Source organism: Aegilops tauschii, chromosome 6 (genome assembly GCF_002575655.3).
Source record: "Aegilops tauschii subsp. strangulata cultivar AL8/78 chromosome 6, Aet v6.0, whole genome shotgun sequence".
Classification (NCBI taxonomy): Eukaryota; Viridiplantae; Streptophyta; class Magnoliopsida; order Poales; family Poaceae; genus Aegilops; species Aegilops tauschii.
This window is the reverse complement of record NC_053040.3, coordinates 28,167,920-28,240,008: the sequence shown is the minus strand read 5'-3', so window position 1 is coordinate 28,240,008 and position 72,089 is coordinate 28,167,920. Positions and strand designations below refer to the sequence as shown.

The following is a 72,089-nucleotide window of genomic DNA, read 5'->3' as shown; positions in this document are numbered from 1 at the left end:
CCCCTCCTAGTCCAATTCGGTCCAGCCCATGGGGGGCGCGGGGCCACCCCTTGAGGCCCTTCTCTCCTTTCCCGTATGGCCTATTTAGGCCCACTACTTCCCCCGGCGAATTCCCGTAACTCTCCGGTACTCCAAAAAATACCCGAATCACTCGGAACCTTTCCGATGCCCGAATATAGCCTTCCAATATATCGATCTTTACGTCTCGACCATTTCGAGACTCCTCGTCATGTTCGTAATCTCATTCGGGACTCCGAACAACCTTCGGTACATCAAATCACATAACTCATAATACAAATCGTCATCGAACGTTAAGCGTGCGGACCCTACGGGTTCGAGAACTATGTAGACATGACCGAGACACATCTCCAGTCAATAACCAATAGCGGAACCTCGATGCTCATATTGGCTCCTACATATTCTACGAAGATCTGTATCGGTCAAACCGCATAACAACATACGTTGTTCCTTTTGTCATCGGTATGTTACTTGCCCGAGATTCGATCATCGGTATCATCATACCTAGTTCAATCTCGTTACTGGCAAGTCTCTTTACTCGTTCTGTAATACTTCATCTCGCAACTCAATAGTAACATTGCTTGCAAGGCTTATAGTGATGAGCATTGCCAAGAGGGCCCAGAGATACCTCTCCGAAACACGGAGTGACAAATCATAATCTCGATCAATGCCAACCCAACAAACACCTTCGGAGACACCTGTAGAGCATCTTTATAATCACCCAGTTATGTTGTGATGTTTGATAGCACACAAGGTGTTCCTCCGGTATTCGAGAGTTGCATAATCTCATAGTCTGAGGAACATGTATAAGTCATGAAGAAAGAAGTAGCAATGAAACTGTAACGATCATAATGCTAAGCTAACGAATGGGTCTTGTCCATCACATCATTCTCCTAATGATGTGATCCCGTTCATCAAATGACAACACATGTCTATGGTTAGGAAATATAACCATCTTTGACAAACAAGCTAGTCAAGTAGAGGCATACTAGGGACACTCTGTTTTTGTCTATGTATTCACACGTGTACTAAGTTTCCAGTTAATACAATTCTAGCATGAATAATAAACATTTATCATGATATAAGGAAATAAATAATAACTTTATTATTGCCTCTAGGGCATATTTCCTTCAGTCTCCCACTTGCACTAGAGTCAATAATCTAGTTCACATCTCCATGTGATTTAACACCAATAGTTCACATCGTCATGTGATTTAACACTCTATAGTTCACATCACCATGTGACCAATACCCAAAGGGTTTACTAGAGTCAATAATCTAGTTCACATCGCCATGTGATTAACACCCAAAGAGTACTAAGGTGTGATCATGTTTTGCTTGTGAGAGAAGTTTAGTCAACGGGTCTGCCACATTCGGACCCGTATGTATTTTGCAAATTTCTTTGTCTACAATGCTCTGCACGGAGCTACTCTAGCTAATTGCTCCCAATTTCAATATGTATCTAGATCGAGACTCAGAGTCATCCAAATTGGTGTCAAAGCTTGCATCGACGTAACTCTTTACGACGAACTCTTTATCACCTCCATAACCGAGAAATATTTCCTTATTCCACTAAGGATAATTTTGACCACTGTCCAGTGATCCACTCCTGGATCACTATTGTACCCTCTTACCAAACTCATGGTGAGGTGCACAATAGGTCTGGTACACAGCATAGCATACTTTATAGAACCTATGACTAAGGCATAGGGAGTGACTTTTCATTCTCGTTCTATTTTCTGCCGTGGTTGGGTTTTGAGTCTTTACTCAACTTCATACCTTGCAACACAGGCAAGAACTCCTTCTTTGATTGTTCCATTTTGAACTACTTCAAAAACTTGTCAAGGTATGTACTCATTGAAAAAGCTTATCAAGCATCTTGATCTATCTCTATAGATCTTGATGCTCAATATGTAAGCAGCTTCACCGAGGTCTTTCTTTGAAAAACTCCTTTCAACCACTCCTTTATGTTTTCCAAAAAATTCTACATCATTTCCGATCAACAATATGTCATTCACATATAGTTATCAGAAAGGCTGTAGTGCTCCCACTCACTTTCTTGTAAATACAGGCTTCACCGCAAGTCTGTATAAAACCATATGCTTTGATCACACTATCAAAGCGTATATTCCAACTCTGAGAGGCTTGCACCAGTCCATAAATGGATCACTGGAGCTTGCACACTTTGTTAGAACTTTTAGGATTGACAAAACCTTCTGGTTGCATCATATACAACTCTTCTTTAATAAATCCATTAAGGAAGACAATTTTGACATCTATTTGCCAGATTTCATAAAATGTGGCAATTGCTAACATGATTCGGACAGACTTTAAGCATCGCTACGAGTGAGAAATCTCATCGTAGTCAACACCTTGAACTTTGTCAAAAACCTTTTTCGACAAGTCTAGCTTTGTAGATAGTAACACTACTATCAGCGTCCGTCTTCCTCTTGAAAATCCATTTATTCTCAATGACTTGCCGATCACTGGGCAAGTCAACCAAAGTCCATGCTTTGTTCTCATATATGGACCTCAGATTTCATGGCCTCAAGCCATTTCGCCGAATCTGGGCTCATCATCGCTTCCTCATAGTTCGTAGGTTCGTCATGGTCAAGTAACATGACCTCCAGAACAGGATTACCGTACCACTCTGGTGCGGAACATACTCTGGTTGACCTACGAGGTTTGGTAGTAACTTGATCCAAAGTTTCATGATCATCATCATTAACTTGCTCACTAATTGGTGTAGACATCACTGGAACTGATTTCTGTGATGAACTTCTTTCCAATTTGGGAGAAGGTACAATTACGCCATCAAGTTCTACTTTCCTCCCACTCACTTCTTTCGAGAGAAACTCCTTCTCTAGAAAGGATCCATTCTTAGCAACGAATATCTTGCCTTCGGATCTGTGACAGAAGGTGTACCCAACAATTTCTTTTTGGGTATCCTATGAAGATGCACTTCTCCGATTTGGGTTCGAGCTTATCAGTTTGAAACTTTTTCATAAGCATTGCAACCCCAAACTTTAAGAAACGTCAGCTTTGATTTCTTGCCAAACCACAGTTCATATGGTGTCATCTCAACGGATTTAGATGGTGCCCTATTTAATGTGAAACCAGCTGTCTCTAATGCATAACCCAAAAACGATAGTGGTAAATCGGTAATACGTCCATTTTGCATCATGCTTTTATATCGATATTTATTGCATTATGGGCTGTTATTACATGTTATGTCACAATACTTATGCCTATTATGTTTTGTTTTACAAGGTTTACATAAGGAGGGAGAATGCCGGCAGCTGGAATTCTGGGCTGGAAAAGGAGCAAATATTAGAGACCTATTCTGCACAACTCCAAAAGTCCTGAAACTCCACGAAAGTTATTTTTGGAAATAATAAAAAATATTGAGCGGAAGAAGTACGTCAGAGGGGGCCCCACCTGGCCACGAGGGTGGGGGGCGCGCCCTACCCCCAGGGCGCGCCCTCGCCTCGTGGGCCCCCTGTTGGCTCTCCGGTGGCCATCTTCTGCTATATGAAGTCTTTCGTCAAGGGAAAAATCATAAGCAACCTTTCGGGACGAGACTCCGCCGCCACGAGGCCGAACCTTGGCGGAACCAATCTAGGGCTCCGGCAGAGCTGTTCTGCCGGGGACACTTCCCTCCGGGAGGGGGAAATCATTGCCATCGTCATCACCAACGCTCCTCTCATCGGGAGAGGGCAATCTCCATCAACATCTTCACCAGCACCATCTCCTCTGAAAACCCTAGTTCATCTCTTGTATCCAATGCTTGTCTCCAAGTCCGGGATTGGTACTAGTAGGTTGCTAGTAGTGTTGATTACTCCTTGTAGTTGATGCTAGTTGGTTTACTTGGTGGAAGATCATATGTTCAGATCCTATATGCATATTAATACCCCTCTGATTATGAACATGAATATGCTTTGTGAGTAGTTACGTTTGTTCCTGACGACATGGGATAAGTCTTGCTATTAGTAGTCATGTGAATTTGGTATTCGTCCGATATTTTGATGAGATGTATGTTGTCTAGCCTCCAGTGGTGTTATGTGAACGTCAACTACATAACACTTCACCATTATTTGGGCCTAGAGGAAGGCATTGGGAAGTAATAAGTAGATGATGGGTTGCTAGAGTGACAGAAGCTTAAACCCTAGTTTATGCGTTGCTTCGTAAGGGGCTGATTTGGATCCATATGTTTCATGCTATGGTTAGGTTTACCTTAATACTTTTGTTGTAGTTGCGGATGCTTGCAATAGAGGTTAATCATAAGTGGGATGCTTGTTCAATTAAGAACAGCACCCAAGCACCGGTCCACCCACATATCAAATTATCAAAGGACCGAACGCGAATCATATGAACGTGATGAAAACTAGCTTGACGATAATTCCCATGTGTCCTCGGGAGTGCTTTTCTCTATATAAGAGTTTGTCCAGGCTTGTCCTTTTCTACAAAAAGGATTGGGCCACCTTGCTGCACTTTATTTACTTTTGTTACTTGTTGCTCTTTACAAATTATCCTATCACAAAACTATCTGTTACCACTTATTTCAGTACCTGCAGAGAATACCTTGCTGAAAACCGCTTATCATTTCCTTCAGCTCCTCGTTGGGTTCGACATTCTTACTTATCGAAAGGACTACGATAGATCCCCTATACTTGTGGGTCATCAAGACTCTTTTTTGGCGCCGTTTCCGGGGAGTGAAGCGCCTTTGGTAGGTGGAATTTGGTAAGGAAAAATTTATATAGTGTTCTGAAATTTACTGTCACTTGTTACTATGGAAAGTAATCCTCTGAGGGGCTTGTTTGGGGTATCTTCAGCCCGACCAGTAGAGCAAAGAGTTGCTCCTCAACCTACTGAACCTACTGAAAATGAAAATTTTCCCTTTGAAGTTCCTTCGGGTATGTTAGAAAAACTGCTAGCTAATCCTTTTGCAGGAGATGGAACAAAGCATCCTAATGAGCACCTAATCTATGTGGATGAAGTTTGTGGATTATTTAAGCTTGCAGGTATACCCGATGATGTTGTTAAGAAGAAGGTCTTCCCTTTATCTTTGGAGGGAGATGCATCGACATGGTATAGGCTATGTGATGATACGGGGTCATGGAACTACAAACGATTAAAATTGGAATTTCATCAGAAATTTTATCCTATGCATCTTGTTCATCGTGATCGCAATTATATATATAATTTTTGGCCTCGCGAAGGAGAAAGCATCGCTCAAGCTTGGGGGAAGCTTAAATCAATGTTATATTCATGCCCCAATCATGAGCTCCCAATAGAAATAATTATTCAAAGTTTTTATGCTCGGCTTTCTGAAAACAATCGCACCATGCTCGATACTTCTTGTGCTGGCTCTTTTATGATGAAGACTATTGGATTCAAATGGAGTTTATTGGATAGAATTAAACGCAACTCTGAAGATTGGGATCTCGACGAAGGTAAGGAGTCAGGTATGACACCTAAGTTTGATTGTGTTAAATCTTTTATGGATACCGATGTTTTCCGTAAATTTAGCACTAAATATGGACTTGACTCTGAGATAGTAGCTTCATTCTGTGAATCTTTTGCTACTTATGTTTATCTCCCCAAGGAGAAGTGGTTTAAATATCATCCTCCCATAGAAGTAAAAGTAGCTGCACCTATTAAAGTTGAAGAAAAGACTATCACTTATAATGATCCTATTGTTCCTACTTCTTATGTTGAGAAGCCACCTTTCCCTGTTAGGATAAAGGATCATGCTAAAGCTTCAACTATGGTTCGTAAAAGCAATATTAGAACTTATACACCTTCTGAGCAAGTTAAAGTTGAACCTAATATTGCTATTGTTAAAGATCTCTTGGCTGATAATATTGATGGGCATGTTATTTATTTCTGCGGTGAAACTGCTAGAATTGCCAAACCTTGTGCTAAAGATAAACATAGACCTGTGGTAGGCATGCCTGTTATTTCTGTTAAAATAGGAGATCATTGTTATCATGGCTTATGTGATATTGGTGCTAGTGCTAGTGCAATACCTATTGCCTTATACAATGAAATTAAGCACGATATTGCACCTACTGAGTTAGAAGATATTGACGTCACAATTAAGCTTGCCAATAGAGATACTATATCACCAATGGGAATTGTTAGAGATGCTGAAGTCTTGTGTGGGAAAACTAAATATCCTGCCGATTTTCTTGTTCTTGGTTCCCCACAAGATAGCTTTTGTCCCATTATATTTGGTAGACCCTTCTTGAACACTGTTAATGCTAGGATAGAGTGCGAAAAGGATGTTGTTACTATTGGTTTGGGTGATATGTCTCATGAATTTAATTTCTCTAAATTTAGTAGACAACACCAAGAAGAGGAATTGCCTAGTAAGGATGAAATAATTGGTCTTGCTTCTATTGCCATGCCTCCTAGTGATCCTTTAGAACAATATTTGCAAGCCCATGAAAATGATATGTTTATGAATGAAAGAAGGGAAATAGATGAAGTATTCTTTAAACAGGAACCCATCCCAAAACACAATTTGCCTGTTGAAATCCTAGGGGATCCTCCTCCACCCAAGGGTGATCCTGTGTTTAAGCTTAAACTGTTGCCTGATACTCTTAAATATGCTTATCTTGATGAGAAAAAGATATATCCTGTTATTATTAGTGCTAACCTTTCAGAGCATGAAGAAGAGAGACTATTGAAAACTCTGAAGAAGCACCGAGCTGCTATTGGATATACTCTTGATGATCTTAAGGGCATTAGTCCCACTCTATGTCAACATAAAATAAATTTGGAAGAAGATGCCAAACCGGTTCGTGATCATCAACGAAGGCTAAATCCTAAGATGAAAGAAGTGGTAAGAAAATAAATACTAAAGCTCCTTGAGGCAGGTGTAATTTATCCCGTTGCTGATAGTCAGTGGGTAAGTCCTGTCCATTGTGTCCCTAAGAAGGGAGGTATTACCATCGTTCCTAATGATAAAGATGAATTGATTCCGCAAAGAATTATTACAGGTTATAGGATGGTAATTGATTTCCGCAAATTAAATAAGGCTACTAAAAAGGATCATTACCCCTACCTTTTATCGATCAAATGCTAGAAAGATTATCCAAACATACACATTTTTGCTGTCTAGATGGTTATTCCGGTTTCTCTCAAATACCCGTGTCAGCCAATGATCAATCAAAGACTACTTTTACTTGCCCTTTTGGTACTTTTGCTTATAGACGTATGCCTTTTGGTTTATGGAATGCACCTGCTACCTTTCAAAGATGCATGATGGCTATATTCTCTGACTTTTGTGAAAAGATTTGCGAGGTTTTCATGGACGATTTTTCCGTCTATGGATCCTCTTTTGATGATTGCTTGAGCAACCTTGATCGAGTTTTGCAGAGATGTGAAGAAACTAATCTTGTCTTGAATCGGGAAAAGTGCCACTTTATGGTTAATGAAGGTATTGTCTTGGGGCATAAAGTTTCTGAATGAGGTATTGAGGTTGATAAAGCCAAGGTTGATGCTATTGAAAAGATGCCATGTCCCAAGGACATCAAAGGTATAAGAAGTTTCCTTGGTCACGCTGGATTTTATAGGAGGTTCATTAAGGACTTCTCAAAAATTTCTCGGCCTCTGACTAATTTATTACAAAAAGATATACCATTTGTCTTTGATGATGATTGTGTAGAAGCATTTGAAATACTTAAGAAAGCATTGATCTCTGCACCTATTGTTCAGCCACCTAATTGGAATTTACCCTTTGAAATTATGTGTGATGCTAGTGATTATGCTGTAGGTGCTGTTCTAGGGAAAAGAGTTGATAAGAAATTAAATGTTATTCAATATGCTAGTAAGACTCTAGACAATGCTCAAAGAAATTATGCTACTACTGAAAAAGAATTCTTAGCTGTTGTATTTGCTTGTGATAAGTTTAGACCTTATATTGTTGATTCTAAAGTAACTATTCACACGGATCATGCTGCTATTAAATATCTTATGGAAAAGAAAGATGCTAAACCTAGACTTATTAGATGGGTTCTCTTGCTACAAGAATTTGATTTGCATATTGTTGATAGAAAGGGAGCTGAGAACCCCGTTGCAGACAACTTGTCTAGGTTAGAAAATGTTCTTGATGACCCACTACCTATTGATGATAGCTTTCCTGATGAGCAATTAAATGTCATAAATGCCTCTCGTACTACTCCATGGTATGCTGATTATGCTAATTATATTGTTGCTAAATTTATACCACCTAGTTTCACATATCAGCAAAAGAAAAAGTTTTTCTATGATTTGAGACATTACTTTTGGGATGACCCACATCTTTATAAAGAAGGAGTGGATGGTGTTATTAGACGTTGTGTACCTGAGCATGAACATGAACAAATCCTACGCAAGTGTCACTCCGAGGCTTATGGAGGGCACCACGCTGGAGATAGAACTGCACATAAGGTATTGCAATCTGGTTTTTATTGGCCTACTCTCTTCAAGGATGCCAAAGAATTGGAAACATTAGTAGACGTCAAGAAATGCCTATGAATTATTCACTTGTTATTGAACCATTTGATGTTTGGGGCTTTGATTATATGGGACCTTTTCCTGCCTCTAATGGATACACACATATTTTAGTTGCTGTTGATTACGTTACTAAGTGGGTAGAAGCTATTCCAACTAGTAGTGCTGATCATAACACTTCTATCAAGATGCGTAAAGAAGTTATTTGTCCAAGGTTTGGAGTCCCTAGATATTTAATGACTGATGGTGGTTCACATTTTATTCATGGTGCTTTCCGTAAAATGCTTGCTAAGTATGATGTTAATCATAGAATTGCATCTCCTTACCACCCACAGTCTAGTGGTCAAGTAGAATTGAGTAATAGAGAGCTCAAATTAATTTTGCAAAAGACTGTTAATAGATCTAGAAAGAATTGGTCCAAGAAACTTGATGATGCATTATGGGCCTACAGAACTGCATACAAAAATCCTATGGGTATGTCTCCGTATAAAATGGTTTATGGAAAGCATGTCACTTACCTCTCGAACTAGAACATAAGGCATATTGGGCTATTAAAGAGCTCAACTATGATTTCAAACTTGCCGGTGAGAAGAGGTTATTTTATATTAGCTCACTTGATGAATGGAGACCCCAAGCTTATGAAAATGCCAAGTTGTTTAAAGAAAAAGTTAAAAGATGGCATGACAAAAGGAAACAAAAGCGTGAGTTTAATGTAGGTGATTATGTATTGCTATACAACTCTCGTTTAAGATTTTTTGCAGGAAAACTTCTCTCTAAATGGGAAGGCCCCTACGTTATCGAGGAGGTCTATCTTTCCGGTGCCATAAAAATTAACAACTTCGAAGGCACAAATCCGAAGGTGGTAAACGGTCAAAGAATCAAACATTATATCTCAGGTAATCCTATAAATGTTGAAACCAACATTATTGAAACCGTAACCCCGGAGGAATACATAAGGGACACTTTCTGGAACGTTTCAGATTCCGAAAAGGAATAGGTATGTGGTACGGTAAGTAAACCGACTCCAAAACAATTTTTATGGCAATATTTCTCCGTTTTGGAATATTTAGAAAAATAGAAAAATAAGAAGCAGTCCGGGAAGGACACGAGGGCTCCACGAGGGTGGAGGGCGCGCCCTACCCTACTGGGCGCGCCCCCTACCTCGTGGGCACCTCTTGTGCTCTTCGGACTCCGTTTTCTTGTACGATTCGTATTTTGGTCGGTAAAAATTCATTATATAATCTCCCGAAGGTTTTGACTCCTGTATCACGCAAATATCCTCTGTTCTTGTTTCGAGCTATTTTTCTGACAGATTTAGATTATCATGATGTCTCCAAGTGTCCCCAAGGACAAGTTCTTCGAGAAGGTCATCAACCCTTACCTCACGGAGGTGCTGCGACACCCTTAAACCATTGAGATGCGTGATGGGTTGCTGCACATCCGCGATGTTGAGGGACCGAAGGGGACCGGAAGCATGGAGACAAGGCTCGAAGCAATGGAGCAACAAGTTTTCAAGTGCCAGGGGATGGTGGAACGTGGACTCAACTCCAACCACATGATGATCGCGGAGTTCACCAACAACCACAAGCTGGATGCTGACAACATCGGGGAGACCATCTTCAAGCTTCACGAGAAGATCGAGCACCTTCAAGCCCAAATCTATGACCTGCAAAACCAAAACTGTGAGTATGAATATAGATTCAAAAGGATGAGTTTGGCTGCAGATTTGAGGATCCCGGAGACTCAATCATCCTTCTATGATGGTGAGCCTATGCCTTGGAAGATGGACGATAAGCCCGCATCATCAACAGCACCGCCACCTTCTTCATCAACAAGGAAAGAGACATAATCACATGGGTATGGGCACTCCCCTTGGCAACTGCCAAGCTTGGGGGAGGTGCCCCGGTATCGTATCACCATCACACTCCTATCTTTACCGTTTTTCTTAATTAGTTCGATCCTATTAGTAGTATTTTGATCTAGTAGAATAAAGTTTATGGCATGATCTAGTTTTGAGTTTTGCTTTATGATATCTCTATGTAATCGAGTCCGTGAGCTATATAATAAAGATTAATGTTGAGTCAAGGGCTTGATTATCTTGCTATGATCTTGAGTGTATAAAAGAAAAGAAAAAAAGAAACAAAGAGATCATATTGATCTTATCGAGAGTAATGACTTCACATAGAAAGAGTATGATGATTAAAAATTGTTGAGAGTTGACAAACATAGCTTTGGTCATCGTTGCAATTAATAGGAAGTAATAAAGAAAGAGAGGTTTCACATATAGATATACTATCTTGGACATCTTTTATGATTGGGAGCACTCATTAAAATATGACATGCTAAAGAGTTGATGTTGAACAAGGAAGACAACGTAATGGGTTATGTTTTCTTATATCTGAGATAAAGTATATTGTCATGGATCATCCAACATGTTGAGCTTGCCTTTCCCCCTCATGCTAGCCAAATTCTTTGCACCAAGTAGAGATACTACTTGTGCTTCCAAAAACCCTTAAACCAGTTTTGCCATGAGAGTCCACCATATCTACCTATGGATTGAGTAAGATCCTTCAAGTAAGTTGTCATCGGTGCAAGCAATAAAAATTGCTCTCTAAATATGTATGATTGATTGGTGTGGAGGAAATAAGCTTTATACGATCTTGTGATGTGGAAGAAATAAAAGCGACGGACTGCATAATAAAGGTTCATATCACAAGGGGCAATATAAAGTGACTTTCTTTCCCATTAAGATTTTGTGCATCCAACCCTGAAAGCGCATGCAACCTTTGCTTCCCTCTGCGAAGGGCCTATCTTTTATTATTATCTTCTACCTTATGCAAGAGTCATGGTGATCTTCACCTTTCCTTTTTTACATTTTATCCTTTGGCGAGCACAGGGTGTTGGAAAGATCCTGATACATATATCTAATTGGATATGGGTTAGCATGAATTATTATTGTTGACATTACCCTTGAGGTAAAAGGTTGGGAGGCGAAACTATAAGCCCCTATCTTTCTCTGTGTGCGATTAAAACTCCGTAACCACAAGTATTGCGTGAGTGTTAGCAATTATGAAAGACTAAATGATAGTTGAGTATGTGGACTTGCTAGAAAGCTCTGACATAGACTCTTTCTGATGTTATGATAAATTGCAACTGCTTCAATGACTGAGATTATAGTTTGTTGGTTCTCAATTAAGTTTCTGATTCATACTTGGCATTGTGAATAGATTATTACTTGAGCATAAGAAATCATATGACAATATCCATATATGTTGCTGTTATGAGAATAATCATGATGCCCTCATGTCCATATTTTATTTTATCGACACCTCTACCTCTAAACATGTGGACATATTTATCGTTATCGGCTTCCGCTTGAGGACAAGCGAGGTCTAAGCTTGGGGGATTTGATACGTCCATTTTGCATCATGCTGTTATCTCGATATTTATTGCATTATGGGCTGTTATTACAGGTTATGTCACAATACTTATGCCTATTCTCTCTTGTTTTACAAGGTTTACATAAGGAGGGAGAATGCCGGCAGCTGGAATTCTGGGCTGGAAAAGGAGCAAATATTAGAGACCTATTCTGCACAACTCCAAAAGTCCTGAAACTCCACGAAAGTTATTTTTGGAAATAATAAAAAATATTGAGCGGAAGAAGTACGTCAGCGGGGGGCCCCACCTGGCCACGAGGGTGGGGGCGCGCCCTACCCCCCAGGGCACGCCCCCTGCCTCGTGGGCCCCCTGTTGGCTCTCCGGTGGCCATCTTCTACTATATGAAGTATTTTTTCAAGGGAAAAATCATAAGCAACCTTTCGGGACGAGATTCCGCCGCCACGAGGTGGAACCTTGGCGAAACCAATCTAGGGCTCCGGCAGAGCTGTTCTGCCGGGGACACTTCCCTCCGGGAGGGGGAAATCATCGCCATCGTCATCACCAACGCTCCTCTCATCGCCATCAACATCTTCACCAGCACCATCTCCTCTCAAAACCCTAGTTCATCTCTTGTATCCAATTCTTGTCTCCAAGTCCGGGATTGGTACTATAGTAGGTTTCTAGTAATGTTGATTACTCCTTGTAGTTGATGCTAGTTGGTTTACTTGGTGGAAGATCATATGTTCAGATCCTATATGCATATTAATACCCCTCTGATTATGAACATGAGTATGCTTTGTGAGTAGTTACATTTGTTCCTGACGACATGGGATAAGTCTTGCTATTAGTAGTCATGTGAATTTGGTATTCGTTCGATATTTTGATGAGATGTATGTTGTCTAGCCTCTAGTGGTGTTATGTGAACGTCGACTACATAACACTTCACCATTATTTGGGCCTAGAGGAAGGCATTGGGAAGTAATAAGTACATGATTGGTTGCTAGAGTGACAGAAGCTTAAACCCTAGTTTATGCGTTGCTTCGTAAGGGGCTGATTTGGATCCTTATGTTTCATGCTATGGTTAGGTTTACCTTAATACTTTCTTTGTAGTTGCGGATGCTTGCAATAGAGGTTAATCATAAGTGGGATGCCTATTCAAGTAAGAACAGCACCCAAGCACCGGTCCACCCACATATCAAATTATCAAAGTACCGAACGCGAATCATATGAACGTGATGAAAACTAGCTGGACGATAATTCCCATGTGTCCTCGGGAGCGCTTTTCTCTATATAAGAGTTTGTCCAGGCTTGTCCTTTGCTACAAAAAGGATTGGGCCACCTTGCTGCACTTTATTTAGATTTTTTACTTGTTGCTCGTTACAAATTATCCTATCACAAAACTATCTGTTACCACTTATTTCAGTACCTGCAGAGAATACCTTGCTGAAAACCGCTTATCATTTCCTTCTGCTCCTTGTTGGGTTCGACACTCTTACTTATCGAAAGGACTACGATAGATCCCCTATACTTGTGGGTCATCAATCGGTAAGAGACATCATAGATCGCACCATTATCTAAAAAGTACGTTTACGATGTTCGGACACACCATTACGCTGTGGTGTTCCAGGTGGCGTGAGTTGTGAAACTATTCCACATTGTTTTAAATGAAGGCCAAACTCGTAGCTCAAATATTTGCCTCTGCGATCAGATCGTAGAAACTTTATTTTCTTGTTACGATGATTCTCCACTTCACTTTGAAAATCTTTTAACTTTTCAACTATTTCAGCCTTGTGTTTCATTAAGTAGATATACCCATATCTGCTCAAATCATCTATGAAGGTCAGAAAATAACGATACCCGCCGCGAGCCTTAACACTCATCGGACCGCATACATCGGCATGTATTATTTTCAATAAGTCAGTAGCTCGCTCCATTGTTCTGGAGAACGGAGTTTTAGTCATCTTGCCCATGAGGCATGGTTCGCAAGCATCAAATGATTCATAATAAAGTGATTCCAAAAGCCCATTAGCATGGAGTTTCTTCATGCGCTTTACACCAATATCACCTAAACGGCAGTGCCACAAATAATTTGCACTATCATTATTAACTTTGCATCTTTTGGCTTCAATATTATGAATATGTGTATCACTACGATCGAGATCCAACAAACTATTTTCATTGGGTGTATGACCATCGAAGGTTTTATTCATGTAAACAGAACAACAATTATTCTTTGACTTTAAATGAATAACCGTATTGCAATAAACATGATCAAATCATATTCATGCTCAACGCAAACACCAAATAACATTTATTTAGGTTCAACACTAATCCCGAAAGTATAGGGAGTGTGCGATGATGATCATATCAATCTTGGAACCACTTCCAACACACATCGTCACTTTACCCTTAACTAGTCTCTGTTCATTTTGCAACTCCCGTTTCGAGTTACTAATCCTAGCAACTGAACCAGTATCAAATACTGAGGAGTTGCTATAAACACTAGTAAAGTACACATCAATAACATGTATATCAAATATACCTTTGTTCACTTTTCCATCCTTCTTATCCGCCAAATACTTGGGGTAGTTCCGCTTCCAATGACCAGTCCCTTTGCAGTAGAAGCACTTAGTCTCAGGCTTAGGTCTTGACTTGGGCTTCTTCACTTGAGAAGCAACTTGCTTGCCGTTCTTATTGAAATTCCCCTTCTTCCCTTTGCCCTTTTTCTTGAAACTAGTGATCTTGTCAACCATCAACACTTGATGCTTTTCTTGATTTCTACCTTCGCCGATTTTAGCATCGCGAATAGAGCTTGAGAATTGTTTTCGTCATCCCTTGCATATTATAGTTCATGAAGTTCTAGTAACTGGGTGATAGTGACTAGAGAACTTTTGTGAATTACTATCTTATCTGGAAGATTAACTCCCACTTGATTCAAGTAATTATAGTACCCAGACAATCTGAGCACATGCTCACTGGTTGAGCTATTCTCCTCCATCTTGTAGGCAAAGTACTGTCAGAGGTCTCATACCTCTTGACACGGGCATGAGTATGAAATACCAATTTCAACTCTTGGAACTTCTTATATGCTCCTTGGCGTTCAAAACATTTTTGAAGTCCCGGTTCTAAGCCGTAAAGCATGGTGCACTTAACTATCAAGTAGTCATCATACCGAGCTTGTCAAAATGTTCATAACGTCCGCATCTGCTCCTGCAATAGTTCTATCACCTAGCGGTGCATCAAGGACATAATTTTTCTGTGCAGCAATGAGGATAATCCTCAGATCACGGGTCCAATCCGCATCATTGCTACTAACATCTTTCAACTTTATTTCTCTTTAGGAACATATCAAAAATTAAACGAGGAGCTACATTGCGAGCTATTGATCTACAACATAATTTGCAAATGCTATCAAGACTAAGTTCGTGATAAATTAAAGTTCAATTAATCATATTACTTAAGAACTCCCACTTAGATAGACATCCCTCTAGTCATCTAAATGATCACGTGATCCATATCAACTAAACCATATCCGATCATCATGTGAGATGGAGAAGTTTTCAATGGTGAACATCACTATGTTGATCATATCTACTATATGATTCACGCTCGACCTTTCGGTCTCCAGTGTTCCGAGGCCATATCTGCATATGCTAGGCTCGTCAAGTTTAACCCGAGTATTCCGTGTGTGCAAAACTGGCTTGCACCCATTGTATGTGAACGTAGAGCTTATCACACCCGATCATCACGTGGTGTCTCAGCACGAAGAACCGTCGCGATGGTGCACTCATGGAGAACACTTATACCTTGAAATTTTAGTAAGGGATCATCTCATAATGCTACCGCCGTACTAAGCAAAATAACATGCATAAAAGATAAACATCACATGCAATCAAAATATGTGACATGATATGGCCATCATCATCTTGTGCCTTTGATCTCCATCTCCAAAGTACCGTCATGATCTCTATCGTTACCGGCATGACACCATGATCTCCATCATCTTGATCTTTATCAACGTGTCTTCACATGGTCGTCTCGCCAACTTTTGCTTTTGCAACTATTGCTATCGCATAGCGATAAAGTAAAGCAATTACATGGCGCTTGCATCTTATGCAATAAAGAGACAACCATAAGGCTACTGCCAGTTGCTGATAACTTTAACAAAACATGATCATCTCATACAACAATTTATATCTCATCACGTCTTGACCATATCACATCACAACATGCCCTGCAAAAACAAGTTAGACGTCCTCTACTTTGTTGTTGCAAGTTTTACGTGGCTGCTACGGGCTTAGCAAGAACCGATCTTACCTACGCATCAAAAACCACAATGATTTTTCGTCAAGTGTGCTGTTTTAACCTTCAACGAGGACCGGGCGTAGCCACACTCGATTCAACTAAAGCTGGAGAAACAGACACCCACTAGCCACCTGTGTGCGAAGCACGTTGGTAGAACCAGTCTCGCGTAAGCGTACACGTAATGTCGGTCTAGGCCGCTTCATCCAACAATACCGCCGAATCAAAGTATGACATGCTGGTAAGCAGTATGACTATTATCGCCCACAACTCTTTGTGTTCTACTCGTGCATATAACATCCACGCATAGACCTAGCTCGGATGCCACTGTTGGGGAACGCAGTAATTTCAAAAAAATTCCTACGAACACACAAGATCTATCTACGTGATGCATATCAACGAGCGGGAGAGTGTGTCCACGTACCCTCGTAGACCGAAAGCGGAAGTGTTATATCAACGTGGTTGATGTAGTCAGACATCTTCACGATCCGACCGATCCTAGCACCGAACGTACGGCACCTCCGTGTTCAGCACATGTTCAACTCAATGACGTCCCTCGTAATCTTGATCCAGTTGAGGCCGAGGGAGAGTTCCGTCAGCACAACGGCGTGGCAACGGTGATGATGAAGTTACCGGCGCAAGGCTTCGCCTAAGCACTACGATGATATGACCAAGGTGTGTAACAGTGGAGGGGGGCACCGCACACGGCTAAGACAAATCTTGGATTCCTTTGGGGTGCCCCTTCCCCACGTATATAAAGGAGGGAGGAAGAGGAGGCCGGCCCTTGAAGGGGCGCGCCAAAGGGGGGAGTCCTACTTGGACTCCCGGTCCAAGTAGGATTCGCCCCCCCCTTTCCTATTGCAACGAGGAGATGGAAAGGAAGGAGGAAGAGGGGAGAAGGAAGGAGGGGGGCACCGCCCCCTCCTAGTCCAATTTAGACCAGCCCATGGGGGCGTGGGGCCACCCCTTGAGGCCCTTCTCTCCTTTCCCGTATGGCCCATTAAGGCCCACTACTTCCCCCGGCGAATTCCCGTAACTCTCCGGTACTCCGAAAAATATCCGAATCAGTCGGAACCTTTCCGATGTCCGAACATAGACTTCCAATATATCGATATTTACGTCTCGACCATTTCGAGACTCCTCGTCATGTCCGTGATCTCATCTGGGACTCCGAACAACCTTCGGTACATCAAATCACATAACTCATAATACAAATCGCCATCGAACGTTAAGCTTGTGGACCCTACGGGTTCGAGAACTATGTAGACATGACCGAGACACATCTCCGGTCAATAACCAATAGCGGAACCTGGATGCTCATATTGTCTCCTACATATTCTACGAAGATCTTTATCGGCCAAACCGCATAACAACATACGTTGTTTTTTTTTGTCATCGGTATGTTAGTAGCCCGAGATTCGATCGTCGGTATCATCATACCTAGTTCAATCTCATTACCGGCAAGTCTCTTTACTCGTTCCGTAATACTTCATCCCACAACTATATCATTAGTCACATTGCTTGCAAGGCTTATAGTGATGAGCATTACCAAGAGGGCCCAGAGATACCTCTCCGAAACACGGAGTGGCAAATCCTAATCTCGATCTATGCCAACCCAACAAACACCTTCGGAGACACCTGTAGAGCATCTTTATAATCACCCCGTTATGTTGTGACGTTTGATAGCACACAAGGTGTTCCTCCGGTATTCGGGAGTTGCATAATCTAATAGTCTGAGGAACATGTGTAAGTCATAAAGAAAGCAGTAGCAATGAAACTGTAACGATCATAATGCTAAGCTAACGAATGGGTCTTGTCCATCACATCATTCTCCTAATGATGTGATCCCGTTCATCAAATGACAATACATGTCTATGGTTAGGAAACATAACCATCTTTGACAAACAAGCTAGTCAAGTAGAGGCATACTAGGGGCACTCTATTTTTGTCTATGTATTCACACATGTACTAAGTTTCCGGTTAATACAATTCTAGCATGAATAATAAACATTTATCATGATGTAAGGAAATAAATAATAACTTTATTATTTCCTCTAGGGCCTATTTCCTTCATCTCTTGGTGCTGCTGTAGATGTGCTTGCATGATGAATTCTTTGTGTTCTAAGTAGTTTGAATGCTTGCTATGCCTCTATGTATCCCTAGGAGTAGTTGCTATCATTCTTATGAAGTTTTGTTGAGAAAATTTTGTGGACTAAAATTCAGATTTTTGTCCATAGGAAAAAATTGTACGCGGACATTATGAACTTGTTGGGAAGGAGTTCTTCGAGGAGACGATCCTCGAGGGCATCTTCTATTGACAATTCTGCTCGTCGGTCTTATGTTGAACCAAGTGAAAGTTCCACACGGGATGCCGCCGCCAAAACTTGCTTATGGCCTTGCGATGAGTATATGATGCAAGTGGGCATCAAGGAGGAATTTGAGCAATATGTTCACAAGGCCGGTCTCGGTCCCTACCTCTCAGATAAGTGTGAACAACGCCATCTTCTCATTAAATCATTTGTCAAAGGATTTAAATATTTTCCATGTGAGTCTAGGGTGTCGTTTATGCTTTATGATAATCCATATACCATTTCACTAGAGAATTTTGCTTACCATTCCAAACTTCCATTTTGGGGTTCACTTGATGAGCCACCAAAGGCTGAGTTTGAGTCTTTCTTGACTAGCCTTTGTTACGATGGAAATAGGGGAGTGAGACAAGGAAGAATAAAGAGCATTCACTTTCCCGCAATTCAGTACTTTGCATTATTTAACGGGAAATGCATAGTAGGCAAGCAAGACTGTAGCATACTTTGTGCGCCAGACTTGAGCCTTGTTCACACCGCTCTCATTGGTGAAAGGAATTATAACCTTGGAGCAATTGTTTCACGTAGACTTCAGCATAACGCCAAAAGTGGCTGGTTCTATGGTGGAATTTACTCCACGCGTTTAGCACGCGGGCTGGGTGTTTCACCTTTGCCCTTTGATCCCATCCTACCCACGCAATATTTAGATTTTGACACCTTAAAAGAGCATAAGATTCTCAAGGGAAGGGCTGAGAACTTCACTTATAATCTGTTGTTTAACCAATCACATGTTGTGGACACATATTTGCCTGCGCCTGCTCTCTTTGATTATAACAGCAAGGAAAGATATTTTGTTCTTGAGAACGAGGCCCGAGCTCACAACACAGCGGTGTTGGCGGCACGACGTGTTGAGGCCTCGGCACCGATAGCCTCCGTGAGCTACCACGCCGACTACTACCCTCCAGGCTACTGATTGATTACCAAGCTAGGCCAAAAGCCTAAGCTTGGGGGAGTACATGTTTCTCACCGATATTACATTCATGTTCACATATCATTCCAGCTGTCGGTGTTCACACTTTTTCATTGTATCATCCATGCTTAGACTTATTTTCTTGCTTTCTTCTTGTGTGTTTGAAAAACTTTAGAAAAAACAAAAAAAATTAGTTGTATTAATTTACTTTCTAGGCATGCTTAGTAGTAGAACTAAAAAGAAAATCCAAAAAGATTTCCTTGTTCTTCTTTTGCTTGTTGGGAGCTTTCCCGTGTAAATAGTTTATCTCGTTTTTGCTTTTCCCTTTTATTTCCTTGTTCAAGAAAACCGAAAACTCCAAAAATATTTCAGTGTGTTTCTCTGGATTTCTTTCCTTTTTGTTCGAGTCTTACCGAGGAGAAGACCACGATGAAAACGTTGAGTGGCTCTCATATGAATAATTGTTGAACTAATAAAGAGCACATTTTACCTTGTCTTCTCCTGTCGAATAAATTTTTGCAGATTCCAGCTTAGTCCATGGCACTCTTGCCCTATCATTATTTTCATATCATTCGGTCATGCAAGTGAAAGGCAATAATGACGATATTCGATGAACTGGCCATGGCAAAGAGAATCTGGTATGAACTTGACTTTTTCTGTTTGTGTAAATATGTTTAACCTAGTATCCATGCTTCAGCCCATTATGATTAAACATGTTTGCAATGACAATTAGAGATTATAGTTTCTCATGCCATGCATAAGTAGCTAGGAGTGGACAATGATTTATCTTGGATATCAACATAGCGTCATAATGATTGTGATGTAGTATGATGATATGGTATCCTCCTATGAATGTTCGAGTGGCTTGACTTGGCACATGTTCATGCATATAGTTGAATCAAAACCAACATAGCCTCCATGATATTTATGTTCATGGTGTTCATATCCTACTCATGCTTGTGTCCAATGTTACTTATGCATAATGCATGGTTATGATCGTTGTTGCTCTCTAGCTAGCCGCTTCTCAATCTTAATTGCTAGCCTTCGCCTGTACTAAGTGGGAACTCCGCTTGTACATCAAAAACCTTAAACCCAAAGTTATTCCAGACGAGTCCACCATACCTACCTATATGCGGTATTACCCTGCCATCCTATGTAATTTTGCATGTGCCACCTCTAAAAACTTCTAAAAATTATCCTTTTTGTGTGCCTGGATCGTTCATGGAATGACAGGAGGTGGTCGGTATCTTCCATGCTAAGCGGGTTATTCTCAGGTTGAGTGTTTATTCACTCGCCATCGCACGAGAAAATGGGCGGTAATAGGGATGCCCAGTCCCAAACTGCAAACATGAAAAAGAGTTCATGTTGTAGGGTAGAACCCTATGTGGAGATCTTTCACGAATTGGAGGGGAAATCCCCAAGAACACGAAGAACATGAAGAACACAAGAGAGGGGAAACACTCTAATTGACTAGATCCAATCACACATATGCTAGCACTACAAGAAATATGTCAACTTGCGACCCTCACTATTGGTCACTGAAAGGTCATTGATTTTCATTTGCGACCTTTTTTGACCAAAAACAGATGGTCAAAAGCTGGCAGTCGTAAACTGAAATTAACGACCTTCTTTGTGAGAAGGTCGTGTAAGGCCACGACCAAAACAAAAGGTCATGGATTCTACGACCTTCTATTTTGGTCGCTGGCTGTCTGCCCAGGCCACGTCGGATCCGACGTGGCAATCTGACGTGGCAAAATTGTGACCAATTGAGAAGGTCGTTGGTAAGATTTAGCCCGGTCCAATTCGACGTTCTACATGGGCCGAGCCCAACAATTCAGCCTATTTATGTTTTTTTATGGTCAACTAAATGGGCCAAGCCAAATTTTACGGCCTTTTTCTTTTCTGGGCCCTTTCCCTTTTCTAGTAAATTTCTTTTTCTGTTGGCCTTTTCATTTTGTTTTTGCTGGCCTTTTCATTTTGTTTTTATAACTTTTGGCAGAATTATTATTATTTTTGCTATTTTATATAAAATAAACAATTCCACAACAACATCATCAATTAGGTTGTAGCCTTTTTATGTGCAGTACAACTTTAAGCATAGAAAATTGGAAAAAAAATATTTAACCAATATATATTGTTGAGAAATTTTCATAATTTTGCTGTCAAAGCAGGATATACACAGGAATACAAGTTTGTTGTCAAAGCAGCATTTCAAAAGTACATCTTCACATGATCTCAGCAACGAAAAAACATCATACATAATTTTTTTAGAATATGCCATATGGCTCAGATCACATAACACATGACATCTAGGTTCAAATGATCCCAGCAACGAAAAAACATCACCAGCACAGTATACTACCTGCACATTCAAAGAGAACAAGCTACATGTCAAAAGAGAACTGAGAAGAAAATATCCACTAAAAGAAAGCAGATAGTATACTCAGTAATTACTACAGATTTGCTCACTGGATACACACACACACACACACACACACACACTTTGCATATACTTTTGAAAGCAACTGGAGATTCAAGTAAACTGCAGAGTTATATCAAGACTAAGATAGAAGGAGAACGGTTGAGGCAATGCAGCAGGGAGAAACAATGAAGATAGTTCTTGAAGATAGTTGACCTTCTATGTGTACAGTACATATGACACCAGCAGGTCAGAAGATAATACACCAAATGTGCATGAAAGACAATACAGTAAACACCATCTTGTTTATAGTAAGTAGCATGTCTCTAGCACATCATGTCATTTAAAGAATGCATTCAGGCAAGAAACGGACAGCTGGTCTAATTATCTCACACTTGGCATTTTCACAGTTAACACCATCATGTACAACAGCAAGCTGCTCCAGGCTGGCCAATTGACTGATACTACTGGATAAGCAAAGCAAACTACTACCAAGACAAGAACCAAACATGGCAAGCAAAGTACGAGCATTTTACTCATAGCAAAGCAAACTACTACCAAAACAAGAATCCACAAGCAAACCCATCTCGCAGCACCAGCAGTTTGAACGAACAGACAGAGGCGGATGGGGGACAGAGCGGAAACGAGACGCTTACCAGGAGACCTGCTTGACAGAGCCCTTTTCCCAGTGCTTGCATGGAGCTGGAGCATCACACACATAACAGTAGCACTGCATATGAAAAAGAGAACATCAACGAGGCCGCATTACAAACCCTCGATTGTCAACTCTGCTATTGTAATCATATTACAAACAGGATCATTTTACAAACGCTATGTTGTTAACAGGATCAGAAGCATGTGTATGAGTAAAATCAAAGAGGATAAGAAGATATGTTTAGTTACAGTCTTGCAATTGATGCTTTGTAACTACAGATAACTAAAAATGAGTACAATAGATGTACATAATTTGTAGGCTCCATTTGTAACTACAGTGCTCCTTTCATTTGTTCGAAATTTTCAGTAGATGTCACAGTAGCATGATAAAAATTTCAATTGAAACTAAAGATGCAGTACACTAAATTACTCAAGCCTTGCTAAACAGCAAGTCTTACAGTAAACAACAGGATACCAAGATCTATGTTAGTAAGTGTATGTAGCTCAAGGCAACAGTAATGTCAACTTAACATTAATACATCTTGTTCAAAAAATGAAAAGCAGACTATAGTGCAGCAGCAGCCATGAGGGCTTCCTTGTCCACCTGGAGCAGCAGCAGCTTGTACAGATCAAAGCAACCTGCACCCAAAGCAAACACACGAGGAATCAGAGAGAGGCAGGGGAGATGAAGACAAGATGCAACGACTAAATCAGACAAGGACCAAACTAATAAGTTGTGTCAGTGTAACATGGCATTCCCAAACTGAATATATCTCCAAAACAGAGAATAACATCAGCAAGAAAAAAACATGGCATCCCCAGAATGAATATATTTCCAAAACAGAGAATAACAACCTCAAAGTGGTACAAATATAATTCTACACAATTCAAGTCTTCAACCAAATTAAGATTTTAATTGATCAAAGTTGTGTCAAATGATCATATCGAGGTTTAACTACTAGGCATGCAAGTGTTGTTTCCAATTGATTCCAATTCCGTAACACACTTGCTTGTGTGAGAAATTCTGAATGTAAAAGTTGATGCCTCCATGCAAGTAGCGTATAGACTGACGCAACTTATAGCTCAAGGTCGAGCTAACTTTTCTTCTAAGCATGCTGCTACAGCTACACCACCTACAAATCTGTGCAATGCACAGTATTACATAGTACGAATATAACTTCTAGTGGGCCAATGGATACTTCATAATCCATCACAATTGACCCGTGTGCTGGTCTTGGAAGTAAAATGACCTTTGCAGCAAAATAAAAGCCCCACAAAGGAAAGATAGTTGCTCCTCTGGATTTATTTGTCCTTTCATGTGTAACATCTAACTCAATTGGTAATAAACATTGAGTGTACCCTTAAAGTGCATCATATGTACATCACCATAACATTCACTCAAAATACAGTAACTTATACCCCCAAAGTGACCGAGCAATAAGACCATGCACATCACACAATTGCTATTTTCTGTTATGCAAATTTATTCGCATAAATAAATCTCGTGGCAGCTTCAGCAAATCTAACTGAAGCCCCATGGAAGCTAAGCAGGCAACCTGATAAACAAAAAAGTTATTCAAAATCTGAACCACAGTTGCAGTGCTTTTAACGTAATTTGAACCATGTGAATCAATACTTCTATGCTATGCTGAAACAGAGCATCAGATCTCAAACTCTGTAAAATGGGAAGAACGGAAGTATACCTTGCTCTTGGGGACGTTGATGGCATGGAACAGGAGAGTGTCGGACTCCTGCATCTGCTTGACGCCGGTGGTGGTCTCCTCGGAGACGCTGACGAGCCTCTCCTCCATCTTGCGGTACTTGTGCGGACGATGGCGAGCATGACGGGGTTGTCGGTGGACTCCGGGTCGGCGACCTTGCCGGACTCCTCATCGGCCTTGACGCCATGGTGGATGAGCAGTGTGGCGTCGTCGATGATGAGGTCAGGGCCGCCGCCGACGCCCCAGTCAAGGCAGCGCTCGGTGCACCACCAGCACTCCTTGAGTGCCATGGCTAGGGTTCCGGGCACGCGCGAGGAAGGAGAGAAGGTTGGAGGGCGCTGTGGCGGTGGGAGGAGGCGACTCCTCCTCCTCTGCCGACGGATCTGGAGGACGCGGCCAGCCTAGGTCGAGTCGGTCTGGAGGGGAGGGGAGGGGAGGGGAGGAGCAGAAGGTGGGGGGAGCCGGCAGCGGGGTAGAGGGCGGAGTCGCCGACGGCGGGGCTGGATTTGGGGGCACAGGAGGAGGAAGAGGGGATGGTGAGGTGGTGGAGAAGCGCCTAGATGCGGCGGCGGCGGCGGCCTTTGCCTCCCGGAGGCCCCGCGACATGCGGCTGCGCCACATCTCGCAGATCGGGGCGGCCTCTAGCGCGCGCGCGTGTAGGGTTCGGCTGTGGAGCGCGGGTGGGATTGGAGAGGAGGGGATCTCCAGCCAGGAAGGGGAGGGGAGGGGAGTGGAGGTGGCGCCGGCGGCGGAGTGGATGCGGTCGCCAGCGGCTGGTTCATGGGGATCCAGATCGTGGGGAAGGCACCATTCGTGGGGGACGGCGGCGGCGCGTCGGTAACGAGGTGAGGGTGTGTGGTGGGCTGGTTGGTTCGGTTGGGTGGTGAGGGAAGGGGAGGGGCGAGAGGAGGGGGCGTGGGGGAGGCCATGAACGACGGCGAGCTCCGCCGGAGGGAGGTGGCGGCGGCGGCGATGGATCTGGAAGGGAGGAGGTGAGCTCGCTCCATCGGGCGAGACAGCGAGGAGACGGGGGATCTGGAATGGGATCAATGGATGGATGTGGAAACTGGAAAGAAAGGAGGCGCGGGGGGTGGATGAAAAATGACCATCTAGGGTTTCGGGGTTGGTGTGGAACGGTTGAGGACGGCCGTTGGATCCGTGAGCATCCGACGGTGTTTGATGCATGATCCGCGTGATACGTCCACGGACCAATCAGAATGCAGTATGACGTTATGACCATCTAAATTGGTCGTAGTTGGCTAAAAATAATTTTTGAGTGTCCAAAATGAGTTTTTTTATGAAGAACCTACCATATATTTGTTGTAAAATTGGACCAAATCAATTTTCCAAAATACTAGGCCATATTTAATGCGTAATAGACCACATGGTTGGGTGTCAAAAACTTTTATCCACCTCTCGTAAAAAAGATAAATTTCTGCCGATTCAGCAGGAAGCGGGTCAAATTTGAAGTGCGACTGCCTCAGAGTTTGCTATTTATTTTTCCCAAAAATCGTTTCAAGGTACAAAAGTATCTATTTAATCAGAGAAACACCAAAAGTTTTCCAAGAGTCAACCACTAGCTAGGAACGGTCATGCCCGCCGTTTTGACCGCATTTTGAAACGGGCATGAAAAATTCAAAAAAAATCAAAAAAATGAAAAACCTTCGTGTTGTGTCATTATATGTGGCCAAGTTGCCAGGAAAAATAATAAACTTGTAATACGATAATTATTTTAAAAAAGTGTTCTCATAAACGAGCTATCATGGGTGGAGATCAATGGCATTCAAGCCAAATGATCAATCTTATGGCCACATTCATGACATAGTTTGTTAAAATGATCTCATATAGTGCACAAGGGTGCATATTGGAATGGCAAACAATGTTGCCTAAGGATGTTTTCATTTTCTTTGAACAAAAAAATCATTTTCCATTTTTAGAGCCCAAAATGAGGTTTTTTTGTGAAGGATCTACCATATATTTGTTGCAAAATTGGACCAAATCAATTTTATAAAATATTAGGCCATATTTAATGCACAAATGACCAAATGGTTGGGTGTCAAAAGATTTGATCAACCTTTGGTGAAAAAGACAAACTTCTGTCGATTCAGTAGGAAGCGGGTCAAATTTGAACTATAGGTGCCTCATAGTTTGCTCTTTATTTTTCCCAAAAATCATTTCTAGGTACATAAGTATCTATTTAATCAGAGAAACACCAAAAAAAATTCCAAGATTCAACCACTAGCTAGGAACGGTCATGCCCGCCGTTTTGATCGCATTTTGAAACGGGCATAAAAAATTCAAAAAAATAAAAAAAATTGGAAAACCTTCGCATCGTGTCATTATATGTGGCCAAGTTACCAGGAAAAATAATAAACTTGTAATACGATAATTATTTTTAAAAAGTGTTCTCATAAACGAGCTATCATGTGTGGAGATCAATGGCATTCCAGCCAAATGATCAATCGTATGGCCACATTCATGGCATAGTTTGTTAAAATGATCTCATATCGTGCACAAGGGTGCATATTGGAATGGAAAACAATGTTGCCTAAGGAAGTTTTTATTTTCTTTGAACGAAAAAAACATTTTCCATTTTTCGAGTGCCCGAAATGAAGTTTTTTTGTGAAGGACATACCATATATTTGTTGCAAAATTGGACCAAGCCAATTTTCTAAAATATTAGGCCATATTTAATGCACAAATGACCAAATGGTTGGGTGTCAAAAGATTTGATCAACCTCTGGTGAAAAAGACAAATTTCTGTCGATTCAGTAGGAAGCGGGTCAAATTTGAACTACAGCTGCCTCATAGTTTACTCTTTATTTTTTTCCAAAAATCATTTCTAGGTACATAAGTATCTATTTAATCAGAGAAACACCAAAAAAATTCCAAGATTCAACCACTAGCTATGAACGGTCATGCCCGCCGTTTTGACCGCATTTTGAAACGGGCATAAAAAATTCAAAAAAATCAAAAAGTTGGAAAAGCTTCGCATTGTGTCATTTTATGTGACCAAGTTACCAGGAAAATAATAAACTTGTAATACGGTAATTCTTTTAAAAAAGTGTTCTCAGAAATGAGCTATCATGTGTGAAGATTCATGGCTTTCAAGTCAAATGATCAATTTTATGGCCACATTCATGGCATAGTTTGTTGAAATGATCTCATATTGTGCACAAGGGTGCATCTTGGAATTCCAAACAATGTTGCCAAGGGAGTTTTCATTTTCTTTGCACGAAAAATTCATTTTCCATTTTTCGAGTGCGCGAAATGAGGTTTTTTTGTGAAGGAACTACCAAATAAATGTTGTAAAAATGGACCAAGCCAATTTTATAAAATACTAGGCCATGTTTAATGCACAATTGACACAATGGTTGGGTGTCAAAAGCCTTGATCCACCTCTGGTGAAAAAGACAAATTTCCGCCGATTCAGTAGGAAGCGGGTCAAATTTGAACTGTAGCTGCCTCATAGTTTGCTCTTTATTTTTTCCAAAAATCATTTCTAGGTACATAACTATCTATTTAATCAGAGAAACATCAAAAGATTTCCAAGATTCAATAGCTAGCTAGGAACGGTCAAGCCCGCCGTTTTGACTGTATTTTGAAACGGGCATAAAAATTTAAAAAAAAAATCAAAAAATTGAAAAACCTTCGCATTGTGTCATCATATGTGACCAAGTTTCTAGGAAAAATACTAAACTTGTAATACGGCAACTATTTTAAAAAAGTGTTCTCGGAAATGAGCTATCATGCGTGAAGATTCATGGCTTTCAAGCAAAATGATCAATCTTATAGCCACATTCATGGCATAGTTTGTTGAAATGATCTCATATTGTGCACAATGGTGCATCTTGGAATTCCAAACAATGTTGCCCAAGGGAGTTTTCATTTTCTTTGCATGGAAATTCATTTTCCATTTTTCGAGTGCCCGAAATGAGGTTTTTTTGTGAAGGAACTACCAAATAAATGCTGTAAAAATGGACCAAATCAATTTTATAAAATACTAGGCCATGTTTAATGCACAATTGACACAATGGTTGGGTGTCAAAAGCCTTGATCCACCTCTGGTGAAAAAGACAAATTTCCACCGATTCAGCTGGAAGCGGGTCAAATTTGAACTGTAGTTGCCTCATAGTTTGCTCTTTATTTTTTTTTCCAAAAATCATTTCTAGGTACATAAGTATATATTTAAGGATAAATACATGGTTTGGTGGTGATACGTTGAGGTTTGGACGGTGGCCAAGGGCCCCAACTCCGAAGCGCGTAGACTCGCATGCCCGCCGCATGGTCACCGCGTGACCGTGGCGTTGCCATGCGTTCTGGGAAGCCTAGGCATGTCTAGTAGGTTTGGCACTCCCCACGTAGATGCTTGGAAGAAAATAACAACAGAAGAATCTCACGAGGAGACCGAACAATGCTCAAACATGAATTAGCACCCAAGTGTTTGATTAGTGGTACGGGAAATGCACATGGCCAATGGGCCTGAGTTTTAGCCGAGGATGATCATCTACTAAGGACACAATCTTGGAATATTCGCAGCTCAAATGGAGGATCCTAGGTGTCACTTGCTTTGCAACGTACCACACTGGACAGAAATATGAATGTTGAAGCCACACGCACATGTATTGTTAGATGGGGCTCAAATTTGGCGGAGAGCTATGATTTGGGAATACAGAAGATGTGGCAAAAATTCAGCTCATTAGGATATGCCTAGTTAGTACTTCCTTCACAACAGTTAGAGGTGAACAAAAACTTTGGAAAATTGCCGACGAAGATTTACCAGGAAAATGGAGTTGAATATTGTCATGAGGCAATGATTTGGATAGTAAAGAATGCCCAATTTTTTGGGAATTTTGGGAATGACAGAAATATAGGTTGCTTCACAACCTAGGGTAAAAATTGACACATGGATATGACACATAGGCAAAACTGATGAGGTGGCGCCTAGTCATAGCAATCCACCACAACTTACAAGGTTATGACCATCTATATTGGTCATGAAATAAGGCAGCGGATCAGTGCTGTCTGCTTTGTGACCATTTCGTGTAAGGAAATTACGACCTTTCTAACCAAAATGGTCGATATAGTTTATCGTTTGGAGCCCCCCGAACAGCTTTTGACCAATTGGTCTCAAATGGTCATAGATCTATGACCAATTCTTCCAGGGTCACTGCCAGAAGGTCACTAGTTGACATATTTCTTGTAGTGTAGATCCAAGAACATACAAGAGGTCACAATGAATCCAAGGACAACAAAGGAAAGATACAAGGTACTAGTTCATCCCAATCCTATGAGGAGAGAGGTCTTGATGATCCTATGATGGGGATCCTTCCCTAGATGGGGTCTTGATATCCACAAGAGGATCTTCTCCCTTAGGAGGTCATGATCTCCATGAGGAGGAAGATGAGCAAAGCTCTCTCTTTGTCTATCCAATGCTTTGCTATCCCCCTAAATGAGCTAGGTGGGGGGTACTTATAGTCTAGGGGCGAAATAAGAGGGGGAGATGGGTACAAGGGCAAAAGCCCAAAAAGGCACGCAGGCCCTCGGAGGGGTCCGGGCACCTGGTGGTCCAAGGCCCGGGCACCCGGGGTAGACGCAGGGGGCTGGGCGGTCGAGGCCGGGCACCCGGGGGTCCAAAGCCCAGGCACCCGGGTGGCGCTGGAGGCTGGCGCGGGAGGGGCCGGGCACCTGGGGCCGGCTGGAGAGGAGTCCGGGCACCCGGTGGTGTGGGGGCCGGGTACCCGGACCACCCAGGGAGGCCGCGGCTGGAGGGGCCGGGCACCCGATGCCAAGTGGCCGGGCACCCGTTGGTGCGCCCAGGTGGAGGGGCCGGGCACCCGGGGTGTCCAGGGGGTTTACCCTCCCCACGGCCTTATGCCCGGGCACCCGGGGCCCTCTTGTCCGGGCACCCGGGATGTCCAGAGAGTCCGTCCCTTCGCATCCTTCTTCCTTCTCTTCCTCCATGTGGACTTGGTGATCCCTCCATGCTTCCTCGCGATGATCTCTGAAGTACCTAAGAATGCATAACGTTTCTCTTTGAGGTAGAACCCAACTCATATGTGAATCCGGACGAAACTCGAAGAGGAAAGAGTTCACTTCGGTTTCAACGGCGTGTGGTTGAGCTCTCGTCGTAGGTTCTCTCCGTGCTTGCGGTGGCGGTGTGACGTCCATGGTGATGGTCGAGGGATGCTCCGCATCATCTCCCCCCCTTGGGAGAGATCCGTCCACGGATCGTGATCGTCATCACCATGGAAAGAGAGGGCGTCGCCGTGTATAAGTGGACAACCACCAAGCACTTGTCATGTGGAAGCTCGAAATGGTCACTCTCCAATGTCGCACCGTCTTGTGATTCCTTCAAAAGGAACAAGTACAACAAACACTTGGAAAAATAAATGTGGTTAGCGTTAGTGCAAAACCGAGCATTCAAGAGGTGATTCACCAAACAAGTGTTGTCCTCAAGCATAATATATGGTGTGACAAGGGATTGTGACATGTCATGTAAGCGCATAAATGTAGCAAAATCAAGGACATCATGGAAACAAGCATGTAAATGTGAGGTAGTGATGCAAATATGTGTTTCAAGAGAATAAGCATCTACCTCAAGCTCATAGCAATCATGCATAAGACTCTCAATGAACGGTCTATGGTAGGCATAAGAGTCATTCACAACACCAAATAAAATCAAATGTCTAAACACATAGGGCAAGTGCAAGACAATCCAAGCATAATGTGCATAGGGTGTAGTGAAAATCGAATGGCACTCAACACAATAGAAAGAGCAATTGTTCATCATGTGTGAGGCAATCGAATCGACCCTGTGATAAGCAATGGGACATGGCATATGTGAAGTAATGACATTGTTGCAACCAAACATGTGATAGGAGCAAGTAATCCAAGAATTGGATGCAACATGAGAAAGCATAGAAATCAAGTGGTACAAAATAGTGGAGCGAAGATACAACACACTAGAGGAAATCTTGGCAATCATGTCATGTGAGCAAATAATAAGCATAGACAATGCACATGACATATCGCAAGTACGAACACAAAGCAAGATCAATGTATCATCATAGGCATGGGGCACATAGCAAACATGGCAATAACAAGCAATATCTGCAGCAAGCTTGCAAATACACATACACGTACTAGAATCAATCATCATGTGTAATGCAAAGCATGGGTCACAAATGCATGCCAAAGGCATAGGAATGAGCATATCATGCAAAGTGAACATGGCAAGATGGGCATAGAAGAAGTAATGGACCATAGCCCATAGCCAAGTGAGGGCCATGTAGAAGAAATGCGCGAAGTCTTTGCGCGAAGAGAGCGGTGGGAAACACAATCCATGGGATCCCAAGTCATCATCGCTCTCTAGAGCTCGTTTTTTCAACTCGTGGGATTGCGAGGTTGACAAGTATTCATGGGTACCTACACAAAACAAATACAAAGGAAAAATTGTGTGTGCGTGATAGATGTACACATCATCCATTATGATGCATACGTGCATGTGTCGGTTAGCACGAAATATCCAATGCTCAAATAAATGAGATGCGTGATATAGAAACATGTCATCCATCCTGAGAGGTTTGTTGTTATGTATAGTATAATGGAGACTCAAAATGTGTAATGCATCATGAGAAATATTTAGAGCATTGTTATTCATGGAATGCATATGGTGCACGCAATCATGGGAATCATGCAAAGTATGGAATGCATCAAAATCTCCAAATATGTATGAGGAAACTATGGAGGTCTCCTCATGAGCATTCGTGGAAACATCACATTGAGAATATTGACAACATCCAAAACAATGCATATCCGAAGCTAGGTGGCCATGGCATGGCATATGAGATAAATGATGCAAAGGGATCATATCAATATCATCACAAGAAAAACAAATGCCAATAAACATGGGCTTGTCATCTATGCCATATGTGCAAATTGGATTTATTTTAATGGCATATGCATAGTCACTACGATGAGATTGCAAATATGATATATGGTTGATCTCATGCATAGCATATGACAAGTCTAATGGATTGTCAAGCATAATGTGACCAATAGAATTTTCACATGATATCCTATGGAGCATAGCATCACAACTAGGTAATTCGACATGATCAACATCATATTCATCATAAATGGGTGGCATATCGAAACAAGTAGAGGACGTAGTACGTGATTAATCCATAAAGTGATCAACATCATGCAAGCCATCAATGTCAAGAATGTCCACTAGTGGGACTAGAGCATCACCTTCACCTATGTTACCTTTTTCATTCCACTCAAGTGGTGTAGGTGAGGTGGAAAATACCAAATGGTGGTCATCATCATCAACTTGATGTAACCATGTGGGGGGTGCATCATATTCCACCATGGCCATCGTCGTGTCCAAAGGAAGGACGAAGTCGTCGTGAATCGGTGCGTCATCATAAATGGGACCTAGCACCAAAGGAGAAGACACAATAGGGGTAGAGGTTAAGTCGTTAGAAATCATAGTGGCCTCACATGCCCTATCAACAACCTCACTCTCTCTATGTGGTGGTGGCTCACTCACTCCCTCAAGGTAGGTGCACTCAATGTAACATATGGTGGAGTCACTCAAATCACTCAAGTGGTGGTCGTGGTGGCTCTCCTCATATGGGAATTGGGGCAACTCGTCATATATGGGGCTAGTGGTGAAGTCACTCTCACACTCAATATGGAGGCACAAGTCACTCATGTCATCATACGTCGCCGTGGTCGAAGGGAAAATCCCATGCTCAACCATCTCGTAGTCGTCGCCGTAGATGAAGGTCGATGTAGGCGTACTCGTGGGAGGTAGGCGAAGATGTCATACGTCCAAAGGCGAAGATGCCTTGATAACCCTTGGTGAAGATGCCGAAGTAGCCGTGGTAGCCGGAGCTTCCTCTTGGTGGTGCTTGTCTCGCGGTCTTCTCTTGTGCTCATGAAGTTTGGCCGTAGCTTGATGTAGAGCCTTTTGGGACTTGTAGGTGTACGCATCGCGAGAATCTCCATCTTGATGGTGTTGTAGTGCTTGAGCTCGATGACGTTTCGAAGATTGGCCACTTGAGCGTCGCCGCCTTGAAGACGACGAAGGGGAAGAAGACTTGTAGTTGGCCACCATGTCTCGTACTAGATCCATTTGTTCGGCCAACTTGGTGTCGATGTAGTCCCTTTTCCTTGCTTCATTTTGGTGAATGTCGATGGCGAGTCGCTCAATGCCTTGCATTTCTTGTTGTAGTCTCAAGGTGGACGTTTTGTTGAGGTAGTTGTTCGCACTGTCGTTGTCGTGGGACACCGGAGATGAAATGCCTTGCCTATCCATCACAAGACTCGAGCAAATGTGAGTGGAAGAAAGGAAAGAACTAGACCAATGTACCTTATCCAATGTTGAAGAATGATCAATGACCACTCAATAATGTATCAAGGAAATAGCACAATTGGTACCGGATCTTGTCAAATCTCACACCTACACAAGTAAGGCTTATGGTGGAGCTCGGTGAGGATAGTGGCACAAAAATTTGATGCAAAATATTAGCAAGAGTCAATAATGTTGGAAAAGATTCACAAATTCGCAAGTGAAACAAGTAGACCAATAGCAATATGTGGCACACGGAAACACACACACGGATAGATAAATGGGGTCGTGCAACCAACGAATGACCACAAAATGTGGAATCCACGGAAAATGCTCGTGTTGCATAACTCAAGAGACACGCTAGCACGATTGCTCAATAGGCGGATACGACACTTGTGCACAACCTATAATATGCAAAATGTATGAGCTTTCTATCCCAAGTATGCTATGTGTAAGATGTTCCCGGTGTTCTTCTCAAGATGATCCAAGATGATCGGATATGACAATCTTATGTGCAATGCGGTATGATGCTATGGCACTTGCTCACAAGCTTCTTTTCTCTCTTTTGCTTAAAAGCTTATTCTTTTTTTGCCACTTATGCGAAATGCACAAACCAAGATAGCAATTGTGTATATGCGGGAACAATCTTGTGACACAAGGGATGATATGATACCAAAACAATACCAATATGATATGGTATGTATGCAATGGAAGGTGTAGATCGATGATCACTAATGTGCACAAGTAACGTTGCCAGCAATACTCAATGGCTAGTCTCGATAGGAAAGTGACGCAAAATGGGCAAAGGGGTTAACAATGTAATGGCAAGAATGTACAATGATGGGATACCACGATACCAAGATGATATAGAGGTTACTGTTCTTGCGTACGGTTAGGTTGTCAAAATGGTGAAGTGGTCCATGTCGAATCCTTGTCGAAGGTGAGCGGCGGTGTTGTCGATGTCGAACCTTTCGTAGTTAGCCAAAACACCCTAGGAAACGGGAAAAACCGCAAACTCAAAATCTCAAAGGAAAATGTCAAATGGTGGTAGCGGAATGCGTTGGTGGTTCCGGAGTTAGCAATGCGGAAGTGGAGGTTGTGGTTGATGATGAAGCAACCGTCCCTAAGTAGCCAAAACACCTTAGGAGACTCAAGTCATCACTCAAGCAACCACAAATGCTATATGGAACTAAATGGGTTAGGTTGCGGAAAGCTATGGTGGTTTGGCGGATGATATGGTGGATGGCCTATGCAAAGATGCCAAAATGGCAAAATTTTGATGGAGACGAATGGTGTTGGAACCTATCTAGGTGGACGGTGGATGTCAATAGCTACTCAATGAGCTAAAGAACGTCAAAATCGGACTCCGGGGGTGAAAGTTATGGCCGAAATGGTGATGGTGTTGGGCTGATTCTGGGGGGGAGGGCGGGCACCCGGGGGTGGGAGGTGCGGGTGCCCAGGGTGGGCAGGGGCAAACAGCCCGGGGGTGCGGGCACCCGGGGGTTGAGGTGCGGGCACCCGGTAGTGTCGGATTTTGGACAAAAATTGTGGAAAATGCAAGATTTTGGTGGATTTCGTGAATGGAAAGGTGGGGATGTATGGGGGAATGCTAGATCCACTTGAAACCAAGAAAATCCATGGATCAAATCCAACAAAACCTTATCAAACCAACAAATCACAAAAAAAATTGGGGCTATTTTTGGTGGGGAATTTTCGAAATTGGGGAAGAACACAACAAAATTAGGCTAGAGAACAAGATGGGGGGCTCCAATTTCGTGAGAAACCTTGGCTCATGATACCAAGATGTTGTAGGGTGGAACCCTATGTGGAGATCTTTCACGAATTGGAGGGGAAATCCCCAAGAACACGAAGAACACAAGAGAGGGGAAACACTCAAATTGACTAGATCCAATCACACATATGCTAGCTCCAAGAACATACAAGAGGTCACAATGAATCCAAGGACAACAAAGGAAAGATACAAGGTACTAGTTCATCCCAATCCTACGAGGAGAGAGGTCTTGATGATCCTATGATGGGGATCCTTCCCTAGATGGGGTCTTGATAACCACAAGAGGATCTTCTCCCTTAGGAGGTCATGATCTCCATGAGGAGGAAGATGAGCAAAGCTCTCTCTTTGTCTATCCAATGCTTTGCTATCCCCCTAAATGATCTAGGTGGGGGGTACTTATAGTCTAGGGGCAAAATAAGAGGGGGAGATGGGTACAAGGGAAAAAGACCAAAAAGGCACGCATGCCTTCTGAGGGGTCCGGGCACCCGGTGGTCCAAGGCCCCGGCACTCGGGGTAGACGCAGGGGGCTGGGCGGTCGAGGCCGGGCACCCGGGGGTCCAAAATCCGGGCACCCGGGTGGCGCTGGAGGCTGGCCCAGGAGGGGCCGGGCACCCGGGGCCGGCTGGAGAGGAGGCCGGGCACCCGGTGGGTGAGGGGGCCGGGCACCCGGACCACCTAGGAAGGCCGCGGCTGGAGGGGCCGGCCACCCGGTGCCAAGTGGCCGGGAACCCGGGGTGCACCCAGGTGGAGGGGCTGGGCACCCGGGGCTCTAGGGGCCGGGCACTCGGGGTGTCCAGGGGGTTTGCCCTCCCTACGGCCTTCTGCCCGGGCACCCGGGGCCCTCTTGTCCGGGCACCCGGGGTGTCCAGAGAGTCCGTCCCTTCGCGTCCTTCTTCCTTCTCTTCCTCCATGTGGACTTGGTGATCCCTCCATGCCTCCTCACGATCATCTCCGAAGTACCTAAGAATGCATAACATTTCCCTTTGAGGTAGAACCCAACTCATATGTGAATCCGAACGAAACTCAAAGAGGAAAGAGTTCACTTCGGTTTCGACGGCGCGTGCTCGAGCTCTCGTCGTAGGTTCTCTCCGTGCTTGCGGTGGCGGTGTGATGTCCATGGTGATGGTCGAGGGATGCTCCGCATCAGTTCATCTCTGAAATAATCAAACAAAAACTCCCAGTGGAGTCAAAACCTTTACTTTTATCGCTTGGGAACCGCCACTAGCGTGCTTAGCATGGAAGATGTTGATAACTGATGGTCGTGAAGTGAATAATAAGGGTGCATGTCTTAAAATATTATTTATCTCTATTTTCAAAATAGAGTTCTGGCACCTCTGCAAATCACTGCTTCCCACTGCAAAGGGACTTTTTATTTACTTTTATGTTGTGTCATCACCTTCTTAAAACAAGCGCCAGAAACTAAGTAGAGCACAACTATCATGATTTATGTATTGTGTGTAGCTAATGTTGGGTGCATCATGACTGGATCTTTTCTACCATGAATTACAATGTTTAGTCGCTGCTTGAACTTTGGAGGTGCTCTGCATTTATGTTTTGCGGTCTCAGAAAGGGCTAGCGAGATACCACTATTGTCATATTATATCATGGTTGTTTTGACAACGTGTTTCCGTTTGAAATATCTTATTATTGCTCGCTAGCTGATTATGTCATTGATAGAGTTAATATAATCTTTAAATGTTATTGTCGACATGGTTAGTTATAATGCTGGCTGAAAACCTGGGTGCTGTTTAAGCTTATTTATGCAAACAAGAGCAAAAGAGTTCGTAAAAGTTTTTCTTTCTCACTTTCAGTTTATCAACTGAATTGCTTGAGGACAAGCAAAGGTTTAAGCTTGGGGGAGTTGATACCTCTCCAATGTATCTACTTTTTCTCACGCTTTTCCTCTTGTTTTGGACTCTAATTTGCATGATTTGAATGAAACTAACCCCGGACTGATGTTGTTTTCAGCAGCACTACCATGGTGTTGTTTTTATGGAGAAATAAAAGTGTGTTTGTCGGGATCTGATGAACTTTGAGTTTATGATCAGATCTATGTTTTTATCCATGAAAGTTATTTGAGTTTCTTTTGATCTCTTATATGCATGATTACTTATAGCCTCGTATTTATTCTTTGAATCTTTGGTTTAGTTAGGCCAACTAGATCGATTTTTCTTGCCATGGGAAGAGGTGCTTTGTGATGGGTTCGATCTTACTGTGCTTGATCCTAGTGATAGAAGGGAAACCGACACGTATGTATCGTTGCTATTAAGGATAACAAGATGGGGACTATTTCTACATAAATAGATCTTGTCTACATCATGTCCTCGTTCTTACTGCATTACTCCGTTTCTCCATGAACTTAGTACACTAGATGCACGCTGGATAGCGGTCGATGTGTGGAGTAATAGTAGTAGATGCAGGCAGGAGTCGGTCTACTAATCATTGACGTGATGCCTATATAATGATCATTGCCTGGATATCGTCATGATCATTTGAAGTTCTATCAATTGCCCAACAGTAATTTGTTTACCCGCTGAGACGTCTCCAACGTATCTATAATTTTTGATTGTGCCATGCTGTTATATTATCATTCTTGGATGTTTTATAATCATTTATAGTCATTTTATATCGATTTTTGGTATTAACCTATTGACATAGTGCCAAGTGCTTGTTGTTGTTTTCTGCATGTTTTTTTACATCGCAGGAAATCAATACCAAACGGAGTCCAAACGCAGTGAAACTTTTTTGAATTTTTTTGGACCAGAAGACATCTAGTGGGCCGGAGAAGCGCCTGGGGGGTGCTCCGAGGGGAGCACAACCCACCAGGGCGCGCCAGGAGGCCCAGGCACGCCCTGGTGGGTTGTGCCCACCTCGGGTGCCCCCTGAACCGACTCTTTGCTCTATAAATACCCCAATATTCCAGAAACCCTAGGGGAGTCGACGAAAATCAATTCCAGCCGCCGCAGAGTCCAGAACCACCAGATCCATTCTAGACACCATCACGGAGGGGTGCTCATGTCCATTGGTTCCTCTCCGATGATGCGTGAGTAGTTCTGTGTAGCCTATGTGTCCGTAGTTAGTAGCTAGCTAGATGGCTTCCTCTCTCTCGTTTTATTCTCAATAAAATGGTCTCTTGGAGATCCATATGATGTAACTCTTTTTGCCGTGTGTTTGTTGGGATCCGATGAACTTTGAGTTTATGATCAGATCTATCTTTTTATCCATGAAAGTTATTTGAGTTTCTTTGATCTCTTATATGCATGATTGCTTATAGCCTCATATTTGTTCTCCGATATTTGGGTTTTGTTTGGCCAACTTGGTCTATTTATCTTGCAATGGGAAGAGGTGCTTTGTAGTGGGTTCGATCTTACGGTGCTTGATCCCAGTGACAGAAGAGGAACCGACACATATGTATCATTGCTACTAACGATAAAACCATGGGGTCTATTTCTACATAAATAGATCTTGTCTACATCATGTCATCGTTCTTACTGCATTACTCCGTTTCTCCATGAACTTAATACACTAGATGCATGCTGGATAGCGGTCGATGTGTGGAGTAATAGTAGTAGATGCAGGCAGGAGTCGGTCTACTAATCCTGGACGTGATGCCTATATAATGATCATTGCCTGGATATCGTCATGATTATTTCAAGTTCTATCAATTGCCCAACAGTAATTTGTTCACCCACCGTTTGCTATTTTTCTCGAGAGAAGCCACTAGTGAGAACTACGGCCCCCGGGTCTCTTTCTAATATTATTTGCCTTTGCGATCTATTTTATTTGCCTTTTATTTTCAGATTTATTAAACCAAAAAATACAAAAATACCTTGCTGCAATTTATTTTATTTGGCGTTCGATCTATCAATATTTACAACTCTCTCACGTCTGTTTGCCTATCTTGGGCACCGCTACCCGAAAGGGATTGACAACCCCTTTTACATGTCGGGTTGCGAGTATTTGTTATTTGTGTGCAGGTGCTGTTTACGTAGAGTTGCTTGGTTCTCCTACTAGTTTGATAACCTTGGTCTCATCACCGAGGGAAATACCTACCGTCGCTGTGCTGCATCATCCCTTCCTCTTTGGGGAAATACCGACGTAGCTTCAAGCCGCATCAAAAGGAATTTCTGGCGCTGTTGCCGGGGAGGATCTTCAACATCTACTGGGTTTCTAATCACAAATCTCATCTCCTCGCAATTTATATTATTTGCCATTTGCATCTCGTTTTCCTCTCCCCCACTTCACAAAAATTTGCCGTTTTATTCGCCCTCTTTTTTGTTTGCCGTTTTCTTGTCGGATCTGTTTTTGTGTGCAATCTTGTTGCGTAGTCACCATGACTCAAGAGAACACCAAGTTGTGTGATTTCTCAAATACCAACAACAATGATTTTATTGGCACTCCTCTTGCTCCTCCCACCACTAGTGCGGAGTCTTGTGATATTAATACTGCTTTGTTGAATCTTGTTATGAAATATCAATTTTCCGGTGCTCCTAATGAGGATGCCACGTCCCATCTTAACACATTCATGGAATTATGCGATATGCAAAAGAAAAAAGATGTGGACAATGATGTTTGAAGATGAAATTCTTTCCGTTTTCCTTGCGTGATTCTGCAAAAATTTGGTTTTCCTGTTTGCCTCGCAATAGTATCGATTCTTGGAACAAGTGCAAAGATGCTTTCATCACTAAGTATTTTCCGCCCGCAAAAATTATTTCCCTTAGAACCCAGATCATGAATTTCAAGCAACTTGAACATGAGCATGTTGCACAATCTTGGGAAAGGATGAAAATGATGTCAAGGAATTGCCCAACTCATGGGTTAAATCTTTTGATGATCATACAAATTTTTTATGTGGGGTTGAATTTTGTTTCTCGTAATCTTTTAGATTCCGCTGCGGGTGGGACTTTTATGGAAATTACTTTGGGTGAAGTCCCCAAATTTCTTGATAATATCATGGTGCTCGACGGAGATGGCCGTGGAGGGGTTGATCTTGAGAATCCATGTGTTGTTTTTTAGGGCCTCCCGCACCTTCCAATTTTTTCTCATGGAAGCCTCAAAGATTAGTGGGGCGTCATCCTTTGGCTTGGTTCCATGTAGCCAAGGGGAATCCCAGAAAGGTGTTTTGGCCCCGTTCTCCACGGTAATGGTAGTTGAGGCATAGAAGAAATATAGGTCCTCCTCGTCACATGGATTGCCCAATCCGACCCACATCTTGTTTGGCTCCGTCCATTCAAACCATGGCCATCTCAGGCGTTAGGCACGAGCAAATTTGTCGGTGTTGAGGACTCCAAGACCACCATACTCCCACGGGCGGAAAACAACCTTCCAATTTACCTTGAACTTTGCACCCGTGGTCTTATCCGATCCGGACCAAAGGAAAGATCGTTCCAACTTGTTCACATTTTGCAAGATGCTCGGTGGGACGACCAACAAAGTGATGAAGTAGACCGCGAGGGAGGTAATGACAGATTTTACTAGTGCTGCACGCCCAATGGTCGTTATGTTTTGCCCTTCATAAGTAACCAAATTACTCCAACCTTGTCCTCGAGAAATTGGAAGTCCGCCTTCTTTAGCTGCCCAACGGATAGGGGGAGGCCCAAGTATCGTAGAGGGAAGGACGCTCTAGTTGCCGGCAAACTTTGTACAATGTTTCCCAAGATAACATTATTGCACCCAATGGGCACAACGGAGCTCTTGTGAAAGTTTGTGCATAAGCCGGTGACCTCCCCAAAACCACGTAAGATCCCCGAGAAATTGTCAATGTCTTTCTTGATAGGAGCCATGAAGACCGCGCGTCATCAGCATAAAGGGAGGTCCGCACCATGACGCCTCTTCCTCGGATCTCATGGAGCAATTTCTTTTGGGCTGCCAAAGTCGAGAAGCTGTTGGAGCGGATCAATGGCAATGACGAACAGCAGCGGTGAGAGCAGATCTCCCTGTCGAAATCCTTGGCCATGCTTAACGGGTGGGCCGGCCACACCATTTAAAAGTACCCTCGATGAAGAAGTGCAAAGTAGTGTTGCGATCCAATTACGAAACTTGCATGGGAACCCTCGCCGGCGTAGAAGATCAAGGATGTACTCCCACTTGACCAAATCAAATGCCTTGCAGATGTCAAGCTTGAAAAGAAGAGACGGTGTCTTGCATTTATGAAGCCGACGGGCAAGGTTGCGAACGCACATGAAGTTATCATGGATACTTCTCGTCTTGATGAATGCGCTGTGGGCGTTGGAGACTAGTTTGTTCATGTACGGGGCTAGGCGGATGGATAGCACCTTCACGAGGTTTTTGGCAAAAGCATGAATAAGGCTAATAGGCCTAAAGTCGGCGATCCCCTCCGCCCCCTCTTTCTTGGGCAAGAGCACAATGTTTTGCAAAGTTGAGCCAATGGAGATTGGACGTGTGGAGGGAGTCAAATTAGTGAATTGCCCTCATCACGTCGTGCTTAATTATTTCCCAACACTTCTTGAAGAATATACCCGTGAAGCCGTCTGGCCCCGGCGCCTTATCACTTGGCATGCCGTTTATTGCCTCTCGCACCTCCGCCTCGGTGATGGGAGACTCGAGCTCGTGCAAATCCAACTCATGAGACTCCAGATTAAGCTCCTCCCAATTAAAATCTTTTGCGCGTGTGGATCCTTTCTTCATGACCTCACAGAAGTGGTCATGTATTAACTTCTCTTTAGCTTCATGGTCAGTGAACCATCCCTGGCCATGCTTTAGCCTATGGATATGGTTCTTTCTCCTCCTTGCATTGACTCTGCGATGGAAAAACTTTGTGTTGGAATCCCCTTCCTTGAGGTTAGCGATTCGCGCGCATTGCTTCTTTCGAGCCCTCTTAAGCACAACCAAGCTTATTACCCTCCTCTTAAGCCTAGCCCTAAGGTCCAACTCGTCGTGAGATAGTTGCCGGTTTTCCTGCGCGATGTCAAGATGTAGGATCACCAAGAGGGCCGCGTGAAGATGGACCTTTGCTTTAGAGAAAAGCCCCCTACTCCACTCAGAGAGGTGCCGCCCCACCTTCTTGAGCTTGTGAAACAATATTTGATATGGCTCGGAGTGCGGGCCATGCTCGTCCCAAGCCTTGCTGACCACCTCCATGACTCCAGGCATGGAAACCCAGAAGTTTTCGAACTTGAAAGTTTGAGGCCTCCTTGGCCCCTTGTCATCGGCGAGGAGAAGCGGGCAATGGTCAGAGAAGGATGAAGATACGACGTGGAGCATGTGGGTGCCGAAGGTGGCGGTCCACTCAGCGTTACAGAAGAACGAATCATGCTTGCACAAGGTCGGGTTTTCCCTCTCATTGCTCCAAGTGAACCTTCTATTTTGTAAGTGGATTTCTTTTAGCTCACAGCTCTGTAGCGCCGCCCGGAAACGGATAATTCGACTTCGATTAATGTTCCTATTGTTTTTGTCCCGTGCACGATATATTTGGTTGAAATCGCATGCCATGAGCCAAGAGATACCGGCAGGCGGTTTTTGGCCAATGAGCTCCGCAAAAAAAGCATCCTTGCGAGAAGAGTCGGTGGGACCGTAGACGGTGGTGAGCTTGTATTGTACGTTGGAGTCACGGATTCGGACCATCGCGGATAAGCAGAAGGTGGCGGTGTTGATGTCAACCAGATCCACCATCTGGTCATCCCAAAGCAGGAGCATTCCCCCTCTCGTGCCGTCGGCCGGCCTTTGTGCAAAATTGCGCAGTCTGTTTCCCCCCAGGAAAGTGGCCACGAAAACATTGACATTGTCGAGTTTCATCTCTTGAAGGCACGCGATATGGCAGGAAGAAGAGGCGATGGTGACGCTAACAGTGGCCCGTCTATCCGGAGATTGCGCGTGTGTATATGTTGAATTCAGTGGAGATTGAAACATGTGAATGCAAATAATAGTAAACCTAATATTCATGTCTAAATTAAGTGTAGATTGTAAAATTTGAATCGGGGACCATCCATAGCTTCTGTAATTCATATCACAAGCTTCTGATGAAATACGAGCCTCTCCTTCCTCTGGCTTAACACTGACGGTTGCGAATTTGTGGTGACGAGTTCCATCACCAACAATGGCTCGCTCGGTTTTGGCGTGGCTGACCTCGACGCCGTCCAAATGGCCCCCTATATTCTGGTTTAGTTAGAGGGCTGGCTTTTCCATGTATTGTCTTGTCCGTTGCATGTAGATCGGTCGTGGCTTATTTCTATTTTTTTCTTTTCCATGTATTGTCTTGTCCGTTGCGTGTAGATCTTATACACTGTTAAAAGGAGTAACACTAGTGTTGCGTGAAAAATCTGCTGCTCTTCTGACTGGTGATTAACACTCGAATACCAGCTAGAGTAACAGAATACTCACCGTGTTTCGATGGGCGTTGTCAGGTCAAATATCCTGCTCTTCCGATGCGTCTTGTCAGGTGAAAACATTCTGTTACTCCTTTCAGCGAAAAGAAGGAACTAGTGTTCCTGTCTTCAGTTAAAAAAACCTCCAATTTCAGGCTTCAAATTAACACAAACATAATTTGGCATCTCAAGCTGTTTCGACCTCCCAGCAACGCACATATGCACACCTCAATCAGAGCAAAAGGATTCAAATAGCACTGCAACGCCTTGGCACATAATTTTGCCGATGCACCTTCGTGTCAACAAAACAACTCTATAAGTACACTGCAAGACCAAGTTAGAGGAGGACACATCAAATTCTAATGCATTCTTCTTTCAAACGACAGAGGTTTTCCACCGCATTGGTGATGCAATAATATAATCGGCCCGCTCGCCGTATCACATACGGACCAAGAGAGATCCGCCGTTCCAAAGCAATGGATCTTAGAAATACCCAAAGCAGCGCCAATCTAGCAAGTTCATGCTCATCCAAGCTACAAGATCTACAACAACATGCAATACACCAACCAAATCAAACAGCACAAACTTCACCAGTATATTAACTTCATCAAACGAATCTTCAGATTCAGATTCTAGAATAATAGCACTTCTGCTTCATAGTAGCATCTCAGGGATTTATAAGCCTGCCTGCCATCGCCGACACCTCAATCAGAGCCAAAGGATTCATAGTAGCATCTTGATTTCGCACAATTGCTCCCATCCTCATGTCCTTCTGTCAGCATAAAAGAAGGCATCTATGTTAGCATTTAACTGCTATACTGCATTCTCAAAATATTTTTAGTCAAATGTACCTGAAGAACTTAGATTTTTGTCCTTTCTCCTGAGTGTACAATGCGCACGTGCATCTGCAAATGGTATCACAACAGCAGGGAGGAACCAGCGTGCAGCAGCATACCTTCCCCAAGAACCACCGACGGGGCGCTGAAACAGCACCTTCCGCTCCTCCATGGAGTAGACGCCCCAGGTGACGTAGGAGTACTCGTCAACCTCACCCACAAAGTAGATGCAGTTGCTCATGCACCCGGGCACCTCCGAGGCGCGCACCGTGAACGATGATTGCTCACTCACGAAAAGCGCCCTCTCAGCAGCAAGCCTCTCCACTTTCACCCATCGTGACACCTCGACATCCAGCCTGTACACCTCAAAGCCACCGATGGTATCACGGCATGTGGGCTGTCGTGGTGCAAGCACCGGACCGACAAACAGGACCGACCCTTCCGACTCGAGCAGGTGGGAGTAGCAGAGGAAGCGCCCGCGGATCAGGGTGTACTGCTCGAGAATGCTCGGCGCACGGAGCTTCTTCAGGCGCCACGGCGGCGGCACGCGTGTGTCCACGCTATAGGCGCAACCCCGGAATTCCAGCGCGTAGAAGACGCCGTCTGCGTAGGCCATGAGATAAATGTTCTTGAACTCTTGAGAAAGCAGCTTCCGCTGGCGCCACTCCTCCGTGCACCAGGAGAGCAAGACGTTCCTCTCGGAGTAGTCGTGATCGAAGATCGCGTTGGCGCCGGCGACTGTCCTCACCTTAGCTCCAGTCCCGAAGGGCGCATACATGTCGCTCTGGAACGCGCCGGTGAGGGGGTTGACGAGGAAAACGCGATTGCCGACCGCGAAGGAGAGGAGGCCGCAGGGCAGGGCGCCGGATAACTTAAAGTTCATGCCTTTCGGGTCGCGGACCGCGGAGGGCAAGCGGGCAGGGGCCACCAGCGACGGCGAGCCCTCCTCGTTCACCGGCAGGGAGTAGATGGCCCCGCGGTGGCGGCGCTCCTCCTCGGGCGGCAGCATGAACCGGAACGGGGACTGGCTGTGCACATTGGCGAGCTTGAGCGCGAACAGGTGGGGGGTGGGTCTCGCTAGCCGCTCGGAGACGGCCGCCGCCCAGGACTTGCAGACGACGGCGAGGCGCACCGAATCCAGCGGGCTGAAGTAGCCGAGGATCTTCTCAATGAGGTGGATAGGGTGGGCGCCGATAGTCCCGCTCGCCGCATCTCCGCCGTCAGCGGGTTCGTGCTGGACGCGGATGTTGCTTGACAGGGTGGCCGTGCGTTTGATTGGCTCCATGTGGGAGCGAGAGTAGGAGAATCCGGGGGCGCCGGCGCCGAGGGAGGGTGGAGGCGACGCCGGGGCTGGAGGCGGCGTTGGCCGGAGCGAGACGAGAGAGGTGAAAGGGGATCGGGGAGGAGGACGGACGGGAGCCAGGGTTTGGACTTTGGAGCGGGGGGTTCCGTGGTGGACGCAGCGGTTGGGCCGGGTCGGGCTTTGGACACGGGCTTTACCGAAAGCTTGTGCAAGGAGAGGAAGTTGATTTTTTTTTTCATGTATATAACACCTCTAAAGAGGGGGAGTAACTAGTTAACGAGCGCTCCTTCGGGAGCCTCGCAACGATCAGCGCCACTTGGCGCGCTCTCAGCCATTCGCCACGTGTCGCGCTCTGGACGCTCCTTTTAGATTTTCTTTTATTTTTCGCACGCGTTTTCGGCTTTTTAAATTGTTTTTTTCCCTTTTTTTCGACGTTTTGGTTTTTCCCCGGTCTTTCTTAGCGTTTCGACTAAAAAAAATTGCGCGAAAAAACGCATTAATTTTTTTTCTTTCATGAAAAGTCATTTTTTTTCACGAGAGGCACAGTTGTGCTTTAGCGAGAGTCACGGCCGTGCCTTTCCGAAACGAAAAAAAAGCGTTTTCTGTTTTTTTCTTTCGCAAAAGTCACGGTTTTACTTCCGCGAGAGGCACGGTTGTGCTTTCGTGAGAGTCACGGCCGTGCCTCTCGGAAAGGCAAAAACAAAATGCGTTTTCTATTTTTTTTCTTTCGCGAGAGTCACAGTTTTGCTTCCGCGAGAGGCACGATTGTGCTTTTGCGAGAGTCACGGCCGTGCCTCTCGGAAAGGGCAAAAAAATACGCGTTTTCTGTTTTTTTTTTCTTTCGCGAGAGTCACGGTTTTGCTTTTGCCAGAGGCACGGTTGTGCTTTCGCGAGAGTCACGGGCGTGCCTCTTTCAGAAAGGGAAAAAAACGCGTTTTCTGTTTTTTTTTCTTTCCACGAGAGTCAGGGTTTTGCTTCCACGAGAGGCACGGTTGTGATTTCGCGAGAGGCACGAACGTGCCTCTTTCGGAAAGGGAAAAAACCGTGCTCCCGGTTTGGTTTTTTCGTCCGGTTTTTTTCGTGAAAATAAGTTCGTCAAAACCAATCAACATGGGATCTAGTTTTGAAGATCTCAACGCGAGGAATCCAATGGTGAAAACGGTTTGAGATTTGGACGCACGGTTTAAGAGATAAAACGTTTTGAATAAACGAATCTACAGAAAAAGGGAAAACTCCCAGGTTGCGACAAGTGGTGTGCTGCATGTGCACCACTTGTCGTGACCTGGGAAGATGGAGTGTTCTTTGCAACGAGTACTCCTTAATTAGTGATTTCGCTAAAGAGGGGTATAAAAACCTTGAAAGAGGAGCAGTAGGTTCGTGCATCTCTCCTCCCACACGGGAGTTGGTAGCGTCGCCTCACCTTTCACCAACACTATATTACGACTATGAGCGTCTGACATGTGATGTTTCACCTCAAGCGCAGCTAATTTGGGCCAGCCTATTTGACACGTGTATTAACTAAATTAAATATATTGGCACTTTTCCAAAAGAAACATCATGCATTAACGTATTCGAATTAAATCTTAAGAAAATCTAAACTAAATCCAAATTATTCTTGTCTTCCTCTACTCATACCCAAATCAAATTGGGATCTTACCAAAACATCAACTGTAATCAAAGTTGGCCGGCCAAAATGACGAGTTTATTTTTGTTTTTTCTTGATGTTTATTTTTTGTTTTTTCTATAACTAACCTATTTTTTCCGTACGTAATCATTGTTTGTTTTTCGCAGTCATTTATGCAAAAAGCGCATATATAAGCAAGGCCCTGCCTGATTGCTGCTTTGAGCCCGATTGTTGCTTTAAGATATTACTCTTTGAATTATTAGGCTCTTTTAGTTTGGAAACAATCAAGGAGACATATTGGCAATAATAAACAGAGAAAAATAAAAAAAGATGGAAAAAGACAAGTTTGATTCGGCCGATAGAGATAATCCTTGAGAAAAATTATAGTGAAAAGAAGGAACGTAGAATTTCTTGCTTTATTTGGCCAACCCTTTTGCATCATAGTTTTATCCAAGGTTTGTTAGTATTGGTGAAAGAAATCAAATAGAGAGAAGGCAAGTCTCGGTGGGCTACCCAATTCTGAGCCCAGGCTCAGATGATCCCGAATCTCCCCCATTCATTCGCATGTGGATCAGCGCCCTGCAATGTATTCCGGTTTTGTATTCAGGTACTAGTATTGTTTTCGATCAACGCGCGTGTGCTGGTGCATTTATTTCGCTACGCGGAACAGCGGTATTGGACACGACCTAATCATTTTTCTGTACGAGTCTGAGCCGTCCCGAGGTCGCCAGCTACATGGAGGAAAGAAGTAGTTGAGCAGCACTTCGTAGCTGCAGATTCGAATATCATATTGAGTATTCCACTTTGCACAAGAAGGCGGGATGATTTCTGGGCATGGAATCATGAGCGGAATGAAATTTTCACTGCCCGGTCTGTGTACCGAATGCTAGTCGGTACTAAGAAGAGGAGCGAAGATTGGCTTGAAGGTAGAGCCGGTAGCTCAGATCCTGGGGTAGAAGGGAAGGCTTGTCATCTTTATGGTCCGTTCAGGTTTCGGAAAAAATATGTAACTTCCTGTGGAGATTGGCTAGGCACTCGATTCCTACTGAGGATGTGCGTCTTAACAGGAAGATGGCGACAGATGACAAATGTCAGATGTGTGGAGCATATGACTCATGGTGACATTCTCTCCTGGAGTGTTCTATGGCTCGATGCGTTTGGGCCTTAGCCGATGATGAACTTACTGACTACATGCAAGCCACGAGGGAGGGAAATGTCAAGCTATAGATTTTCAATATGATTGGGCCTTGCCACAGGCATGTTTAATCAAAGTGGTGGTAGCAATATGGGCAATTTGGACTGCGCGGCGGAAGGCCATACATGAGGGGATTCTCCAGAGCCCACACGCCACTCATTCTTTTGTTAATTCCTTCATTTCTGAACTTGAAACGTTTAAGTTTGCTATGCAGGCTCCGGTTCAGCAAGGGAGTTCATCAAATAGAAGAGCTGACACTAGTGCTAGGCCCAGGTGCTGGTAGACCATTAGTACCGGTTGGTAGCACCAACCGGTACTAAATGTTTGGGGGGGGTTGGTTTTAATTTTTATTTTTCCATTAATTTTATGTTTTCCATTTAATTCTTTTTTGTTTGCTGGTATTTTACGATACTACATATTGTACACGTTATGCATATATATAAATAGATTTTCTCGTAGAACCGATCATATATATATATATAATCGAATGTCTCACAACCACCATTAATTATTCACACATACACATGTATATATATATACAATTTCTCCTACATGTTGCCTTGGTGCCTTCGGAGCACGATGACAAGTGGTTCATCGGGGCGGTAGCGGGTAATAGTATTCTCCTTTGGGATCTATGACCTGGTCGAGCAAAAATCCCGCTATTTCCTCTTCAAGTGCTCGTATGCGCTCCTCTGATAGGAGCTTGTCCCGCACCTTTTTGAACTGTTAAGAAGGAGATCAATATGCATGTGTATTAGTTGTGTGACTAGATATCGACAATCATGTAAGATTTGTGAATAGTGTTCTGGCAAACGTACCCAGTCCTGTCTATCAGATCTGCTCCTTTCGGACGCCACCATGCGAATGTTCTCGCAAACGTAGTATGCACACACTTCAGTCCCGGCGCCTGCTTCAGGGCCTTTACGACAATAGAATTTAATCAGATAATAATTAATCAAGCATGTTAATTAATTAATGGTATTGAAACAAGAATTAAAGAGATGGTAGCTAGCTAGCTAGTACTACTTAATTACTTACCTTGGGTCGATACCAACATAGCTTTTGTCGCCATTTTCCTGGAGTCACCTTGATGTACTTTGCCCAAGCCCTGTCCGCCAGCAAAGAAAATTAATAAAGGGGTTATTAAAAATAGTTCATATCAGGAAATGACGAACTAAATAGGCCGAGATATAGTTAATAATGATTGAAATAACATGTCGACTATCCCCTTCACGATGCTGTAGTCACTATTTTTTTTAAGTAGTGAGTCCAGTACTTCAACTTTTCCTTCGTCAACTTTAATGTCTAACAAGATCCAGTGGAAGCTGCATGCGCATACGTTTGCATGTATAAATTAAGCGGGCATGTGCATAACACTAATCAACTATAATCCTAAACCCTATACACTTATTAACATCTAGCTAGTAAGCAAAAACAGAATTTGTAGTACAAGACAGTGTGACTCACTCGAAGTTGTAAGGAAGTAGTATATCTTCATTGCTATTGAGGCGCTTCAAGAACTCTAGCATGCATTTCTCTACATCTTGTCTACACCATTCCAATTTCCATGTGTATTCATTAACGGTATTTGGGTCAATGAACCCAATGCCATAGCGTCCAGCTTTTTTCATTTCATACATCTTCATCCTGCATAATACCACAGAAAAGAATATATAGTGAGGATATATAATTACAGGTAATTAATGATCAATCAATGAGCACTCGAGCTAGCTTGAGACTTAAATTACAGAAAGAAATCACTTACAGACAATAGCAACTGACGATAGATTTGTCGAGTGCATCTTGATTGAATAACTGAAATAGTTCTGAATACTCAATGGCCAGAGCTTTTTTATGGAAGTAATGGTCTTCCTCGACTTGCACCATGAGGGACTCTCGATTGGAAATCTTGGTAATTTTCATGTACCAATCATGCAATTCATACATTCTCATTGGGAGGTTCTTGACCTCCTCGGGCTCGACCAAAGGTTGGCCCCGGACATATTTCCGTTTTATTTCCTCCTCTCTAAGCGGAGGCATGGGCTCGATCTCGAGGAGTTGTCCAACAGTGATCTTGAGCATTTCAGCCTGCATTATATGCTCCTCGGTTATTACCACATCCCACAGCTCGGGAACGTAAACGGTTTGCCCACAATAATATTGGGCGCGCGTACTCTCATGTGTTGTTGGCACAACAAGCGGGGGGGGGGGGGGGTCGATTGCGCCGCCTGTTCTCCCAGCTGGGGAACGATTTTCCCGCATTTTTTGACAGCTGCTTGTTGGCTCGAGCTCGAGCTTGCTTCTTTCTGTAGTCGTGCTCGATGTGCCTTCTTGATTTGGCGCTCATAGTCCGAGTCAACAGGCTTGGGAGCTGGTGGTCTAGCCATACGAATGAAGTGGTCAATCTTTTCCTCAGGCACTTTCTCCCTCGGCGGTGTTGCCGGATTCGGTCGAAAATGAGCGTCCACTTCCGCCCGCATTTTTGCATCGTTTTGCTCCTCGGTCATGTCGTAAGGCCTCTGAGGAAGAGGAGCGAGGCTGCTTGGACCATATTTATATCGCTTGTCTTCGCCTGTACTTTCTGTACTACCTCGACTCGTACCGCTACGCACCATAGATGCGGCGTGTCTCTTCTGCGATTGCTTAGGCGGCGGAGACGGCTGACGTGGCTTAGTTGGAGCAGGAGGAGTGCCTGACGCTGTGCCGGACTTGAAGCAGGAGGTGTGGCCTGTCACGGTGTCGGACTTGAAGCAGGAGGTGTGGCCTGACGCTGTGCCGGACTTGAAGCAGGAGGTGTGGCCTGACACGGTGGCGGACTTGGAGGAGCGGGAGTCTGCTGACACGGTGGCGGACTTCGAGGAGGAGTCGGCAGACGCGGTGTCGGTGGACTTCGAAAGATGATGCAATCCTTTTCCCATAGGATGAAACGATGCATGGCCTCTCCCAGTGTTTGCTCGTCGTCACCTCCAGGAATGTCAAGCTCTAGCCCCGAATATGGGCCCACCACCTCATCAACCAAGACACGAGCATAGCCCTCTGGAATCGGGGCGCAATGGAAGGTTGCTTCGGGGGTAATTGTAAAAGCAACGGCGTTCGCCACCTTCATGGATATGTTCTTCATTTTATAGTGTAGCTCACAGTTAGTGTTCTCTATGATGTCATCCACAGGGTATGTATCCAGCAGTGCGTCGCCCGGGGCGGAACCAACGCTGCTTCTCGGCATGGATGGGACGGTGCTATCAAATGTTGGATGATCATCCGCTTGCTGCTGCCGCTGCTGAGACCCCCTTTCCTGGCTAAGTGAGTCGATCTGCTGCTGCTGGTGCTGGAATTTGAGTGCCAAGTCCGCGTGCCTTGCTTCTAGGCCTTGAAGGCGTTCCGCGTCCTGCTTCCTCTGCTCCTCCTCCAGCTTCCTCTTCTTCTCCTCCTCCATCTTCTTTCTTGCACGGGTCCCGTAGTCGTCGTTCCATTCCGAAAAGCCCTCATACCAGGGAATAACGCCCTTGCCTCGTGTTCTTCCCGGGTGTTCAGGATTTCCCAGGGCGCGCGTAAGCTCGTCGTTCTCTCTATTGGGCGTGAACACCCCCTTTCGAGCATCTTCTATTGCGTCAAGTAACTTTTGTTCTGCTCCGTTTAGACTTGCCTTCTTCGAAACCAGGCCTGTCTTCGGGTCCAACGCCCCCCATGCGCATAAAACCAAGTTCTGCACCTGGGGGGCCAGCTCCTAGTAACGGAGTGACCCCTGCATCCTCCATCTCTTGCTCAGACTTATCCCACTTAGGCATTGCCACCGAGTAGCCACCTAGACCCAGCCTATGGAACTGCGTCTTTTTTGCGGCATTGGCCTTGTTTTTTCTCGACCGTTCCTTAGATAATTCTGATTCCTTGAATTTCACGAATGCGGGCCAGTGTTCTCTTTGCTTCTCCAGTGTTCCCTTGAATTCTGGAGTCTTCCTTTCTGCAGCGAGGTAGTTGGCCCATACAATTTTCTTTTGGGTGTTGAATGCAATTGCCATCTTCTTAAGAGCAGGGTCCTTGACTTTCTGCACATCTGCATCAGTGAAATAATCTGGTAGGGTGAAATGTTCCATCAGAGATTCCCAAAGCTTTTGTTTTGCTCTGTCGTCGACCCAAGTAACATCTGGGCGTTTAGTTTTTGGCTCTTTCCATTCTTGAATGGAGATCGGGAGTTGGTCCTTCACAAGAACTCCGCACTGACGAACGAACTTGCTCGCAATGTTCTTAGGCGTGAGGGGTTCGCCACTAGCTTTGATGGAATCGATGTTGTACTTTACACCCTCCTTCAACTTTTTGCTCGGGCCGCACTTTGTCCTGCTGTCTGTAGAAGCAGATTTGCTCGATCCGGAGGGCTGAAAGAAGAAAGATCGATTCGTTAATATATCTTCAAATAAAAAAAACATGTGATGATCACTAGATGCCTGCTTGTATAAATATACCTCGCCGGTAGTCTTTGTTATTTCAAGATCAACATTGTATTCGTCATCATAATCATTGTCTGCATCATCATAATCATAATCATAGTTCATGACTTCATCAGCTCGGTCATCGAGATCGAATATCTTATCATCACCCTCCCCGGTATTGTTCAGATATTGGGAGCCGTCATTTGCTTCATTCAGATCATCTGGCCTGCTAGGGCTGCGTATGATCTCGAACAGGGCCTCTTCTCCCTCTTTGCCGGTATTGTCCACCATAGCTTTTATTTAACTAATACAGAAGAAATATAAAACAATTTAGTATTCAAATTACAATGCATGGATGCAATCAATAAGGAAAAACTGAATCATATAGTACATAATATGCATCGTCTCGAATAATATATAATCTCGAATACATCTTCTCGAATACATCGTCTCGAATAATATATAATCTCGAATACATCACTGGCTAGGTAGCTAATAAAGATCGAATACTATAGAAGAATCTAGGCCACTCGCGGTTCCTGGGGCACGGGCGGTGGACACCCAAAGACAAGGAACCATCACAGGATCATATCTCCGGTCATCTGCCCAAAGAACCCGCCAGGTATTGGAGAACCTGATGTCCATAGCAACCATGTAGCGATGGACGTGCTCGTCCTCCTCCCTGACACGACGACGCACCACCTCCGGCGGGGCCGGCTCCCTCTGCCCCGAATGTGGCCCACGCGAGCGCCACCAAAGGAGATCAGGATCGACGACGGGACCCGAGGCCGGGTTCCTCACCAAGCGGCGCGCCCCTCCAGGTAGCACCTCCCAGTGCCAGCCCGGCGGAGCCCAATCCCGGACATGGGTCAGCCGGACGTCGTCGCGAACGGGTCGACGGCGAGGATGCGGGCCGGGCATCATGGAGAGCAAATACTATATGCCCGCAAAAAGTAACATTTTTTAAATGATTGGATTGTGATAACCAAAATTCTATATGCAAATTCTAACAATTTGACATTAATCTAATTCATCTAACTAAAACTAATTCTAAAATTTCTAACATTTCTATATATATAACTAATATTTCTATAACATTTCTAATATTTCTATAACTAAAAAACAGAAAAATTGCTAACATTTCTATAAATTAAAAACAAAAAAATTTGTAACATTTCTATATAACTAACATTTCTATAACATTTCTAATATTTCTATAACTAAAAAATAGAAAAAATTTGTAACATTTCTAATAATATTTCTATAACTAAAAAACAAAAAAAATTCTAACATTTCTATAAATATTTCTATAACTAAAAACATAAAAATTACTAACAATTTTACAACTAATTAACAATGTGTGTGTGTGTGTGTGTGTGTGTGTGTGTGTGTGGACATGGCGGCCGGGGCAGGCGCTCACCGGCGAGGCGAGGCGACGGGGGGCGGCGACGGGGACGGCGACGGGCGGCGATGACGCGGATGGCGACGATGGGGACAGGGACGGGGCGGCGACGACGGGGACGGGGACGGCCGGGGCGGCGACGACGGGGACGGGGCGGCGACGACGGGGACGGGGCGGCGACGGGGGCGTCGACGAGGGGTGGCGACGGGGGCGTCGACAGGGGCAGCGACGGGGGCGGCGACGGGGGGCGGCAGGCGACGGGGCAGAGGAGAAGAAGCAGATGAAAACTGACGAAATTTCTACGTGCTGCTTATATAGGATGGGCCTTTAGTACCGGTTGGAGCCACCAACCGGTACTAAAGGTCAAATTTGGCCAGCCCAAGCGGCGGGAAGCGCACCCCTTTAGTACCGGGTGGTTGCACCAACCAGTACTAAAGACCCCCCTTTAGTACCGGTTGGAGCCACCACCCAGTACTAAAGGGTGTGCGCTGCCAGGCGAGGGGCGCAGAAGTTTCGTCCCACCTTGCTAGTTGAGGAGCGCCAGGACCAGTTTATAAGCCCCGACGCGGGCACTGCATTGAGCTCCTCTCAATAGCAGGCCTTCTGGGCCTACCTCTCCTACTCTGCCTGTGGGCCTACTGGGCTTGCGGGCCTGCATCCTGGCCCAACTACAGGTTGGGTTTCTAGTCGTATGCAGGCCGCTCTGGCCCAGTAGGTGGGCTTTTTTATTTTCTTATTTTTTTTTGCTTTATTTATTTTTGGTTTATTTATTTTTGAGTTGTTTTTTGCTGTATTTAGAGTTTCTTTGGGAATATTTTTGCTTTAGGTACAAAAAATTACAAACTTTCTGTTAGTGCCGGTAGTTTACAAATTTGAATAGTTTACATTTTGAATTATTTGAAATTTGTGTGAATCACTAGTTTGTGAATAACTTAACTTTGAAAATAGATTTTCAGTGATTCTTTTTTCTTATGTTTAATATTAGTGTGTTTTATTATTATATTCAATTTGGTAATGCTTAGGCTATTTAAAAAATGAAATCCCTTTGTAACGGATGAGTTTTCGTCCGAAACCCTGATACTTCGAAAGAGATTGTCCATTTTATACACGAAGTGCATCCAGTTTTTGCGGTAACCCTCTCTACTTTTTTGCACATGCTATGTGGGTGAAATTATGATACCATGCCAACTTTCAACCTTTTCTGAGTTCATTTGAAATGCTTTTCAATTTCAGGGTCATTTAGCTGGAAAAATCAGTAAATGCATGAAAGAATTTGTTTGCACGTAAAATTTCTTCGCGTTTCAAATGCCAAAACACATAACTACCCTAACTATTACAGAGATTCCCTCCTGGGTGTGAAACACAGAAGAAATTGATGATAGTGAAGCCGATCACATCCCAGATCTTTGGGTGTGAAACTTTTTCTTCGCGTATGTCCCTTTGCGCCGTAGCCATGGAAAATCTTCATCATTTAACTGGATGCTCGGGTCAATATTCACTGTGAATGGAGCAATTTCATCAAACTTTTCATAATCTTCTGACATGTCTGTCTTGTCATCCACTCCCACGATGTTTCTCTTCCCAGAAAGAACTATGTGGCGCTTTGGCTCATCGTATGATGCATTCGCTTCCTTATCTTTTCTTTTTCTCGGCTTGGTAGACATATCCTTCACATAGAAAACCTGTGCCAGATCATTAGCTAGGACGAATGGTTCATCTGCATACGCAAGATTGTTGAGATCCACTGTTGTCATTCCATACTGCGGGTGTTCCGTTACCCCATATCGTGTCATATTGACCAATTTGCACTGAAACAAAGGGACCTTCAAATCACGTCCATAGTCAAGTTCCCATATCTCCTCTATGTAACCATAATATGTTTCCTTTCCCGTCTTGGTTGTTGCATCAAAGCGGACACCACTGTTTTGGTTGGTGCTCTTCTTATCTTGGGCGATCGTGTAAAATGTATTACCATTTATCTCGTACCCTTTGAAAGTCATTATATTCGAAGATGGTAACTGGGACAGCGAGTACATGTCATCTTCAATAGAGGCGTCATGCATGGTACGTGTCTACAACCAGCCGGCGAAACTCCTGGTTTGTTCACGTGTAATCCAGTCATCAGACCGCTCCGGGTGTTTGGAGCGTAGAAAATTCTTGTGTTCGTCCATAAACGGAGCCACCAAGGTGGAATTCTGTATAACTGTGTAGTGTGCTTCAGTGAGAGAATGTCCGTCCATACCTATTTTTTGATTCCCTCCTAGCGTGCCTTTTCCATCCAGTCTGCCCTTATGCCGCGATTCAGGAACACCAATCGGCTTAAGGTCAGGAATAAAGTCAATACAAAACTCAATGACCTCCTCATTTTCATGGCCCTTGGAGATGCTTCCTTCTGGCCTAGCACGGTTATGAACATATTTCTTTAAGACTCCCATGAACCTCTCAAAGGGGAACATATTGTGTAGAAATACAGGACCCAAAACTCTAATCTCTTCGCATAGGTGAACTAGGACGTGCGTCATGATGTTGAAGAAGGATGGTGGGAACACCAACTCGAAACTGACAAGACATTGCACCAAATCATTCTCTAACCTTGGTATGATTTCTGGATCGATTACCTTCTGAGAGATTGCATTGAGGAATGAACATAGCTTCACAATGGCTAATCGAACGTTATCCGGTAGAAGCCCCCTCAATGCAACCGGAAGCAGTTGCGTCATAATCACGTGGCAGTCATGAGACTTTATGTTCTGGAACTTTTTCTCTGCCATGTTCATTATTCCCTTTATATTTGACGAGAAGCCAGACGGTACCTTAATACTGAGCAGGCATTCAAAGAAGATTTCCTTCTCTTCTTTGGTAAGAGCATAGCTGGCATGACCCTGATGTATGCCGTCTTTTCCATGCATACGTTGCTGGTCCTCCCGTGCCTCAGGTGTATCTTTTGTCTTCCCATACACGCCCAAGAAGCCAAGCAGGGTCACGCAAAGATTCTTCGTCACGTGCATCACGTCGATTGCAGAGCGGACCTCTAGATCTTTCCAATAGGGCATATCCCAAAATATAGATTTCTTCTTCCACATGGGTGCGCGTCCGTCAGCGTCATTCGGAACAGGTTGTCCGCCAGGACCCTTTCCAAAGACTACCTTCAAATCCTTGACCATATCATGTACATCAGTACCAGTACGGTGGCGAGGCTTCGTCCGGTGATCCGCCTCACCTTTGAAATGCTTGCCTTTCTTTCTTACGGGATGCCTGCTCGGAAGAAATCGACGATGTCCCAGGTACACATTCTTGCTACAATTGTCCAAATATATACTGTCGGTATCATCCAAACAGTGCGTGCATGCGCGGTATCCCTTGTTTGTCTGTCTTGAAAGGTTACTGAGAGCAGGCCAATCATTGATGGTCACGAACAGCAAGGCCTTTAGGTCAAATTCTTCCCCCATGTGCTCATCCCACGCACGTACACCTGTTCCATTCCACAGCTGTAAGAGTTCTTCAACTAATGGCCTTAGGTACACATCAATGTCGTTGTCGGGTTGCTTAGGGCCTTGGATAGATGAGCACTGGCATCATAATGAACTTCCGCTTCATGCACAACCAAGGAGGAAGGTTATACAAACATAGAGTCACAGGCCAGGTGCTATGGTTGCTGCTCTGCTCCCCAAAAGGATTAATGCCATCTGCGCTTAGACCAAACCATACGTTCCTTGCGTCATCTGCAAACTCCTTCCCATACTTTCTCTCAATTTTTCTCCACTGCGACCCGTCAGCGGGTACTCTCAACTTTCCGTCTTTCTTATGGTCTTCTCTGTGCCATCGCATCGCCTTGGCATGCTCTTTGTTTTGGAACAAACGTTTCAACCGTGGTATTATAGGAGCATACCACATCACCTTGGCAGGAATCTTCTTCCTGGGGCGCTCGCCCTCGACATCACCAGGGTCATCGCGCCTGATCTTATAGCGCAATGCACCGCATACCGGGCAAGCGTTCAAATCCTCGTACTCATCGCGGTAGAGGATGCAGTCATTAGGGCGTGCATGTATCTTCTGCACCTCTAACCCTAGAGGGCAGACAACCTTCTTTGCTTCGTACGTACTCTCGGGCAATTCGTTGTCCTTTGGAAGCATATTCTTTATCATTACCAGCAACTTTCCAAATCCCTTGTCAGATACACCATTCTCTGCCTTCCATTGCAGCAATTCCAGTGTGGTGCCCAACTTTTTCTTGTCAGCTTCGCAATTCGGGTACAACAATTTCTTGTGATCCTCTAACATGCGCTGCAACTTCTTCTTCTCCAAATCACTTGCGCAGTTTCTCTTTGCATCGGCAATGGCCCGACCTAGATCATCAACGGGCTCATCTGATGCCTCTTCTTCAGCTTCTTCCCGCATTGCCGGCTCAGCTTCTTCCCCCATTGTTGTATCATCGTATTCAGGGAACCCATGGCCAGGATAGTTGCCGTCGTCCTCTTCTTCTTCATTGTCTTCCATCATAACCCCTCTTTCTCCGTGCTTGGTCCAAACATTATAGTGGGGCATGAAACCGGACTTAAACAGGTGGACGTGAATGGTTCTTGACGTAGAGTAATTGTGATCATTCTTACAGACTAAACATGGACAAGGCATAAAACCATCTGCCCGCTTGTTTGCCTTAGCCGCAAGCAGAAAAGTTTGCATGCCATTAATGAACTCGGGAGAGCATCGGTCATCGTACATCCATTGTCGGCTCATCTTCATTACACAACACCGAATAGACCAAATTAATACAAGTTCATACATAAAGTTCATACAAGACTTAAATGCAACAAACAAATAACTCTCTAACTAAAGAATTTAAATGCAACAACAAATGCGATCAAGATCGCAACTAAGGTAACAATTGATCCAACAGCATAATGATACCAAGCCTCACTATCAATGGCATATTTTCTAATCTTTCTAATCTTCAAGCGCATTTTCTCCATCTTGATCTTGTGATCATCGACGACATCGGCAACATGCAACTCCAATTCCATCTTCTCCCCCTCAATTCTTTTCAATTTGTCTTTCAAATACTCGTTTTCTCTTTCAACTAAATTTAACCTCTTGACAATAGGGTCGGTTGGAATTTCCGGTTCACAAACCTCCTAGACAAAAATATCTATGTCAACTTGATGGGCATAATTTGTCATAAACACGAAATGCAACAACTAGTTTTAAAAGAGAATATACCACATCCGAATCATAACAAGGACGAGGGCCGACGGGGACGGATATCAAAACCATGGCACTATGTATAACAAACAACGTACGGGTAAGATAATTATACGAGTAACTATATATCCAAATCACACAAACATCAATTTGGTAATGTAAAACATTCATGAACAAGAGGCTCACCACAAGGTGGTGCCGGCGACGGAACGGTGCGGGCGATCGACTGTGGTTACGACAGAGATTTAGAAGGCACCAAGTAAACCACACCTACATATGCAAACTAAGTGTTAGTTTTGACCACAAATTGCATATAAATCAAATACTAGCACATATATTTTCTACCAAATTACTAAACTCATAAATTAATCACTATACAAAGCATTGCAAGAGCTAATCTAGCAATGAGAGATGAAAGGACAAAGTTGCTAACCTTTGTGATCATTTGAATGGATGGGGGCCTTCAAATCTTGACAAATTTTGGGCAAAATGTGTGATGAGCTCGAGAGGAAGAGGGGAAGAACAGAGAGAGGGGAAAGGGGAAGAACAGAGCGAGCTCGGGTGGACGAAGGGTTTATGTAGGACGACCTTTAGCACCGGTTCGTGCCATGAACCGGTACTAATGGTGCTGGAGGGGCGCCGGACTCACAACATCCTGCCACCACTCACTTTAGTACCGGTCCGTGGCATGAACCGGTGCTAAAGGTCGGCCACGAACTGGTACTAATGAAAGTGGCTGGCTAGCCATTGGAACCGGCACTAATGCACACATTAGTGCCGGCTCAAAAGCAAACCGGCACTAATGTGCTTGACATTTGACCCTTTTTCTACTAGTGTGATCCTGGTTATGTGTGGAAAGCGCCGGGAGTTGGTGTGGCCAAGATACATGTTGATGGTGGTTTGTCCAGGGATGGAAAAGGAGGAGCTTCTGCGACACTGTGTAGAGATCACGAGGGTGATTATCTGGGCTCCTGCAATGGTTTTTAGCAACATTCATGACCCGGCGACATTGGGAGCTCTAGCTGTGCATGAAGCTCTAGCCCTTGCTCTTGACCTCTCGCAAAGGTAAATTGTTATCGCATGTGATTGTAAGCCGGTTGTAGAGGAGATAAAGATGGGCTCGAAGGGAAGCTACAGTGCAATCATCCAGGAAGTTCAAGTAAGAACGAGGGAGCTTATTTCATGTGATGTAATTTTCGAACGTCGTAGTTTAAATTTTGAGGCTCATAGTTTAGCTAAAATTTTGACTTATTTAACAGAGGGTCGCCATATGTGGGTGGGCTTACCCCATGACCCGTTCATTATCCCGGTAAACCGAACTTCTTCCTAATAAAGTGTGGTTTACCGCTAAAAAAGCTAGTTAACGGCCATCCTCCCGGCCCGTCCTTATCATTTATATTTGAGTATTGCTACAAAAGGGGAACTTTATGGGGGCTTTACGGGCTAATTGAGGATTAATGACTGTGATTTAGTTAATTAGGACGGGCCACACCACTTAAAACGGGGGGGGGGGGGGGGGGGGGCAATTAGATTACGACACATTCTCCACCCCGTGAAAGTCTGTTGGAACTTGCCCGTGAATGTAGTATTATCATTTATATTTTCGCTCGTTCCCACAGCGAAACCTACACAATCTCATCCCCTGTTTCTCAAAAAAACACAATCTCATCCTCATGCCCCACTGCGGTCCTCAATGCCTCTCCTTCTAATCCCGTAGTTAGCAGTGTCCGCGTCCGCATGTGTTTGACTGCCCGCTGTGCACAGGCGTCTGCATCAGTTTCGCTGCTTTCATTAGCGCGTACGGTCAGCTTTGTGTCCCGGTGAGCATGCTATATACGATTTCAGTGTACATGTGCAAACTAGCTTGAACATGCATCAATGCTAGCTTTGTATCAGTTTCACATTCAGATTTCAGTCCTGAACAATGTCAAAACTATATTCAGATTTGCAGCAACGAGCAAATCTTCGGTCCATTTAATACAATGTTAGATTCAGTTTATCAAATCCAGTAACAAGCAAATCTCCGGTCCATTTGATACAATGTTAGATCCAGTTTATCAAATGCAGCAACAAGCAGTTTTAAAACTAACATAATTTCAGTGAGCACACATCAGTGCTAGCTTGAACATCAGATTCAGGTTTCAGATTTCACATCCTGAACATCTGCTTGAACACCAGATTTCATAGGACGGTAGGACGATGATCCGGATGATACAGTCGGTGATCCAAGAAGAAGGGTAGGGGAGAAAACTTCAACATCCGGGAGGACGACCTGTTGTGTGATGCATGGTTGGCCACTAGCTTCGATCTTATCCATGGCACAAAGCAAAAGGGCAGAACCTTTTGGCGAAACATTCACATATGGTTCTATGAACACAAGCATTTCGCGCCCTGCTCCAACGCGATCATCCGCAATCGTGAATGCAAGTCTCTCAACCCTCGATGGTACACCATCCAAGAGGCGGTGTCCAAGTATTGCGGGCACTTGAAGCATCTCATCGCACGGTGGCCTAGCGGTGCATAAATCACCAAGCAAGTAAGTTGATCACTAGCTGGACATGCATTGTTTTGTTTCTCACTAGCTGGATATGCTTATTTGTTTTGTTGATCACTAGCCGGACATGCATTGTTTTGTTGCTCACTTGTCGACAATGTTTCACTTTGTAGCCTACTCGTGGTTGTTTGGTGTACAAGACGGGGGAGAAGAAGTCCTTCACCGTCATGCATTGTTGGTTGAAGTAGTGGAACCTTTTCATAGCCAAGACTGCCGTCCAAGCCAACGAGGAAGAAACAGGTGACCCTACCGACCCAACCCAAGAACCGTTGAAGAAGGTTGGAAGAACGGAAGAATAAGTGGGAGGAGGAGAGGGCGAAGTGTGAAGGTGCGGCGGCCAAGCTACAGAGAGGTTCGAGGACATCTTGGCGAAGAAGGAGAAGGCATGCGTGGAGCGCTTGTACATAAAAGAGGATAAAAAGTTGGAGAGGTTCAAATTGTTAATAGAGACGACGGACAAGAAGCTCAAGCTCGAAGAGAGAAGGACCATGATCACAAATAGGAAGGCCGCGCTCGAGAAAGAGAAGGTGAATATTGCCGCCAGGAAGATGCGAAGATGTTGACCTTGAATGTGGACTCTTTGGATGCCGACGCAAGAATGATCTTGCAATCCGCCCGCTATCAGATGTTGCAGGGCAGAAAGATCACTTGGAGGGGGGGGAGGGGGGGCCAATTAGGTTACGACACATTCTCCACCCCGTGAAAGTCCGTTGGAACTTGCCCGTGATGTAGTATTATCGTTTATATTTCCCTCGTTCCCACATCGAAACCTACACAATCTCATCCCCTGTTTCTCAAAGAAAAAAACACAATCTCATCCTCCTGCCCCACTGCGGTCCTCAACGCCTCTCCTTCTAATACTGCAGTTAGCAGTGTCCGCGTCCGCATGTTTTGACCGCCCGCTGTGCACAGGCGTCTGCATCAGTTTAGCTGCTTTCATTAGTGCGTACTGTCAGCTTTGTGTCCCGATGAGCACGCTATATACGACTTCAGTGTCCATGTGCAAACTGGCTTGAACATGCATCAATGCTAGCTTTGTATCAGTTACACATTCAAATTTCAGTCCTGAACAATGTCAAAACTACATTCAGATTTGCAGGAACGAGCAAATCTTCGGTCCATTTAATACAATGTTAGATTCAGTTTATCAAATCCAGTAACAAGCAAATCTCCAGTCCATTTGATACAATGTTAGATTCACTTTATCAAATGCAGCAACAAGCAGTTTTAAAACTAACATAGTTTCAGTGAGCACACAGCAGTGCTAGCTTGAACATCAGATTCATGTTTCAGATTTCACATCCTGAACATGTGCTTGAACACCAGATTTCATAGGATGGTAGGACTGAAGGAAATATGCCCTAGAGGCAATAATAAAGTTATTATTTATTTCCTTATTTCATGATAAATGTTTATTATTCATGCTAGAATTGTATTAACCGGAAACTTAGTACATGTGTGAATACATAGACAAACATAGTGTCACTAGTATGCCTCTACTTGACTAGCTCGTTGATCAAAGATGGTTGAGTTTCCTAGCCATAGACATGAGTTGTCATTTGATTAACGGGATCACATCATTAGGCGAATGATGTGATTGACTTGACCTATTCCGTTAGCTTAGCACTTGATCGTTTAGTTTACTGCTATTGCTTTCTTCATGACTTATACATGTTCCTATGACTATGAGATTATGCAACTCCCGATTACCGGAGGAACAGTTTGTGTGCTACCAAACGTCACAACGTAACTGGGTGATTATAAATGTGCTCTACAGGTGTCTCCGATGGTACTTGTTGAGTTGGCGTATTTCGAGATTAGGATTTGTCACTCCGATTGCCGGAGAGGTATCTCTGGGCCCTCTCGGTAATGCACATCACAATAAGCCTTGCAAGCAATGTGACTAATGAGTTAGTTACGGGATGATGCATTACGTAACGAGTAAAGAGACTTGCAGGTAACGAGATTGAGCTAGGTATTGAGATACCGACGATCGACTCTCGGGCAAGTAACATACCGATGACAAAGGGAACAACATATGTTGTTATGCGGTTTGACCGATAAAGATCTTCGTAGAATATGTAGGAGCCAATATGAGCATCCGGGTTCCGCTATTGCTTATTGACCGGAGACGTGTCTCGGTCATGTCTACATATTTCTCGAACCCGTAGGGTTCGCACGCTTAATGTTCGATGACGATCGGTATTATGAGTTTTTGTGTTTTGATGTACCGAAGATAGTTCGGAGTCCCGGATATGATCACGGACATGAAGAGGAGTCTCGAAATGGTCGAGACGTAAAGATCGATATATTGGACGACTATATTCGGACATCGGAAGTGTTCCGGGTAGTTTCGGAGAAAACCAGAGTGCCGGAGGGGTTACCGGAACCCCCCGGTGAAGTATTGGGCCTTAGTAGGCTTGAGGGGAGAGAGAGGGCAGCAGCCCAGGAGGTGGCGCGCTCCCTCCCATGAGGAGTCCGAATTGGACTAGGGGAGGGGGGCGCGGCCCCTCTTTCCCTCTCCCTCTCCCTCTCTTTCCTTCCCCCTTCCCTCTTCCTAGTTGGACTAGGAAAGGGGAGTCCTACTCCTACTAGGAGGAGGACTCCCCCCTCCTTGGCGCGCCCCAAGGGCCGGCCGGCCTCCCCCCTTGCTCCTTTATATACGGGGCAGGGGGCACCTCTAGACACAACAATTGATCATTGATCTCTTAGCCGTGTGCGGTGCCCCCCTCCACCATATTCCACCTCGGTAATATCGTAGCGGTGCTTAGGCGAAGCCCTGCGTCGGTAGCATCATCAACACCTTCATCACGCCGTCGTGCTGACGGAACTCTCCCGCAAAGCTCTGCTGGATCGGAGTTCGTGGGACGTCATCGAGCTGAACGTGTGCTGAACTCGGAGGTGTTGTGCGTTCGGTACTTGGATCGGTCGGATCGTGAAGACGTACGACTACATCAACCGCATTGTCATAACGCTGCCGCTTTCGGTCTACGAGGGTACGTGGACAACGATCTCCCCTCTTGTTTCTATGCATCACCATGATCTTGCGTGTGCGTAGGAAAATTTTGAAATTACTACGTTCCCCAACAGTGGCATCCGAGCCAGGTTTATGCGTAGATGTTATATGCACGAGTAGAACACAAGTGAGTTGTGGGCGATACAAGTCATACTCCTTACCAACATGTCATACTTTGGTTTGGCGGTATTGTTGGATGAAGCGGCCCGTACCGACATTGCACGTACGCTTACGCGAGACTGGTTCTACCGACGTGCTTCACACACAGGTGGCTGGCGGGTGTCAGTTTCTGCAACTTTAGTTGAACTGAGTGTGACTACGCCCGGTCCTTGAGAAGGTTAAAACAGCACTAACTTGACGAACTATCGTTGTGGTTTTGATGTGTAGGTAAGATCGGTTCTTGCTCAGCCCGTAGCAGCCACGTAAAACTTGCAACAACAAAGTAGAAGACGTCTAACTTGTTTTTGCAGGGCATGCTGTGATGTGATATGGTCAAGACATGATGCTAAATTTTATTGTATGAGATGATCATGTTTTGTAACCAAGTTATCGGCAACTGGCAGGAGCCATATGGTTGTCGCTTTATTGTATGCAATGCAATCGCCCTGTAATTTCTTTACTTTATCACTAAGCGGTAGCGATAGTCGTAGAAGCAATAGTTGGCGAGACAATAACGATGCTACGATGGAGATCAAGGTGTCGCGCCGATGACGATGGTGTTGGGGAACGTAGCAATAATTCAAAATTTTCCTACGTGTCACCAAGATCAATCTAGGAGATGCTAGCAACGAGAGAGAGGGAGTGCATCTTCATACCCTTGAAGATCGCTAAGCGGAAGCGTTACAAGAACGCGGTTGATGGAGTCGTACTCGCAGCGATTCAAATCGCGGAAGATCCGATCTAGCGCCGAACGGACGGCGCCTCCGCGTTCAACACACGTACAGCCCGGGGACGTCTCCTCCTTCTTGATCCAGCAAGGGGAGAGGAGAAGTTGAGGGAGAACTCCAGCAGCACGACGGCGTGGTGGCAATGGAGCTCGTGGTTCTCCGGCAGAGCTTCGCTAAGCACTACGGAGGAGGAGGAGGAGTTGGAGGAGGAGAGGGCTGCGCCAGGCCAGGGGGTGCGGCTGCCCTCCCACCCCTCCACTGTATATAGGGGCAAGGGAGAGGGGGGCCGGCCCCTTAGATCCCATCTGGTGGGAGGGGCGGCGGCCAGGGAGGGTGGCTTGCCCCCCAAGTCAAGGGGGTGCCCCCTCCAGGGTTTCCCCCAACCCTAGGCGCATGGGCCCTAGGGGAGGTTGGTGCCCAGCCCACTTAGGGGCTGGTTCCCTTCCTCCTACAGCCCATAAGGCCCTCCGGGGCAGGTGGACCCTCCCGGTGGACCCCCGGAACCCCTTCGGTGGCCCCGGTACAATACCGACATACCCCCGAATACTTCCGGTGACCGTATGATGACTTCCCATATATAAATCTTTACCTCCGGACCATTCCGGAACTCCTCGTGACGTCCAGGATCCTATCCGGGACTCCGAACAACCTTCGGTACCCACATACTATTTCCCATAACAACTCTAGCGTCACCGAACCTTAAGTGTGTAGACTCTACGGGTTCGGGAACAATGCAGACATGACCGAGACATCTCTCCGGCCAATAACCAATAGCGGGATCTGGATACCCATATTGGCTCCCACATGTTCCATGATGATCTCATCGGATGAACCAAGATGTCGGGGATTCAATCAATCCCGTATACAATTCCCTTTGTTAATCGGTATGTTACTTGCCCGAGATTCGATCATCGGTATCCCAATACCTCGTTCAATCTCGTTACCGGCAAGTCACTTTACTCATTGCGTAATGCATGATCCCGTGACTAACTACTTAGTCACATTGAGCTCATTATGATGATGCATTACCGAGTGGGCCCAGAGATACCTCTCTGTCATACGGAGTGACAAATCCCAGTCTCGATTCGTGCCAACCCAACCGACACTTTCGGAGATACCTGTAATGCACCTTTATAGCCACCCAGTTACGTTGTGACGTTTGGTACACCCAAAGCATTCCTACGGTATCCGGGAGTTGCAGAATCTCATGGTCTAAGGAAACGATACTTGACATTAGAAAAGCTCTTAGCAAACGAACTACACGATCTTGTGCTATGCTTAGGATTGGGTCTTGTCCATCACATCATTCTCCTAATGATGTGATCCCGTTATCAATGACATCCAATGTCCATGGTCAGGAAACCATAACCATCTATTGATCAACGAGCTAGTCAACTAGAGGCTTACTAGGGACATGTTGTGGTCTATGTATTCACACATGTATTACGGTTTCCAGTTAATACAATTATAGCATGAACAATAGACAATTATCATGAACAAGGAAATACAATAATAACCATTTTATTATTGCCTCTAGGGCATATTTCCAACAGTCTCCCACTTGCACTAGAGTCAATAATCTAGTTCACATCACCATGTGATTAACACTCAAAATTCACATCGCCATGTGACTAATACCCAAGAGTTTACTAGAGTCAATAATCTAGTCCACATCACCATGTGATTAACAGTCAATGAGTTCTAGGGTTTGATCATGTTATGCTTACGAGAGAGGTTTTAGTCAACGGGTCTGCAGCATTCAGATCCGTGTGTGCTTTACAAATCTCTATGTCATCTTGTAGATGTAGCTACCACGCGCTACTTGGAACTATTCCAAATAACTGCTCTACTATACGAATCCGGTTTACTACTCAGAGTCATCCGGATTAGTGTCAAAGTTTGCATCGATGTAACCCCTTACGACGAACTCTTTTACCACCTCCATAATCGAGAAAATTCCTTAGTCCACTAGATACTAAGGATAAGTTCGACCGCTGTCATGTGATCCATTCCTGGATCACTCTTGTACCCCTTGACTAACTCATGGCAAGGCACACTTCAGGTGCGGTACCCAGCATAGCATACTGCAGAGCCTACGTCTAAAGCATAGGGGACGACCTTCGTCCTTTCTCTCTCTTCTGCCGTGGTCAGGCCAAGAACTCCTTCTTTGCCGATCTATTTTGAACTCCTTCAAAATCTTGTCACGGTATGTGTTCATTTGAAAGTACTATTAAGCGTTTTGGATCTATCCTTATAGATCTTGATGCTCAATGTTCAAGTAGCTTAATCCAGGTTTTGCATTGAAAAACACTTTTCAAACAACCCTATATGCTTTCCAGAAATTCTACATCATTTCTGATCAACAATATGTTAACAACATATACTCATAAAAAATTCTATAGTGCTCCCACTCACTTCTTTGGAAATACAAGTTTCTCATAAACTTTGTATAAACCCAAAATCTTTGATCATCTCATCAAAGCAGACATTCCAACTCCGAGATGCTTACTCCAATCCTTAGAAGGATTGCTGGAGCTTTGCATACTTGTTAGCATCTTTCAGGATTGACAAAACCTTCTGGTTGTATCACATACAACCTTTCCTCAAGAAAATCGTCGAGGAAACAATGTTTTGACATCCTATCTGCAAGATTTCATAAATAATGCAGTAACTGCTAATATAATTCCAACAGCCTCTTAGCATCGCTATGAGTGAGAAAGTCTCATCGCAGTCAACTCCTTGAACTTGCCGAAAAACATCTTAACGACGAGCGAGCTTTCTTAATGGTGACACTTACCATCATTGTTTGTCTTCCTTTTGAAATCCATCTGCACCCAACAGCCTTATGACCATCAAGTAGTTCTTCCAAAGTCTACACTTTGTTTTTATACATGGATCCTCTCTCGGATTTTATGGCCTCGAGCCATTCGTCGGAATCCGGGCCCACCATCGCTTCTCCACAGCTCATAGGTTCATCGTTGTCCAACAACATGACTTCCAAGACAGGATTACGTACCACTCTGAAGTAGTACGCATCCTTGTCGTCCTATGAGGTTTGGTAGTGACTTGATCCGAAGTTTCATGATCACTATCATAAGCTTCCACTTCAATTGGTATAGGTGCCACAGGAACAACTTCCTGTGCCCTGCTACACACTAGTCGAAGTGACGGTTCAATAACCACATCAAGTCTCCACCATCCTCCCACTCAATTCTTTTGAGAGAAAGTTTTCCTCGAGAAAGGACCTGTTTCTAGAAACAATCACCTTGCTTCCGGATCTGAAATAGGAGGTATACCCAACTGTTTTGGGTATTCTATGAAGATGCATTTATCCGCTTTGGGTTTGAGCTTATCAGCCCGAAACATTTTCACATAAGCGTCGCATCCCCAAACTTTTGAGAAACGACAGCTTAGGTTTCTCTAAACCATAGTTCATACGGTGTCGTCTCAACGGAATTGCGTGGTGCCCTATTTAAAGTGAATGCGGTTGTCTCTAATGCCTAACCCATAAACGATAGTGTAATTCGATAAGAGACATCATGGTATGCACCATATCCAATAGGGTGCAGTTATGATGTTCGGACACACCATCACACTATGGTGTTCCAGGCGGTATTAGTCGTGAAACAATTTCCACAATTTCTTAATTGTGTGCCAAACTCATAACTCAGATATTCATCTCTATGATCATATCACAGACATTTTATCCTCTTGTCACGACGATCTTCAACTTCACTCTGAAATTACTTGAACCTTTCAATAATTCAGACTTGTGTTTCATCAAGTAAATATACTCAGCATCTACTCAAATCATCTGTGAAGCAAGAACATAACGATATCCACTGCATGCCTCAGCACTCATTGGACTGCACACATCAAAATTTATTACTTCCAACAAGTTGCTTTCTTGTTCCATCTTACTGAAAACGAGGCCTTTCAGTCATCTTGCCCATGTGGTATGATTTGCATGTCTCAAGTGATTCAAAATCAAGTGAGTCCAAACGATCCATCTGCATGGAGTTTCTTCATGCATATATACCAATAGACATCGTTTGCATGTCTCAATCTTTTCAAAAATGAGTGAGTCCAAAGATCCATCTACATGGAGCTTCTTCATGCGTTTTTATCCCAATCTGACTCAAATAGCAGTGCCAAGTATGCGGTACTATCATTACTATCTTATATCTTTTGGCATGAACATGTGTATCACTACGATCGAGATTCAATAAACCATTCATTTTAGGTGCAAGACCATTTGAAGGTATTATTCAAAAGAGTAACCATTACTCTCCTTAAATGAATAACCGTATTGCGATAAACATAATCCAATCATGTCTATGCTCAATGCAAAAACCAAATAACAATTATTTAGGTTTGACACCAATCTCGATGGTAGAGGGAGCATGCGATGCTTGATCACATCAACCTTGGAAACACTTCCAACACATATCGTCATCTCGCCTTTAGCTAGTCTCCGTTTATTCCGCAGCTTTTATTTCGAGTTACTAACACTTAGCAACCGAACCGGTATCTAATACCCTGGTGCTGCTAGGAGTATTAGTAAAGTACACATTCATATAATGTATATCCAATATACTTCTGTCGACCTTGCCTGCCTTCTCATCTACCAAGTATCTAGGGTAGTTCCGCTTCAGTGACTGTTCCCCTCATTACAGAAGCACTTAGTCTCGGGTTTGGGTTCAACCTTGGGATTCTTCACTAGAGCAGCAAATGACTTGTTGTTTCATGAAGTATCCCTTTTGCCCTTGCCCTTCTAGAAACTAGTGGTTTTACTAACCATCAACAATTGATGCTCCTACTTGATTTTTACTTTCACGGTGTAAAACATCGCGAGTTGCTCAAGGATCATCATGTCTATCCCTGATATGTTATAGTTCATCACGAACCTCTAATAGCTTGGTGGCAGTGACTATGGAGAACCATCACTATCTCATCTGGAAGATTAACTCCCACTCGATTCAAGCGATTGTAGTACTCAGACAATCTGAGCACATGCTCAACGATTGAGATTTTCTCCCTTAGTTTGCAGGCTTAAGAAACTTGTCAGAGGTCTCATACCTCTTGATGTGGGCACTAGTCTGAAATCCCAATTTCAGTCTTTGGAACATCTCATGTGTCCTGCGACGTTTCAAAAACGTCTTTGGCGCCTCAATTCTAAACCGTTAGCATTACGCACTGAACTATCACGTAGTCATCAAAACGTGTATGTCAGATGTTTCGCAACATCTACCGACGACGCTCGAGGTTTAGCACACCGAGTGGTGCATTAAGGACATAAGCCTTCTGTGCAGCAATGAGGACAATCTTCAGTTTACGGACCCAGCCCGCATAATTGCTACTATCAACTTTCAACTAAATTTTCTCTAGGAACATATCTTAAACAGTAGAACTAAAGCGTAAGCTACGACATAATTTGCAAAGACCTTTTGACTATGTTCACGATAATTAAGTTCATCTAATTATTTAATGAACTCCCACTCAGATAGACATCCCTCTAGTCATCTAAGTGATACATGATCCGAGTCAACTAGGCCGTGTCCGATCATCACGTGAGACGGACTAGTCATCATCGGTGAACATCTCCATGTTGATCGTATCTACTATACGACTCATGTTCGACCTTTCGGTCTCTTGTGTTACGAGGCCATGTCTGTACATGCTAGGCTCGTCAAGTCAACCTAAGTATTTCGCATGTGTAAATCTGGCTTACACCCGTTGTATGCGAACGTTAGAATCTATCACACCCGATCATCACGTGGTGCTTCGAAACAACGAACCTTCGCAACGGTGCACAGTTAGGGGGAACACGTCTCTTGAAATTTTAGTGAGGGATCATCTTATTTATGCTACCGTCGTTCTAAGCAAATAAGATGTAAACATGATAAAC

At 44.1% G+C, this 72,089-nt stretch overlaps 3 protein-coding genes across 4 annotated transcripts; all 3 read right to left on the bottom strand.

Annotated features, from left to right (window-relative positions):
• Positions 1-21,570: 21,570 nt before the first annotated feature.
• Positions 21,571-25,312, bottom strand: LOC120966095 (adenosylhomocysteinase). 2 transcript variants are annotated; one of them, XR_012187043.1, is made up of 3 exons: positions 24,247-25,312; positions 22,546-23,182; positions 21,571-21,832 (listed from the first exon to the last, which is right to left on the bottom strand). XR_012187043.1 is itself a non-coding variant. In XM_040391753.3 (2 exons), exons 1-2 carry the CDS (start codon positions 24,552-24,554, stop codon positions 23,173-23,175), a joined length of 318 nt encoding a protein of 105 aa, XP_040247687.1. In that variant the 5' UTR covers positions 24,555-25,306; the 3' UTR covers positions 21,571-23,172. The 2 variants fall into 2 exon arrangements, 1 of the variants encoding a protein (XP_040247687.1); XM_040391753.3 differs by having other exon boundaries at positions 21,571-23,182; positions 24,247-25,306.
• A 16,522-nt stretch (positions 25,313-41,834) lies between these two features.
• LOC141025733 (uncharacterized) lies at positions 41,835-43,172 on the bottom strand. The gene has a single exon (XM_073501652.1). The coding sequence runs from the start codon at positions 43,170-43,172 to the stop codon at positions 41,835-41,837; it is 1,338 nt and encodes a 445-aa protein (XP_073357753.1).
• A 1,142-nt stretch (positions 43,173-44,314) lies between these two features.
• LOC123494581 (putative F-box protein At3g25750) lies at positions 44,315-45,956 on the bottom strand. Its single transcript, XM_045230510.2, has 2 exons — positions 44,593-45,956; positions 44,315-44,513 (listed from the first exon to the last, which is right to left on the bottom strand). Exons 1-2 carry the CDS (start codon positions 45,860-45,862, stop codon positions 44,446-44,448), a joined length of 1,338 nt encoding a protein of 445 aa, XP_045086445.1. The 5' UTR covers positions 45,863-45,956; the 3' UTR covers positions 44,315-44,445.
• Between the last annotated feature and the right edge of the window lie 26,133 nt (positions 45,957-72,089).

Excerpts from the sequence above, each read along its gene's own strand:
- LOC120966095 (XM_040391753.3), bottom strand. The coding sequence starts at position 24,554 with ATGGCACTCAAGGAGTGCTGGTGGTGCACCGAGCGCTGCCTTGACTGG.
- LOC123494581 (XM_045230510.2), bottom strand. The coding sequence starts at position 45,862 with ATGGAGCCAATCAAACGCACGGCCACCCTGTCAAGCAACATCCGCGTC. Across the intron at positions 44,514-44,592 it reads CAAAAATCTAAGTTCTTCAG|AAGGACATGAGGATGGGAGC; the intron begins GTACATTTGACT and ends TTATGCTGACAG.
- LOC141025733 (XM_073501652.1), bottom strand. The coding sequence starts at position 43,172 with ATGAAACTCGACAATGTCAATGTTTTCGTGGCCACTTTCCTGGGGGGA.